The sequence below is a fragment of the Enhydra lutris genome, unplaced genomic scaffold (assembly GCF_002288905.1).
Source record: "Enhydra lutris kenyoni isolate GAN:26980312 unplaced genomic scaffold, ASM228890v2 scaffoldscaffold33, whole genome shotgun sequence".
Classification (NCBI taxonomy): domain Eukaryota; kingdom Metazoa; phylum Chordata; class Mammalia; order Carnivora; family Mustelidae; genus Enhydra; species Enhydra lutris.
Genome location: NW_019154117.1, coordinates 22,392,194 through 22,453,141, shown reverse-complemented (window position 1 = coordinate 22,453,141; position 60,948 = coordinate 22,392,194). Strand labels below are relative to the sequence as shown.

The following is a 60,948-nucleotide window of genomic DNA, read 5'->3' as shown; positions in this document are numbered from 1 at the left end:
AAAAATGTAGTGAGACTAGAACAAAATAAGGACCACAGGTGGATTCTTCAGAGGCTTGCCATATCTCCTTCTCTTGTGTGCTGCTGGCCCTTTCTTTGCTCCTGTACATTCTGCAGTGCCACGCAGAGCCGTGGGATTCTACTTTGCAACCTTCATTCAGAGCTTGTGGTGGAAGCATTCCATCCAGTGGTCTAGTTTCAGGTGGTGAATTAATAAGGTAAGCCCCTCTCATCACTACCACCTCTTCCTCAGCCCCAAGGCTCAGAAACTTATTGAATGTTTTAGCCTATTCTCTTTGATTTTGAAGTACCCCTAAAGATAGTTGTGGACTGTTCTTAGGGTGTGGACCACACTTTAGATCAGTGCTCTAGCAGAATTAATTTTTCTTTCTTTTTTAACGATTTTATTTGTTTATTTACTTATTTATTTATTTGACAGAGAGAGAGAGAGAGTGAGAGCATGCACAAGCAGGGGGAGTAGGAGAAGCAGGCTCCCCCTGAGCAGGGATTCTGATGTGGGGCCTGATCCCAAGACCCTGGGATCATAACCTGAGCCAAAGCCAGAGGCTTAATGACTGAGCCACCCAGGCTCCTCTCTAGCAGAATTTCTATTTCTCACCATTGCATCACAATGTTGCCTGTTCACAAGCTTAACAAAATCATACCTATTCCTTAAGGCCTGGCGCCAATCATTGCCTTCAGAATTCTTCTCTGACTCACCCACCTTCCCCTCCCTCACCCCAAGCAGGAATAAGTAATGTTTCCTTCCTCTGAACTTATTGCAAACAAAGAAGTTTCAAGGGGTGTAGGTACAAATCTATTATCTTTCTATCTGTCACTACGCCATAAACCTCGGGTATAAAATGATCTATTGATTCAAATGAATTTCCTCTTTAGTAGAAACATGACAATTCAACACTTCAGTTCAAAAGTAAATGCTCTCATGCCAAGTTAGTTTGGGCACTGGGGGGTACATATAATGATTAAGACTTAATCCCTGTTTTCAAGGACCTTGTCTAACAAAGGAGATATGCACACAATTAAGTGTAATACAAGGCATGACACCAAAAAGGTAATAAAGCTATATGAAAATATGGAGTGTTTCGAGACAATTTCTGATCAAAAAGGTTATCAGGGAAAAATTGTTAGGGAAAGTCACATTTCAGGTGAAGCTTGACAGGTGGGTAAAACAATGGAGTCAACATGAGAGGAAAGAATCTACTTGTAGTGAAAATGTTGCGTTGAAGACTTGAGGCAGGAAAGTGCAGGATAGGCTTGGAGAGCTTAGGGGACCCATTTGGTTGGGGGTAAGAGATGAAGGAGAAGCAATGTCTTTTGGTCAGAGAGGGCCTGGAGACCAGACCCTGAAGTTTAGATATTGTTCTAAAACTTTGGTGAGAGCTCATGAAAAATTTCTAAGCATCATAACCAAAGCTTAGTTATAGAAGGATAAGTTGGCAACAAAGAGGAGACAGTTTTGAGGAAGGAGGCTTTACCCTGAGACAGAAGAACTTCTGTAGGATGTTATGGTTGTAATCTAGGCCAGAGTTAATAAGGGTGTGAGCTATACTGATGGCAGAAGAATAGTTTTAGATAATAGAAACTATATTACAGGTGATGAATTGTTAGGTAAATTGTTCTAATAATTATGACGGGGGATCAAAGAAAAAAATTGATTCCATAGGTGTGGGTGTTCAAGGTGTGTTAGAGAGGGGGCAGCAATAATGGGCACAATGTGTGTGTGTGTGTGTGTGTGTGTGTATGTGTAATGACTTGAAGGAATGACCAGAGGTGAGGAAAGTATAATGTATGAGGGCTTCTTTTTTTTTTTAAAGATTTTATTTATTTATTTGACAGACAGAGATTACAAGTAGGCAGAGAGGCAGGCAGAGAGAGAGGAGGAAGCAGGCTCCCTGCTGAGCAGAGAGCCCGATGCGGGGCTCGATGCGGGGCTCGATCCCAGGACTCCAAGATCATGACCTGAGCCAAAGGCAGAGGCTTTAACCCATTGAGCCACCCAGGCGCCCCATATGAGGGCTTCTAAATAAGTATGACTGCAGTGGAGTGTATCTATAGGGTAATGGGAATGAAACTTGCAAGTCCAACCGGGAATGAACTTGAATTTCTAGTTAAGAAAGTTGGTCTTGGGGCGCCTGGGTGGCTCAGTGGGTTAAGCCTCTGCCTTCAGCTCAGGTCATGATCTCAGGGTCCTGGGATCGAGCCCCGCATCGGGCTCTCTGTTCAGCAGGGAGTCTGCTTCCTCCTCTCTCTCTGCCTGCCTCTCTGCCTACTTGTGATCTCTCTCTCTCTGTCAAATAAATAAATAAAATCTAAAAAAAAAAAAAAAAAAAAAAAGAAAGTTGGTCTTTATTTTCCAGGCAACACAGAACTTCCGATGGATTTTGAGTAGGGGAGTAACATGATGAATGCATGTTATTTATACTACTTGTTTGACATGACATGTATTGTAGTACTTTGTGTACACGTAGTACACGTGTATATACCTTGTGTTGAAGCTTCATAAGTTCTTCGACACAGCATTAAAATGTGTTCAATAAATTCGTGTTGGTTGAATTAATTGCTTCACTTTGTCAAGGAAGAATTCTTCTACCTTGTGAACAATGACCTTTTACCATTGTACTTGAAATTTGGATGTCTGGCTCATATTGGCTTGTAAGAACTGACTGGTAAAATTTCAGGACTCTGGTGAGCAAGATGGTAGCTTGAGATGGGCTATTTTGCAAATATTTACCTCAAGGAAATTGGCAAATGCTATGAATCAAAACTTGTTTTCTGGAGATCTGGTCATTAAACGTTTACCAGCATGTCATTGCTCTTTCCCTTACTTCTCTTTCTCCTTATCCAAAGAGCCTCTAGATTTTCTGAGGACAGGGACTAAGTCTTATTTGTCTTGTATTCTCAACTAGTATTTGGACTTTGGTCGTGCTCAATTGATGTTTGTAGAATGAATGAAGTATGCTTCTGTAATGTTTTTCCAACTGACCATTTAATGAAAAAAAAAAAAGATTTAGAAGAAAATGCCTCAAGTAGACATGTAGACCCTGGGGTTCCATTCAGATCCTACGCCTGTTTTTTAAGTGGTTTTGGAACACCGCCACTAATTCATGTATGTGTAGTCTATGGTTGGTTTGTGGTAGAGCTGATTATTTGAGATAGAGAATGTAGGCCCTGCAAAGCCCAACATATTTATCATCTAGACTTCTCCGGAAATTTGTTGATCCCCATTTAGACCCCCACTACCAACGGTTCCTTAAAAGGTAGGATTATTTCTAAAAAGTGGCATCTCAGTCATTAAACATCCACCTAAGGCTCAGGTCATGATCCCAGGATCCTGGGTCAGAGCCCCATATCCAGTTCACTGCTCAGTGAGGAGCCTGCTTTTCCCTCTCCAGCTCCCCTGTGCTTGTGTTCCCTCTCTTGTGTCTCTGTCATAAATAAAATCTTAAAAAAAATAAAAATAAAAAGGGGTATATATACCATGTATTCTTAGAGATAAATTGTATTGTCATAAATTGTGCACATACATTTTTTTTTTAGAAATTAAAAAAGACATAGATAATTACAGAGCAATTTCATAAGAACGGGGTTAGAGATAATGCTTGGTTGTCCAACGGTGGAACTTTCTACCTTGAGAAGTAATGATTACCTCACATCTAGACACATGCAAGTAGTCACACTTTAGCCACGTGTATCCTTCAGCAGAGAGCCTTGCGTAATCTCGTCACTTTATTGAGCAATGCTGCCAGAAATCTCGTAGATGTCAAATGATGTCTATATTGCAATTTATTCTTTCATAACTCTTACACCCAGATTTCAAAGGGGTTCTGCTAAAAAGTAGTCTTCATGGGACAATATTTTTTTGCCAGAACAGGGCTGGATTGTTTAAAAACAGAAATACAGACTGTGTCTTTGCATATTTGGGTCACAGTGGGCTGTCACAGTTCCCATTTGTGCAATACTGATTAATAAAGTTAATGTCCTAGGTTCTCTATTCCTTGCAAGTCATCTTTAAAGGCAAATGATGACGTCATTTCAAATTCAGGACTGTCAGGGGGAAAATAACTTCTTATTTGTGCCCATACTTTATTGAAAACGACTTTTTTTTTTTTTTTAAAGATTTTATTTTTTTATTTGACAGAGAGAGATCACAAGCAGGCAGAGATAGAGGAGGAAGCAGGCTCCCTGCTGAGCAGAGAGCCCGATGCGGGGCTCGATCCCAGGACCCTGAGATCATGACCTGAGCCGAAGGCAGCGGCTTAACCCACTGAGCCACCCAGGCGCCCCTGAAAACGACTTTTGAACAGCTAACTGCCTTTAATGACACCTGAAGTCTGAACTGCGGCAGTAACTTGATTTGATAGAGTATAAAATGAACACCTCGGCTATATTAAACGGCCCAGGTGGGCGGGCAGTCCTTTTTCACCCTGTTTCTGTCCCACATGTTTTGATGGATAGTGTTCAGAGAATTCGAGACGCTTGAGCAGGGCTGTCAGAGCGGGAGGAGAGGCCACTGTCAACAGAGGTGGCCTGATCGCCCGACCAGACCCGGCTGACCCGAGGGCGGGACTCTGTGGCCGAGGAGCAATGACTACGCGGGATTGCGCAGGGTGTCTGCGGCCCATTTTTCCTTCGTTACGATGAAGATCGTTCCTCCATTAACTTAGCCTCCAACTCCCGCGCACCGGACCATAGGATCAACCATTTAAAAGCCTACAAGTAGGCAAACGGAAGGATGTTAAAGCCACAGCACAGCTCGCCAGCATTTTCACTCCCCTCCCCTCCGGGTACGGGGCGCTCGCAAAGGCGACGCGAGCGTGAAGGCGCGGAGGGGCACGGCAAGGCCACCGCGGGGTCTGCAGGGGGCGGGGGACACGAGCTGGACCACCAGCGCGCAGGCGCATGGGTGGCTGCAGCGCGCAGTGGTCGAGCCCCCCTTCTAGTAATTTCGCTAGTCGTGAGGTCATCACAGCGCGCCGTCACAGCACCTCCCAGAACCCCCTAATTTATTTTTTTTTCGCGAAGGGGATGAAATGAAATGAACTGATCTCTCCCGCCCCATTTTGCTTTTAGTCCTCCACTCCGGCTGCGCCCACCCTCTGAACAATGGAGCGGGAGAAGGAAAGAAAAGCAGCGGGAGGTGGCCGCGGGGCGGGCCGGGCATGACTCGGCGACGCCGCCAGCCGAGTTACCCGGCGTGCCCTGCGCGGCGCCGGCCGAGGGACGTGGGGGGGAGGGGCGGGGAGGAGGAAGAGCGGCGGCGGCTGCGGATGTCGCTGCGACCGAGCGGCGTCTGAACACACGGCGGCTGCCGAGCGCCCGAGCCGGGCCTGCGCCGGAGCCCACACCGAGCTCCGCGGCCCCTCGCCTGCCAGGGCGGCCTTGCACCCGTTGTCGCTGAGGCGGCGTGCCGCGCATTCTCCGCTGCCCGGGCCGGCCGGCTCTGCCGTCTGCTGGCTCCCCCTCGCTCGCCCGCTCCCTCCTGCGCGCCTGAGTCACCGCCGCCGCCGCCATGGCCGAGAGTGGTGAAAGCGGCGGCCCTCCGAGCTCCCAGGACAGCGCCGCCGCGGCCGAAGGTGCCGGCGCCCCCGCGGCCGCTGCCTCTGCGGAGCCCAAGATCATGAAAGTCACCGTGAAGACCCCGAAGGAGAAGGAGGAGTTCGCTGTGCCCGAGAATAGCTCCGTCCAGCAGGTGAGGGCCGCCCTGGCCTCGGGCCCGGGGTGGGGGTGGCGGCAGGATCTCCGCCGGCGGCAGAACCTCCATCCGCGGCAGGAGGAGACGGTTTTGGAAGGGCCTGGGAGGGGGTCGTTCCCCGAGGTGCCCTCGGCCCCTCTCGCGGGTTGCTTCTCGAATTAGATCACACCCAAGTTCCCGGGTGTGCTCCTTGGGACACCGCAGAGGCTTGTGGCGGGGCCCCGCGGCCTGTTTGTGGGACGCGCCGACGCCGCTTCCTTCCGCGCCCTCCTCCTGCTCCCGCGTCCGCGGACCACCAGCCTCCTCCCCCAGCTCCCCGCCCCCCCCCCCCCCCCCCCCCCCCCCCCCCCCCCCCCCCCCCCCCCCCCCCCCCCCGCCGCCTCCCTCCGGCTGCTCACAAAGGAAAGGGACCACCGCTGCTCTCCGGGCGGGGTGGAGGCTGGGCTGGGGCGAGGGTTCGCTTTAGCCTCATCTGTGGTTTTGTTTCATGAATTAAAAAAGAAGAAGAAGAAGAAGAAGGGGTGCTCATTGTTTCTACCTGCTTGCGGGTTAAGGTAGATATGGGGGCGAGGAGCACGTGTACATTTAGTTTTGCGTTTTGATGGCTGAAATTTATCCTACCTTGCAGTCTTCAAGAAAAAACCACCCCTGACGTAGAAATTGTTTTCAGGAGCATCTTAATAGTACTAGGCTTAAGGAGGAAAGGTGGATGACGACTTTCATTGATGACTTGCTGTTTTCTTTTTTGTATATTTATCTCTCATCTCTTAGGTGCCAGTCATTGGGAAGGTTTTTGTTTGATTTTAGAGGGATGGTAGCCACGTTTTGCAGATACTAGCGATTGCAGTCGAATAAAAGAGAACAAAATTAGAGTTAATGGAGAATGTTACCAAATAATGTACTACTTAAAAGCTGTTGAGGTATACAGACTTGGCTGTTAAATTAAGAATCTTGAAGAATTCAACAAATTTGCTTTAGCTTATTGTTGAATGTGCATCCCAAGATATTTTTTCATAATTGTTGAATTGATCTCTGACGATCTAAAATAATGCGAAGTCTGTGAGGAGACAATTCCTGAGAGGTACATGTAATTTTGAACAGGAATAGTAAATGGAGTATTGGTTTATATAGTTCAGTTCTGAAAGGTGGTGTGTTTTGTGAAGCAGTAAATAGAGCGTACCATCACGGGAGAAACTTTTACCACCTACTGAATCACATTTTGGGGGGGTGTTCTCAAATGTATAAAAATTTCCTTTAACATCTTTGTTTTCCAACATACAGGAAGGTTGAAAGAGTGGTACAGTGAATATTCACATGTGCATCACCTACATTTTGCTGTATTTGCTCTGTCATGCAACTAATCACATATTAGTTCCCTTTTTTGGGAGGCATTTCAGAGTGAGTTGCAAATACCACCATTAAATGTTTTTCACAAATACATGCACCTGTATGATCCAAAGCTTTATCAAGTTGCAGAACTTTATAGTTGACTGGAAAGTTCTCTCTTGACCTTTCCCAGTTGATTTAGTCCCACTCTCCTCCATCCACCACTGACTTCTTGTTTTTCACTGTTAGTCTGTTCTAGAACTTCATATAAGTGAGATGAGATAGTATGTACTCTTTTGGGTAAGGTTTTTTCACTCAGAGTAATGTTTTTGAGGTTCTTTCTTGTGTATACCAGTAATTTCTTCTTGCTGTGTTTCCCACTGTATGAATATGCCATAGTTAATGTACTCCTGTTGAGGACCACCTGGGCTTCTAGCACTTGGTTGTATGAACACTGTTGTACACATTTTTGTTGGACAGATGTGTTTCTCCTATTAAATACTTGGAAGTGGAATGACTGGGTGATAGGATAGCTATAGGCTTAGTTTTATAAAAAACTATGTTTTAAAAAAGAGTTCTAACATCTTAAAGTTCCACCTAGTGCATGGGAGTTCCTGTTGCTCCTCATCCCTGCTAGCATTTGATAGTGTCAGTCTTTCTCATTTTAGCTCTTCTAGTATATGTGTAGCAATACTAACTTTTAAGCCTGTGGGTCGTCTTTCTAGGATTCCTAGTTCAGGTCTCTACTTTCCTACCTGCTTTTCAGCACTTTATTGTAAAAAATTAGGAAGAAAGAGTAAATATTTTATAAGTAGAAAAATTCACTTAAGTCATTTTAAGATGTTCTGTGTGGGTTTGTTTGTTTTTGCTTTTTGTGATGGTGGCCTTAGAGGTTTAAAATCTGTGGAAGTTTTAATCTTACTCTTCTGTAACCAAAGTAAATTTGTTAAATTAAAGCTTTTCCAAAGCAGCTTACTCTAATGGCAGTTGAATTTTTATTCTGAAAAATGCTTTCTGCTGAAGCAGAAAACATGATTAAAAAAAAAAAAAAAAGAAAACATGTATCACAGCACCAAGAACCTGAAGACAAGTTGAACTATCTGTGGGGTCTGTTAAGGGAAACACATACAGGAAAAATATGAGTGTAAGAAAAGCAATTTGCAGATGATTTGTAAATTTGACTTGAAGCTCAAGAAAGTATATCATTTTGTAACTTAAATTTTAATTAAATGGTTTGATTTAAACTATTTGTTACAGAGTAAAATTTGTCATTAAAATATATTTAGTGACATTAAGATTCCATGTTCAGTAAAAATGCTCAGTAAAAAATTGGGAAATATTTGGTCCTGAAAATTTTTATCTAATTTTAAGATGAAGAGGGTATGGTAGTCAGAAGACTTAGAAAAGGAAAATATTGAAGGCTTAGACATTTTATAAGCAAATTCCATATTCTGCAGTTAAGAATCTCTTTCAATATGGGTTTCTGTATAATGTAAATTCTGTTAGTACATTATACTGAAATAGTATTTATATGAATGTTCTAATAATTGATTGGATGAAATTATATTAAGCTTTCTGGGTCCGTTACATAAAATGCATTGTAAGGTGGTAACTAATTTTCTTATTTTATCCTCGGGTTCTGTTTGAGTGTATATAACTAATAGGCAGAAACAGGATACCTTAATACAGCTGGTATTTAGTGTTGCTTGTTTGGAGTTGATAATAACAACACTTTGAAGTTAAAGTGAAATTTATTTTGATTGAGCAGTCAGTTGAGTAATGTTTAAATTTCTAGTTAAGGGTGGTTAGAATATAAACTTAACTGTGTGTGTTTCAAGGTGATTTTGTAAATAGGGTTTTTCATAATATAAGTAAGTAGATTAAAAAAAAACAACAATCAGATAAGTTGTGTGTATTGGCAAAGAGTCCCTGTGTAGGAGACTTTTTCTCCCCCTATTAATTATTCATTATCTACTATGGGAAACAGTTTAAGGACTTCTAAGTGTCAACAAGAGGGATGAAGTCCAAAATGGGATCAGGGTGGGGGTGTAGCGTGTGTCGACTGTTCATTAAAATTAGTGCAGAGAATAGAAGGGAGCTTCCAGGTAACATCTAACTAGCTTGTTCTGGGATTTTATAGCTCTGTAGCTTAGACTGTAAGATTTGAAATACAGTTACCTGAAATATTCAGGCAACATATATCCTAATTTCAGAAAATGTTTTCATCGCTTGAAACTTTTAGAAAAGTATTAACATACTTATACATAACAAATACTGTATTGCATAGATTTGAGCCTTTTCTTGCTAAGGGAAATTGCTGTGTGTCATGATCATTACCACAAACACCATTTAACTTTCTACTTTATGATGGATCTAAAATGCACTGTCCACTTTGGTACTACCAGCCACAGCTGATTGTTGAATACTTAAAATGTGGTTGGATTGATTTGAAATGTGCTGAAAGTGTAAAATACAGGTTTTGAAAACCTGTGATTATGTTCTTTCACTTAGTGTAATGTTTTCAGGGTTCGTCTGTGTTGTTGTAGCATGGATCAGCTCTTTTTATTGCTGAATAATATCCCATTGGATGGATATATTTCTCATTTTATTTCTCCATTCATCAGCCAGTGGGTTGTTAATCATTTGGGTTGTTTCCTTTTGACCAGTCTGAATAATGTCTCTGTGAATAACTCAGAAATTTTCGTGTGGACATATGCTTTTGTATTTCTTTGTACCTGTAAGTGGAAATGCTGGGTCATGTGGTAACTCTATGTTTAACTTTTTGAGGAACTGCCAAACTATTTTCCAAAGTGACGGCACCATTTTAAATTCCCACCAGCAGTGCATGAGGATTCCAATTACTCTCCATTCCCCGGAACACTTGTTATTGTCTGTCTTTGATTATTGCCATCCTAGTTATTGCGAAGTGCATCTCATTGTGATTACATGACTCAGTGTGGCTTTTTGGAAGGGGGGTGCCCAGGCCCCTTCTAGGAGGACCATGAGATCAAAACTATTTTCACAATAATTCCATTGTGTTTTTCTAGTTCTCTCAAAAATCAACAGCATGTGAAAATGTGAGATACCGCGACAGATGTGAAAATCCAGTTCTCTTCCATTAGACTAAAGTGATGTGCAAAAATTTAAAACAGTGCTACTCTTCACACTGGGGAAATATAGTTACTTTTCATAAGAATGTTATTTATATTAACATGTAATGAGTTTATTGTTATTTTTAAATATGCCTCAGTTTTAATTTTTAATATAGCAAAAACATCAGTAGATACACATTCATAAACAAAAACTGGGGTTTCAAATTTCTAAGAGTGGTGTCCTGAGACTAAAAATTGCTCTGAGTATTTAATAGATTAAGTAAGTACTTTTAAGATTTAGGATTGACTCCACTAAGTTGCCATTGTCTCTTGCTTGGAAACTATAGAAGCTTGCTGGTGAGTCTCCCCACCTCACTACTCCCCGCCCCCCAACATTCATTCCTACAGCAATCTCTAAAGAATGTTAATCAGATCATATTATCCTTAAAACTAATAGCTCCCCACTGATCTTAGACTTACATACTTTGCTTTGAGGCCTTGTGTGCTTACGGCGCCTGCCTACCTCTCTCTCCATTCTGTTGTGCTCTTTCCTCCTTGGTCACTTAACTCTTGCCATATTGACTTTTCAGTTCCCTGACCTGTTGTTACATTTTTTTTCCTGCCTCAGGACTTCTTTGCCATTTGTTCTTGCTACCTGGAATGCGTCCTACTCTGCACGTTCCTACCTATACCTTAAATCTCGGGGCAAAGGTCCCTTTCTCCGAGAAGTATCCCTGATTGTCTAGACTAGATTGGGATTCCCTGTTGTATTTTCTTACAGCACTCTGTTTTTTGGTTATAATGCATCATAATTTAAATTCATTATTGATATGATTATTTGATTGATGCTTATTTCTTCTGCTAGAGATGATCTTTGTTCATCATTGTGTTACCAAAGTGTAGCACATAGTTTGGGTTCAGTAAATATTTGTTTACAGGTGAATCTAGACCATTATGCACAATAATGTGTATTTAATAAAACTTCCAGTTATTCAGATGACTGTTAAATGACTATCCATTTTTTTCAAAGATGGTTCACAACTAGTATAATCTTATTTTTTATTTATTTTTTAAAGATTTTATTTATTTAAGAGAGAAAGCACATGTGTGAGTGAGGGGTAGGGAAGGGGTGACAATCTGAAGCAGACTCCATGCTGAGTGCAGAGCCTGTCTCAGGGCTGGATCTCAGGATCTCAGCAGTGGGATGCTTAACAGACTGAGCCCACCCAGGCACCCGGACAGCTAATTAAATGCATAGGAAAGAAGTAAGTACAGTCGGTAGTGTGTTGGTAAATGTTTATCAACCACTTCTTCAGAAAAAACAGCACTGATTCGTAGTGTTTGATGATTTTCATGGTGTACTCTTACCATGGCAGATATTAAGCTACCAATATTAAACTGGCTTACAAAATTCCTGAACATCTAGCAGTCTCAGCTGACAGGAGTCATTGATTACAGTGCCTTAGTGCAGGGGTCAGCCAATGATAATGGGCCAAATCCACCATGTTCATTAACTTACATGATTATCTGTGACTGCTTTCGAGAATGACAATATGGCCCACAGAACTGAAAATATTTATTCTTTAGCCCTTTTCAGAAAGTTTGCTGACTTCTGCCTTAGGCATTAGAGCTAACTATTCTAGATCTTGTCACATGGGTGTTCAAAACCCTTCTCCCTGGAAAATTTTACCATGGCTTAAATACAGTGCTACAAAATAGAAATTTAATGCAAGCTGTATATAATTTAAATTTTTCATATTCACTTAAAAGTGAAAATTTTTAATTTTAAAATACACATAAAATTTACCATCTTAACCTTTTTTTTTTTTTTTTTTTTTAGATTTTTTATTTGTTTATTTGATAGAGATCACAAGTAGGCAGAGAGGCAGGCAGATAGAGAGAGGGACGGAAGCAGGCTCCCTGCCAAGCAGAGAGCCCAATGTGGGGCTCGATCCCAGGACCCTGGGATCATGACCTGAGCCGAAGGCAGAGGCTTTAACCCACTGAGTCACCCAGGTGCCCCCATCTTAACCATTCTTAAATGTACAATTCAATGGCATTGGATACATATTGCATTGTTGTGCAACCATTACCGCCAGCCCTCTCTAAAATTCTTTTCATCTTGCAAAACTGAGATACTGTAACTATTAAACAATAACCCCATTCTCCTCCCACCAGCCCCTACAAGCATTCTACTTTCCTTCTCTGAATTTGACTACCCAGGTATCGCATAAAAGTGGAATAAGTATTTGTTCCCTTTATGACTGATTTCAGTTAATGTCCTCAGGTTTCATCCATGTTGTAGCAGATGTCAGAATTTCCTTCTTTTTTAAGGGTGAATACTATTCTGTTGTATGTATTTGCCGTTTTGTTTATCCATTCATCAGGTGATGGACACTGCATTGTTTACCTTTTGAGTATTGTAATTTTAATAATATGTTTTATGTAACCCAGTATGTCCTAAATGTCGTTTCAACATGTAAGTAGACATAAAAAGGTGAGATACATTTCCTTTTTTTTTTTTAATTCTAAGTCTTCAAGATCTGAAGTATATTTTATGATTATAACACATCTCAATTAGGACTAACCACGTGTGACTGCAGACTTCTGAATTACATAGAGCAGCTAGTAGAGTCTTCATGTCTTGCTCCTTACTTACCTCTCCTCTATCATTCACTGCATTTCAGCCATTTGTATGTCTTGTTTCCCCCAGATATCCCTCACTGGTTCTTCTCCTCTCTGGGCCTTTGTCGGTGCTGCTAATGACAGTAATAGAATAGCTATTATTTATTCTAGACTTACCAAGGTATAATACATTATTATTATTTTTTAAGTTTCACAGCTTTATGATGAAAGTATGATTAACCCTTTTTTAAAATGAAGAAACAAGGGCACCTGGGTGGCTCAAGTCAGTTAAGCGACTGACTCTTGGTTTCAGCTCAGGTCCTGATCTCAGGGTCATGAGATCAAGCCCTGCATTGGGGTCTGTGCTTAGTGTGGAATCTGCTTAGGATACTCTCTCCTTCTCCTTCTGTCCCTCCACCCTGCTCTGTCTGTCTCTCTCTCAAAGAAATAAATCTTTAAAAATAAGAAAATAAATAAAAATAAGAAACAGATTCAGATTAATAACATGATCAAACTCAGATATCCATTAAATAGTAGAGCCTAGGTTCAGATCCAGTGACTAGCTTTGGACCCCACACCTAACCACTACTCCAGGCTGCCTTGACTTTTCTCTGGCTGAGTTTTTCTGTCTTAAAGCTCATTTGTTTGTTTTTATTTAAATTCCAGTTAAGCTATAGTGTAGTATTAATTACAGGTATACAGTTTAGTGATTCAAGTTTATTTAAATGTTAGTTAATTAAAAAGATGTTAACAGAGTTTGATTGGACTCACCAGTCTAAGTGAGTTCAACAATTCTAATTTGTGATACCATTTTGTGATTATATGTACCTTATCTTTCCCATCCCATACTGAATTTGCAAGGGTAGGGGCTGTTTTGCTTACCTCTCTGTCCCATGGTGCTTGGCACCTATTGTGTAATGCAGGTATTATTAAGTGAGCAGATAGTGTTTTAAAGATTTATTTGCAATATTCTTTCCTTATTTGGGGGATACTTTTAACTGTGATTTACTTAGAAAAATGTGATGTTTGTTTTTAGTTTAATTGTCTAATGGCATTATTTCTGTTGTTTTTCTGTGCAGCTCCCACTATTTAAAAAAAAGAAAATCTCATTAAATTAGGATTGGAATTTCTTTAGAGACTAAAGTTGTTATCTTCTGTAAATCTGCTGTTTGATGCAAAAAGTTTTGAGTTAGTATACAAAACATTCCACTCATTACAGGTATGATAAAAATTATATATGTGTGCCTGTACTTAATGCAAAATATTTTCATTACCTCAGAAGATATGAACTCTGGTCTTTACAGGTAAACTTATGCCATCCTGAGCTAGTTTGATTTCTTACTGATGTAACCAACTGCTTGGTTTATTTATTACTGGTTAAGCAGCTGCTGTTACAGATTTCTAGAGTTAGACTTGGGTATAATGATTTTTGGTAAAAATTTTTTATAACCTTTAAGACTCTTCTGGTGGTTCTGTTCAGAAAAGTATTTATATACCCATATGTAACTTTCTGTTTATTCATGTTAAGCAGATGGATCATTACTCTGCACTTTGCTTACTGTCTTTTCACCTGTTTGTGGTCTTTCATATTGGCATATTTGGAACTAACTTATTCCACTATTATTTATTTATTATTTGTAAAAGTCTTGGTAGGATTTTGAGAAAGGTGAAGTGTGTGTTGGCATATTAATTTAAATATATTGAAATGTGATCTACATTTTGGAGAGAACATGAACATTGGAATTGGAGAGATCTTTGAGCAAGGTGCTTTACAATCCTTTGAGCCTCACTGGCAGCATTTTTGACTTGTGATATAATACTTGATTCACTAGATTGTATGGAGGATTTCGTGAGATAATATGTATAAAGTGCCTGGCTCAGTGTTTATTTGCTGTACTTGTATTGGTTTCTTCCCTCCCACATCCTTTTATTTGCCAGTGAATTGAGTCTTATTTTTTTGCAGCAGAAGGAAGCTTGAATAGTATCCTAGCATGTGAATAGTTAAACATTTAGTTTGCTGTTCTTTGTCAGGTTTAGATCATAGAAACTCTTTTTAAAATCGTACATTTTATGGCTAATGCACTATAACGTTTATGGCTGAGTGTTCAGTTTTATATTTATAAGAAGGTGCCCTTTTCCCGTATAGCTGCTCCTGTCTCTAGTTAAGTCTCATACTTAAACATCTTTGTGTTAGATTTATGCAGTGTTTTTTTTTTTAATGAGAATACTAATTAAGGTCACTCGGACATCAGCTAGTTGGAGAGTGATAAGTGGATGAACTATAACATAGGATGCTTTATTGAGTATGGATTTGTTTGAAGAGATTAGCAATATTGAGTGAGGAACTGATTAAAAGACTTGTGACTTAAAATACTAAAATAGCAAATGTTTGAACGTAGTATATTATTCAGACAACTACTTAGAAAATTCTTGCTAAATGCTATTAATATGTGGTTCTGCAAGGAATACAATTCATATGTATCTTTTAACATTCAGAGCTTTTGTTTTAAAAGGTTGCAAGGGTGCCTGGGTGGCTCAGTGGGTTAAGCCTCTGCTTTCTGCTCAGTCCTGGGATCAAGCCCCGCATTGGACTCTCTGCTCACCAGGGAGCCTGCTTCCCTGCCCCCCTCTGCCTGCCTCTCTGCCTACTTGTGATCCCTCTCACTCTGTCAAATAAATAAATAAAATCTTAAAAGATTGCAAAATTTATTTTTTTCTGAAGATACGTAATAGGAGCAGAGACAGCTAAAGGCAAGTTTGGATTGTGGGATAGTTGTAAAGGATGACAGTATTTCTTTTAGCTAAGTTAAAAGTCAGATTAACTTAATTGTATTTATTTTATTATTTTTTAGGTTAACTTTATTTAAAAAAAAGTGGTTATAATTCAGAGTTTATCTTCACATAATTAGGGTAGAATATTTGAGTGTTTGCATGAGTGTGAGTATTCTGCCACTTTACATACCTCTTTAAATTCTTGCATCAGCCCTGCAGATTAAATATTACCTCCATTTTACTGATGAGGGAACCTAGGGTCAGAGATCCTTAGGTAACAACCTCAAGGTTTGAAAGTGGCAAAAGCAAGATTTGAACTCCGGTCTAAATGTTTCAAGAACATTCTTTTTTTTTTTTTTCCTTACGACTTTGTTCCCTCCTCACTCCACCCGCATGTGTGTCTCTTTCTTCCCCCAGTCAGTCAAGAACAGGAAGTAAGTGAAGTGGACCCTGAACAGCAGAGATTGGTATCATAAAATTTGATATACTACATCACACGTTTTCATGTCGGGAGAGCATTTCAGATTATCTCAGCATTCTATTTTATATGGTTTTCTAATTCTTGATTACTTATTTGCCTCTTCCTCCTGATTAAAAACAGCAAATTTAGGGGAAAGGGGAGATATGCTGTCAAAGAAAGAACTCAGTCTGGCAAAAAAGCAGATACAGGACACCTTGAGAGTCTGGAACAGTATCATTGTATTGCAGGACAGCAGTTGAAACGAGTGCAGCAGTAACTCAGCCTTTTCAAAAAGTTACATTATATTCAGTAGAATGGAAAATAATTTTGGTGATCATACAGGGTAAACGTAAATTAGCTGGAGAATCCGTTAATGTGAAACACCTAACTTTGGATGATGTTGAGAGAAGTGGTTAGTGACAGTTGTTTTGTACATGCTGGTTTAATTTCAAATTATTTGAAGTACTTCAGAATTTTGACTCTTCTGGTTATTGTGAAAATGTCTGCTACTTCTAAGTTTTCAACTGTTTGGCTCGTTGGTTATTACTGTAGGTTGTCAGTGCAAGAGCAGAGTAGGAAGCATACATTTATAGGAAACAAGGATCCTTAGAGGCCCATTCTAGCAAATATTTTTCATTTTGAAATAGTGGTGGCAACATGGGCCTCAGGACAAAAATAAGAGTATCTAGATGGTCTAGATACAAGTAAATTATAAAAATCTTTCCGTTGTGGTTAAGATTCTTCCCGAGGTATATGGAAACACTTTATATAATTTGTTGCATAGGTTTTATGTTTCTTCAGAGAAATAGTATCTGTGGGCTGTAAAACCCCTGTGTAAAACTGCTTTGTAAAATCTCTTTGATAGTTTTCAAGGTTGCTAATTTCTTTCTTTTTTTTTTTGTCTTGTCAATACTACTTAGCCTCTGATTTTCTCTTTTGTGTTCAGTAAAAGGGTAGTAAATAAAACAGACATGGAAGTAAAGTTCAGATGTTAGAAAATTTTGGTATTTTGAAGCCAATAGAAGCTGAAACTCCTTCCATCTACCTGAATAGTGCAGAATAGGAGTTTAAGGAAATCTGAAGTATGTAGAGTTTTGGTCCTTCTATAAAAACATAACGTTGGGTACTAAACAAGAAAAATATGCAGCCAAGAATATTTTATCCAGCTAGGCTGTCATTGAAAATAGAAGGAGGGGCACCTGGGTAGCTCAGTCGTTAAGTGTCTGCCTTCGGCTTAGGTCATGATGCTGGGGTCCTGGGATCAAGCCCTGCATCAGGCTCCCTGCTCAGCAGGAAGCCTGCTTCTCCCTCTCCCACTCCCTCTGCTTCTGTTCCCTCTCTCATTGTGTCTCTGTCAAATAAATAAATAAAATCTTAAAAAAAAAAAAAAAAGAAAATAGAAGGAGTGATAAAAAGCTTCCAGGACAAACAGAAACTAAAAAAAATTTGCAATAAAAAAACCAGCCCTACAAGAATATTGAAAGGGGTCCTCTAAGCAAAAAGAGCCCCAAAGTAACATAGACCAGAAAGGAACAGAGACAATATACAGTAATAGTCACCTTACAGGCAATACAATGGCACTAAATTTGTATCTTCCAATAGTTACCCTGAATGTAAATGGACCGAATGCCCCAGTCAAAAGACACAGGGTATCAGATTGGATGAAAAAACAAGACCCATCAATATGCTGTCTGCAGGAGACTCATTTTAGACCCAAAGACACCTCCAGATTTAAAGTGAAGGGGTAGAAAACCGTTTATCATGCTAATGGACATCAAAAGAAAGCTGGGGGGGCAATCCTTATATCAGACAAATTAGGTTTTAAACCAAAAGACTGTAATAAAAGATGAGGAAGGACACCATATCATAAAGGATCTATCCAACAAGAAGATCTAACAATAGTAAATATTTATGTCCCTAACATGGGAGCAGCCACTTATATAATCCAGTTAATAAAAAAAATCAAAGAAACACATCAACAATAATGCAGTGCTAGTAGGGGACTTAAACACCCCCTCACTGAAATGGACAGATCACCTAAGCAAAAGATCATCAGGGAACTAGCTTTAAATGACACACGGGTCCAGATGGACATCACAGATATTTTCAGAACATTCCATCCCAAAACAACAGAATGCACATTCTTCTCTAGAGCACATGGAACATTCTCCAGAATAGATCACATCCTGGGTCACAAATTAGGTCTTAACCAGTACCAAAAGATTAGGATCATTCCCTGTGTATTTTTGGAACACGACACTTTGACACTCGAACTCAACCAGAAGAGAAAAGTTGGAAAGAACTCAAATATATGGAGGCTAAAGAGCATCGCACTAAAGGATGAATGGGTCAACCAGGAAATTAAATAATTGAAAAAATTCATGGAAACAAATGAAAATGAAAATAAAACTGTTCAAAATTTTTGGGATGCAGCAAGGCAGTCCTAAGAGGGAGGTATTTGCAATGAAAGGCTTTCTCAAGAAGCAAGAAAGGTAGAAAGGTCTCAAGTACACAGCCTAACCCTACATCTAAAGGAGCTGGAGAAAGAACAGCAAATAAAGCCTGAACCCTGCAGGAGAAGAGAAATAACTAAGATCAGAGCAGAAATCAATGAAATAGAAACCAAAAGAACAATAGAACAAATCAACGAAACTAGGAGCTGGTTCTTTGAAAGAATTAATCATATTGATAAACCCCTGGCCAGACTAACAAAAAAGAAAAGAGAAAGGACCCAAATTAATAAAATCATGAATGAAAGAGAAGAGATCACAACCAACACCGAAGAAATACAAACGTATTATGAGCAGTACTGTATGCCAGCAAATTAGACAATCTGGAAGAAATGGATGCATTCCTAGAGACATGTAAACTACCAAAACCTGAACCAGGAAAAAAACAGAAAACATGAACAGACCCATTACCAGTAAGGAAATTGAAACAGTAATCAAAAATCTCCTAACAAAAAAGAGCCCAGGGCCAGATCGCTCCCTAGGGGAATTCTGCCAAACATTTAAAGAATTAATACCTATTCTTCTAAAGCTGTTCCAAAAAAAACAAATGGAAGGAAAACTTTGAAACTCACTTTATGAGTTTCATCAGTTACGAGTTTCAGCAGTGAGGCCAGCATTACCTTGGTCCCAAACCAGATAAAGACCCTACCAAAAAGGAGAATTACAGATCAATATCCCTGATGAACATGGATGTAAAATTTCTCACCAAAATACTAGCCAATAGGGTCCAACAGTATATTAAAAGGATTATTCACCATGACAAAGTGGGATTTATTCCTGGGCTGCAAGGTTGGTTCAACATCTGCAAATCAATCAGTGTGATACAATACATTAATAAAAGAAAGGACAGGAACCATGTGATCCTCTCAATAGATGCAGAAAAAACATTTGACAAAGTACAGCATCCTTTCTTGATTAAAACTCTTCACAGTGTAGGGATAGAGATATGAAGGAGTCAGTCCCACTTACAACTGTACCCAAAACCGTAAGATACCTAGGAATAAACCTAACCAAAGAAGCAACAGAAAACTATAAAGTACTCATGAAAGAAACTGAGGAAGACACGAAGAAATGGGAAAACATTCTATGCTCATGGATTGGAAGAACAAATATTGTGAAAATGTGTATGCTATCTAGAGCAATCTACACATTTAATACCGTTGCTATCAAAATACTGTCAACTTTTTTCACAGAAATGAACAAATAATCCTAAAATTTTTATGGAACCAGAAAAGACTCCAAGTAGCCAGAGGAATGTTGAAAAAGAAAACGAAGGTGATGGCATCACAATTCCGCACTTTAAGCTCTATTACAAAGGTGTCACCATTAAGACAGTTTGGTACTTACTGGTACCAAAACAGACACACGGATCAATGGAAAAGAATAGAAAACCCAGAAAAGGACCCTCAACTCTATTGTCAACTAATTTTTGATAAAGCAGGAAAGAATATCCAATGGAAAAAAGATAGTCTCGGGGTACCTGGGTGGCTCAGTGGGTTAAAGCCTCTGCCTTCAGCTCAGGTCATGATCCCAGGGTCCTGGGATTGAGCCCTGCATTAGGCTCTCTCTCTGCTCGGGAGGGAGCCTGCTTCCCTTCTCTCTCTGCCTGCCTCTCTGCCTACTTGTGATCTCTGTCTGTCAAATAAATAAACAAAATCTTTAAAAAAAAAAAAAAAAAGACAGTCTCTTCAACAAATAGTGTTGGGAAAATTGGACAACCATGTGCAGAAGAATGAAACTGGAGCATTTCCTTATACCACACACAAAAATAGACTCAAAATGGATGAAAGACCTAAATAGGAGTCAGGAGGCCATTAAAATCCTTGAGGAGAACACAGGCAGTAACCTCTTCCTAGATACATCACCAAAGGCAAGGGAAGCAAGAGCAAAAATGAACTTTTTTTTTTTTTTAATCAAGATAAAAACCTTTTGCACAGCAAAGGAAACAGTCAACAAAACCAAAAGACAACTGACAGGATGGGAGAAGATATTTGCAAATGACATGTCAGATAAAAAGCTAGTATCCAGGGGCACCTGGGTGGCTCAGTGGGTTAGCCTCTGCCTTCGGCTCGGGTCGTGATCCCAGGGTCCTGGGATCAAGCCCCACGTTGGGCTCTCTGCTAAGTGGGGAGCCTGCCCCCCCCCCACCTGCCTGCCTCTCTGCCTACTTGTGATCTCTATCAAATAAATAAATCTTTTTTTTAAATCATTTTTTAAATTTATTTTCAGCATAACAGTATTCATTGTTTTTGTACCATACCCAGTGTTCCATGCAGTCCGTGCCCTCTCTAATACCCACCACCTGGTTCCCCCAACCTCCCACCCCCCCACCTCTTCAAACCCTTCAGATTGTTTTTCAGAGTCCATAGTCTCTCATTGTTCACCTCCCCTTCCAATTTCCCCCAACTGCCTTCTCCTAACTCCCCATGTCCTCCATGCTATTTGTTATGCTCCACAAATAAGTGAAACCATATGACAATTGACTCTCTCTGCTTGACTTATTTCACTCAGCATAATCTCTTCCAGTCCCGTCCATGTTGCTACAAAAGTTGGGTATTCATCCTTTCTGATGGAGGCATAATACTCCATAGTGTATATGGACCACATCTTCCTTATCCATTCGTCCGTTGAAGGGCATCTTGGTTCTCTCCACAGTTTGGCAACCGTGGCCATTGCTGCTCTAAACATTGGGGTACAGATGGCCCTTCTTTTCACTACATCTGTATCTTTGGGGTAAATACCCAGTAGTGCAATTGCAGGGTCATAGGGAAGTTCTATTTTTAATTTCTTGAGGAATCTCCACACTGTTCTCCAAAGAGGCTGCACCAACTTGCATTCCCACCAACAGTGTAAGAGGGTTCCCCTTTCTCCACATCCCCTCCAGCACATGTTGTTTCCTGTCTTGCTAAATTTGGCCATTCTAACTGGTGTAAGGTGATATCTCAATGTGGTTTTAATTTGAATCTCCCTGATGGCTAGTGATGATGAACATTTTTTCATGTATCTAATAGCCATTTGTATGTCTTCATTGGAGAAGTGTCTGTTCATATCTTCTGCCCATTTTTTGATATGATTATCTGTTTTGTGTGTGTTGGGTTTGAGGAGTTCTTTATAGATCCTGGATATCAATCTTTTGTCTGTACTGTCATTTGCAAATATCTTCTCCCATTCCGTGGGTTGCCTCTTTGTTTTCTTGACTGTTTCCTTTGCTGTGCAGAAGCTTTTGATTTTGATGAAGTCCCAGAAGTTTATTTTGGCTTTTGTTTCCTTTGCCTTTGGAGACATATCTTGAAAGAAGTTGCTGTGGCTGATATCGAAGAGATTACTGCCTATGTTCTCCTCTAGGATTCTGATGGATTCCTGTCTCACGTTGAGGTCTTTTATCCATTTGAGTTTATCTTTGTGTACGGTGTAAGAGAATGGTCGAGTTTCATTCTCAAATAAATAAATCTTAAAAAAAAAAATGGCTAGTATCCAGAATCTATAAAGACCTTCTCAAACTCAATACCCAAATAATCCAATCTGAACAGACATTTCTGCAGAGAAGACATCCACATGGCCAACCGACATATGAAAAAGTGCTCAGCATCACTCGGCATCAGGGAAATACAAATCAAAACCACAATGAGCTACCACCTCACACCAGTCAGAATGGCTAAAATTAACAAATCAGGCAATGACAGATGTTGGTGAGGATGCAGAGAATGGGGAACCCTCCTACACTGTTGGTGGGAATGCAAGCTGGTGCAGCCACTCTGGAAAACAGCATGGAGCTACTCTACGACCCAGCAATTGCACTCCTGGGTATTTACCCCAAAGATACAAATGTGATCTGAAGGGGCACCTGCACCCCAGTGTTTATAGCAGCAATGTCCACAATAGCCAAACTATGAAAAGAGCCCAGATGTCCATTGACAGATGAATGGATAACGAAGATGTGGTGTGTATATATATAGAATGGAATATTATGCAGCCATCAAAAACATGAAATCATAACCATTTGCAATGACATGCAATGGAGGGTATTAATGCTAAGTGAAATAAGTCAGTTAGAGAAAGACAATTACCATATGATCTCACTGATGTGGAATTTGAGAAACAAGACAAAGGATCATGAGGGAAGAGAGGAAAAAAATGAAACAAGACGAAACCAGAGAGAGACAAAACATAAGAGACTTTTAATCTCAGGAAACAAACTGAAGGTTGCTGGAGTTGGAGGGGTGTGGGAGGGATGGGGTGGCTGGGTGATGGACATTGAGGAGGGTATGTGTTTGGTGAGCTCTGTGTATTGTGTAAGACTGATGAATCACAGACCTCTACCCCTGAAACAATATATTATATGTTAATTTAATTTCAATTATTTTAAAATTTTAATTTAAAAAACCATAACATTGTTTATGTTGATCATGTTTGGATTATAGTTTTCTGAAGTAAAGCATATTTGGAAAAGCATATCATATTTGTTTGATATGGTATGATTAAAAGTATGGTGTATGGAGTATCGGGCAGCTGAATTGAGTAATTAAGCCTTTGTTTTTTGCTAGTTTGTTCCAAGCTTTGGATAATTTACTCAGAATAATCACATTAGTCTTCTACGGTATTACATTAGGCTTCGGTTTGGGAGTGGTTCTAATATCTAAATATTTTGAGATTGGCTTGAAATTTAAAATTTATTTTTATAAGAACTGAATTATAATTGGTGGTCAGATGATAAAATTTTCCTCTCTATAGTACTAGGGCTATAGCTGAACTCTACCACTGTCTCTGACATAATGCTTTCCAACTTGCTCTATGAAGCGCTATGAAATCATACTTGAATTGCTCTAAAGCCCCTGAGAACCAAGAGTTCCACCCTTGTAATCACCACCTCCTCCCAAAGGTAACCACTATTCTCACTTTGACACTGTGGATTTTGCCCCTCCCTTTTTTCTTAAACTTTATATAAGTGAAGTCACAGTTTATCTTCATTTGTGATTGGCTTTTGCTCTGCATTGAGGGATCCATGGTGACATGTGGCTGTAGTTCATTTGTTGTCATCATGTGTAATATCATATTAAGTAAATATACCACAGTTTCTTCTGCAGTTAAAGAACAGTTGAGTTGTTTAAAGTTTTTGGCTAATAAAGAATACTGGTTTGAACTTCCTTGAACATATCTTTTGGTGTACCTGTGACCTGTTGTTTGTTAGATATAATCCCGTAAATGGAATTGTTGGGTCGATAGAGTAAGCGTTGGTTCAGCTTCTGCCTCAAAATATTTTTCCAGAATATACCAGCCTGTACTTATGTCTGTAATGTTTGTGGATTCTGGTTGCTCTACATCATTTACAACACTCTACTAGTCTTTCAAGTTGAACCATTCTGTAAGTGTATCACTGGTTTTAATTTGAAGTTATCTGATTGATAATTAAATAGGAAAAGCGGCTTTTTTGTTGTGTGTGTGTGTGTGTGGTTTTTTTTTTTTTTTTTTTTGAAAAGCAGCTTTTCATTTGTGCTGGCCATTTAACTTCAATTTTGTGAAGTTCTTGTTTTAGTCTTTTGACCATTTTTTAATTGGGTTGTCTTGATATTTGTACACATCCTATGTAAAATCTGGATTCAGGCTCTCTTGATTGTTGGTATTTAAGAAGTTTTCTCTCTCTTGCTTATCTCTGTTAATGATAGTTCAAATTATTGTGCCTCTTTTGTTAAAGATTTTATTTATTTGAGAGAGCACCTGCTAACGTGCCTGGGAGCACAAGGGGGAGAAAGGGGCAGACAGAAAGGGACAAACAGACTCTCCAGTGAGCAGAGAGCCCTATGTGGAGTGTGTTCCCAGGACCCTGAGATCATGACCTGATGAAGGTAGATGCTTAACCATCTGTGCCACCCAGGCACCCCTATTGTGCCCCCCCCTTTCTTAATGGTTACTTTTTGTGTCCTGCTTAGGACACAGAATTTTGCAGTTGTATAGAATTTTATTGATTTCTCTTTTTGGTACTGTTTAATTGCATGGTAGTGTTTAATTTGCATGTGGTCATAGTACATGTTTGGTAAGATTTTCATTTGAAATATGTTGCCCTGCTTTATGGCACAGCATATGGTCTGATTTTATAAATGTACTTAAAAAGAATGTTTATTCTGCAGTTGTTGGGTGCAGTTTTCTACGCATTCCAGTTAGGACATTTGTTAATTATGTTCAAGTCTGTGTGTGTGAGTCACTCAAGCACCCCTGATTTCTGCTTTTTTTTTTTTTTTTTTAAGATTTTTATTTATTTATTTGACAGACAGAGATCACAATAGGCAGAGAGGCAGGCAGAGAGAGAGGAGGAAGCAGGCTCCCCGCTGAACAGAGAGCCTGATGCGGGGCTCGATCCCAGGACCCTGGGATCATGACCTGAGCTGAAGGCAGAGGCTTTAACCCACTGAGCCACCCAGGCGCCCCTGATTTCTGCTTTTTTAATATTAATTCCTTACTTGAGTTTCATTTGCTCTTTGACTTTTTTAAAGGTTAAAACTTAGATTACAGATTGTGATCTTTCTTCTTAAATATAAGCCTTTAATATTATAAATTTCCCTAGGCATTGGTTTAGCTGAATCTCACAAATTTTGACATACCGTAGTTTCATTTTCATTTAGTTGGAAGTGCTTTCTAAGTGCTTTCTTTCTATTCAAGACTTCCTTCTTATCCATGAATTATTTAGAAGTATTTTGTTAACTTGAAGATTTTCTCGATATCTTCTGTTACTGATTTTTAGTATAATTCCAATATTGTCAGGGAATATATTTACATTATTTTAAATTTCCAAGGTTTTTCTGTTATCCAGTTTATGGTCTGTCTTGGTGAGGGTTCCATGTGTACTTAAAAAGTTTCATTTTCAGGGTGCCTGGGTGACTCAGTTGGTTAAGCATCAGACTCTTGATGTCAGCTCAGGTCTTGATCTCAAGGCATGAATTGAAGGCCTGCCTTGGGCTCCATGCTGGGCATGGAGCTACTTAAAAAAATTTCATTTTCATCTACAGGTTCTTCTCTGCTTTTTCCTCCTTAGCAACTTGTTTGTTGAGAATTTTGTGTGTGTGAGGTTGTATTCCTTTGATGACATTTTTTTTATCATCTTCATTTTGGGGGAACATTTGTTGTTATACCTAGAGCAGGCGGTGGTCCTTTGATTTTAGTGTGCGGCAAAATTACCTGTGAGGCTTGTTAAAAAACCATAGATTGTGAAGCCCCATCCCTGGGGTTTCTGATTTGGTTGGTCTGGGTTGGGGGCTGAGAATTTGCATTTCTACCAAGTTAACCTAGTAATGGTGAATGTTGCTCATCTGGGGGTGGTACTTTGAAAAGTACAGCTCTAGGGCAGTTTTGCAACCTTGTCAATATTGCCACTTTGAATTGGATAGTTCTTTGTTGTTGGGACTATCCTGTGCATTGTAGGAGGTATAGCAGCATGTCTGGTCTCTACCCACCAGATGACAGTGGTTGTGACGAGCAGAAATATCTTCAGACTTTGCCAGATGCTTCCTAGGGGGGATAGAAGCACCCACCCTGATTCGGTATCACTGTTCTAGGGTGCTTGGGAAAAACTCTTACGTCCATATCTTTAAATATTTTTCTTTTAGGATAGTTAGATTCTCCTTGGAGACACTGTAATATTAATGGTCTTCCTGCCCGATGGTGAAGACCTCCTGCCAGTGTTCTGTTTGATAGATATGGGGTGAAGGAGGAAAAGGCTCAGCATCTGGTAGGTCTGTGTTTACTTAATTTTCTTGATTTAGTATTACACTCTTGTTTTCATTTTGCAATGAAATGCAATGAAATGCAATGAAAACAGAGAGTCCAGACTCTCTGTTCCCTTTCCAGAGAAGAAAAATCCTCTGACCTTTGGTCGGGTTTGAGGAGGGGCAAGTATTTGCTTAATGTGAAGTGAGGAGATGTCTGCTTCTGAGACTTGCAAATAGTCCTCTTTGTTTTAGCCCTTAGGCATCTCTCAACTCATGACCCCCTTCCCTCAGCCTCAGTCTTCTGAGAATTCTACAGATTCCGGGGATTGAATTAGTGATTATTGTTCTGCATTGCTAGTTTAGAATTCAGTTCTCTTGGGTCTGCTAAATTAATTGATCAGGTGTCCACCTGATGTCCAGCTTTAAAATTTTGTTCCAGTTGAGACTAAAAGGTCTCAGTTTGTTCTGTCATCTCTTTTTGCTAATCCTATCTCGGGCATAGATTTGTATCTGGAATATATAAAGAATTTTTGAGGGGTGCCTGGCTGGCTCAGTCAGAAGAGCACATGACTCTTGATCTTGGGGTTGTGAGTTCAAGCCCCACATTGGTGTAGAGATTACGTAAATAAATAAAATTTAAAAAAATTTTTGTAACTCAGTAATAAAAAGACAAACCAATATAAAAAAGGGGCAAGGAATCTGAATAAAAAATTCTCCAAAGAAGATATATAAATAAGCACATGAACAGATGTTCAGTGTCATTAGCTATCAGAAGAATGAATGCAGATCAGAACTACTGGGATGGCTATAATTAAAAAGTCAGGTAATAAATATTGGTGAGGATGTGGATTATATACTGCTGGTGGGAATGTACAACCACTTGGTGTGGTTGGGAATGTATAACCACTAAGTGGTACAGCCACTTAGAATAACACTTTTGTGATTCCTCAAATGGTTAAATGAAGAAATACATATGACCCAGCAATTCTACATCTAGATATATACTAAAGAGAAATGAAAACCTATGTCCACACCAAAACTTGTATATGAATGTTTATAACAGCATTATTTCTAAGAGCCCAAAGGTGGAAACAAACGAGATATCCATCAGTTGATGAATGGCTAAACAAAATGTATGTCCATGCATGGAATAGTATTTGGCCATAAAAAGTAAGGAAGTTCTAGTACATGCTACAACATGGGTGAACCTTGAAAACATTATGCTAAGTAAAAGAAGCTAGTTACAAAGACCACATATTATATAATTGTATTTATGTGAAATGTCAAGCCTGGAGGAAATTTGTAGAGGTAGAAAGTAGATTAGTGGTTTTTTTTTCTTTTTAAAGATTTTATTTATTTATTTGACAGAGACACAGCGAGGACAGGGGGACACAAGCAGGGGGAGTGGGAGAGGGAGAATCGGGTTTCCTGCTGAGCAGGGAGCCCAATGCGAGATTTGATCCCAGGACCCCAGGATTGTGACTTGAGGCGAAGGCAGATGCTTAACAACTGAGCTACCCAGGTGCCCCACATTAGTGGTTTCTTAAGGGTTACAGTGATGGGGGAATAGGGAGATAATAGCTAAAGGGTATTAGTTTCTTTTAGAGAAGATGAAAATGTTCTAAAATTCTGGTGGTGATTGCATGTATCTCTGAATATACTGAAAACCATTGAACTGTATACTTTAAATGGGCAAATTGTATGGTACGTGAGTTATACCTCTGTAAAACATTTAAAAATCCTTTACTATTTTAGTGGGGATTTAACAGGATGTAAGAGTAGATGTGTTTCTTTTACCTTCAGAAAGGCATTTTACCTTCAAATCTTAAAATTTGCTAAAATGCTATATGATTACGGGTTAGACAATTAAATCATTTGTTTCAGAATGACGTATAAGGGTTATTAAAGATTCTGAAAATGTTTTCTTTAAGGCTAGGAAAATACATTTAGACTTAAATTAATCTCGTTTTACATACGAAACAGATTATAGTTTATCTGGGTGGATTAGTCCTTGAAGTCGGAACCTGGGAGTTTATTATCCTGTCATGGAGAGGGACATATTGAGCCTGTCTTTGTTTCTATATCTGAAATAGGATTAAAACCCATCTACCTCAGAGTTATTGAGGAGTAAAAGAGCTGACATTGTAGTAGCTACAATTTGTTGACCACCTTCAATGTGTTTGATGCTTGCATTTTACATACATCTCATTCCGTTCTGGGAAACCTCAGTGTTCTGTGGCACCTGGGTGGCTCAGATGGCTAAACGTCTGACTTTGGCTCAGGTCTTGATCTCAGCATTGTGGGATCAAGTCTCCAGTCTCTTGAGTTGGGCTCCCTGCTCAACAGGGAGTCTGCTTCCCGCTCTGTCTCGTCCCTCTATCGTCCTCCCTCTCTCGTTCTCTCAAAGAAATAAAATCTTTAAAAAAAGAAAATAGAAAAATACAAACCATGTATTCTGCTGCTCATTACATTGTTGCTATTTCTAGTAGCTATCAAAGGAAAAAATGACATGTCAGTAATAGGAGAATGGTTAAATTATTGATTGGCCTCTATAGGATATTATCAAATGGTATTTTACAAAGATTTCTTTAGTTGTTTGGAAATTGTTATCTTCAGTAAAAAGGTCATATATTTTCAGGTAAAGGAAGGAGAGCTCAGATGGAAAAGCTCCAAAATATTTACTGTAACATAATTTTGCATTATCTTTTTGATTAAAAAACACTTGGTTCCACTGGGTGTTCATATGCAAAGGTAGAGTCTGATGACCTTTAATGCACTTTTCTCATTTTCAACAATGATTGACATATATAGTCTGTCTTGTTTTATTTATATCCCTCTGCACTTCCCCTTCCCTACCTTCTGCAAGATTTTATAAAATCTCAGGTATTATTTAATGTGTCTTCCTACTTCCTACCAAACATACCCCCTTTTATTTCCAAAACATTCCCTTGGTGATAGTGCCTTCATCTGTTGAGACCCATTTCCGTAGGGCATAGGGTAGAGTGGTTTAGGATGTGATTCTTTGAATTTGGACTGATTCTCTGAGGTAGTCTGTTAACATAGATTCCTTGGCCTACTCTGAGATTTCCTGATTTGGAGGGTGGAGTAAAGCCTAAGCATTCAGGTGATTGTGATACAGATATGAAAAAAACACTGATCTAAATAAATAAGGTTTTTTTTTAAAAATAGTATGAAGATCTTTTCTCTGTTTTTGCATGTTATTGTCCCTGGAAACCCTTTCCTCGGGTTTTTTTGGCTGCTTCTAATCTTTCTTTAGGTTTCATTGCAAAGCTTTCTTTAATTGCCCTTATGCTGCCTCTGTACTTTGTGGTTTACTTGACTAACTCTTTTCATTGCTGTCCTTCAAGGAAAGATTTTTGCTCTGTATTTTTGCATGTCAATAATACTGTATGTGTGTTTGTGTAGATAATAGTTCTTGTTAATGCTGAAGGAAAAGGTGGGGAGGAACTAGGTATAATAGGCTGAGAAAATGAGGTTGGCTGTATATGTATTCAGCTAGAATGGACTGGAGATGGAAAGCTGAGGCATAGATTATTGTAAATGTGGTAGCAGCTATGTGTGGCTTGAACTATAGTTAACACCACTGACACAAAAAGAACAAGGATATTGGGAAGAAATGAGTTGTCAGGCCTTAACAGAAAGTTGAATATAGGACATGTGTACTTACAATAACACCTTAGTGTTGGAGTTAATACTCATTTCCCACCATGATTAAGATACTGATGCAGAAAAAATGTATCTTTATATTGTTTGAATTGTTGCAGTATCTGTCAAAAGGGGCCTTTTTAAGTACTAGTAGAAACTAGACTAGGTGGTGTTACGCAAACACTTATAATAATTATTTTATTTTTATCTTATTTAGTTCAAGGAAGAAATTTCTAAACGTTTCAAATCACATACTGACCAACTTGTGTTGATATTTGCTGGAAAAATTTTAAAAGATCAAGATACTTTGAGTCAACATGGAATTCACGATGGGCTTACCGTTCACCTTGTCATCAAAACACAAAACAGGTATGTTTTTAGAAGACCTAGAGCTTTAGTTGTTGTGTATATACAGTTTATACTGTTTATACAGTTAACCCTTGAATAATGGAGGAGTTAGGGGCACCAATCGCCATGTAGTCAAAAATCTACCTTTTGACTCCCTCAAAATTTTATCTAGCCTGCTGTTGAGTGGAAGACTTGCTGGTAATGTAAACAGTTGATTAAATATTTTGTATGTTACATGTATTATATACTGCTTTCATACTATAAGCTAGAGAAAAATGTTATTAAGAAAATCATAAGGAGAAGGACGCCTGGGTGGCTCGGTTAAGCCATTGCCTTCGGCTCTCAGGTCATGATCCCAGGGTCCTGGGATCGAGTTCTGCATTGGGCTCCTTGCTCAGCAGGGACCCTGCTTCTCTCTTCACCTCTGCCTGCTTGTGCACGCGTGTGCGCGCGCTCTCTCTGACAGATAAATAAAATCTTAAAAAAAAAAATCACAAGGGGAATACATTTATAGTACTGTCCTGTGTTTATTGAAAAAAAAAATGAAGTATAATTGGATATCTGTAGTTCAGACCTGTGTTGTTCAAGAGTCAGCTGTATTTCTTAAAAAAAAAAAAAAAAATAATAATAATAATAAATAACCAGTCTTGGGCTCCTGGGTCACTCAGTTGCTTAAGCATCTGCCTTCTGCTCAGGTCATGAGCTCAGGGGTGTGGGATTGAGCCCCATGTTGGGCTTCCTTGCTCAGTGGGGAGTCTGCTCCCTCTCTCTCAGATAAATAATAAGATCTTTAAAAAGAATGAAAAAAAATAACCAGTCTTGGCTTTAATGGCTTTCTCTGCCATTAATATTTAGATAGATTAAAATTCATTTATTTGTTGATAACAAGTTAAAAAAATGATTCAGTAATGCTGATGCTTACACATTGATATTTTAGGGAGTTCATCAGTATTAAGTCATAATTCTGAATTGTTTGAATTACAGAATAAGCAAATTAATGTGTTTTTAGTGATGCTTTTTGTTTTAGGGAGATTTTGGGATAAGCTGATAGGTGTCTCATCTCCTTGGCAAACCACAAATGAATACCCATTTTATCCGTTTTTTTTTTTAAGGATTTTATTTATTTGAGAGAGAGAGTGCGAGAGTGAGCAAGCACAAGTGGGGTGGGCAGAGGGAGAGGGAGAAGCAGACTCCCTGCTCAGCGGGGAGCCTAATGTGGGACTCAATCTCAGGATACTGGATCATGACCTGAGCCGAAGGCTGATGCTTAACTGACTGAGCCACCCAGGTGCCCCTCCTGAAGACATGTTATATGTTACTAAATATAAATAACACAGCATATCTGGTATAATCATTTAATTGAAGTCCTACAGAATACCTAGGCATGACAGTTGGTGACTGGTTCTTAGCAGTTGTAAGACAGATCTTGACTTTAGAAATGTTCTGATGAAAAAAATGTACCTCTTAGAATCAATGAAAGAAGCAGTGAGTGAGATTCAGAACTCTTAACTGGTATCAGATAGAAGGGGTTTCCAAAAAGTGTCTCTTTTTTTTTACCTAGAGATAATATTAAGGATTAAATTAATACAAGTTATTACTAGTATTGATTTCTCAGTCTGCTTTTGGTGACGTTTTTTTATTTTTTACTTTTAACAATTTCAGGAGGGCTGAGTAGAACTGCCCCCCAATCCTTAAGAACTTGGAAGGGAGTAGATAAAAAATTGCTCATATAGTCAAGCTTTATGGGTGTGATTACTCACTGATTTCTCCTCTATGGGGTGACCTATCTCCGTATCTTACATTATCATTATGATTGTAGTGAAATATTTATATACCTATACTGGCGGGGAGCAGTTGAAGTATAACTTGTATAGGGTTTTTCTATGTTTCTTTATATTGATGTTCTTAATGCTTAGTTATCTCAGGTGTTTACCTTATGACAATTTGAATTGGTCTGAAAACTTACAGTTTTGTTTCTGAGAATTCTGGAAATTTCAGAGGTTCTTTTAAAAATAATTAGTTCCACTGTTTATACCATGATTTGGTTATTTTTCCTAGGCCTCAGGATCATTCAGCTCAGCAAACAAATACCAGTGGAAGCAACGTTACCACATCATCAGCTCCTAGTACTAACTCCACATCTGGTTCTGCCACTAGCAACCCTTTTGGTTTAGGTAAGTGTCTTTAGTTATTTTACAGGGATAGGGAAAAAACCTGTTTTTCACCCAGGGTGGTTTTAGATAAAATGATAGAATTAAACACTAAATCACTTCCACAACAACAACAATTACGTCTAAAGCTATTTCTTTAATTGTAGGTATTAAGGAAGTAGTTGGGAATACAGATGTGCTTTGTTAGCTCACATTTACATTTAATAAGTGATAACTTGGTGGCACTTTTTTTTTTTTTTTTTTTTTTTTAAATAATGAAAGAGATGGGGCGCCTGGGTGGCTCAGTGGGTTAAAGCGTCTGCCTTCGGCTCAGGTCATGATCTCAGGGTCCTGGGATCGAGCCCCGCATCGGGCTCTCTGCTCAGCGGGGAGCCTGTTTCCTCCTCTCTATCTGCCTGCCTCTCTGCCTACTTGTGATCTTTGTCACATAAATAAATAAAATATAAAAAAATAATAATACTAATGAAAGAGGTGTAAGCATATGTGTACCTGATCTGACTTACCACATCATTGAATCTAAGGAAGATTAGCTAATTGTTGATCATAAGCTAAGCTAACCTCCTGAGTAGTTTTCTTGATTTGAAAACGAGGGACTCAGACTTCCATTAGTGTCTTAAACTCAGTGGAGAGCTGGGGCCTCGGAGCAAGTCCATTGGCTAAGGAGCTCCTGCATCAGCCACAACCACTTTTCTTATTATCAGTTTTATACTGAGATTCTGTGGCAGGTCTTGTTGGGGAACAAGAGTATTCTGAAATTAACAGACACTGAACTAGATAGTTAAATGGTTTGATGCCTCTTTCAGTTAAGTTGTATAATAGTACTTTCCAAGGATCAAGGATCTTACCTTCGCTTACTTTCAGAAAAAGTTTTTTAGTAATTTAGTCCTACTGTGCCAACTATGTTGGATACCTTTTAGGGTATGACAGGATTTCACATTTTCTTTTCCTTTTTTTTTTTTTTTTTTTTAACTTTTACATTTTTGTTGCTCTTGTTTTCTAGGATGATCTTAGGGTAAATGTATCTCTTTTGACAAGTTTTAGATGTCAGAATCATTGGCATGAATAGTCTAGAGAGATAAGTATGAAATGTTCAGAGTCATGAAAGTTATTGTTGAAGTAAATGGTCTTCCCTCTTCCCTCATTTTATAGGCAAAGAAATTGAAGCCCAGACAGCCTTTTAGTTAATTTGTCTGAGGCCATACATCTCCCCATTTCCTTCATTTCTAGTCTCATTTCTATCTCTTCCTATCTCCGTTGCTTTTCTTCATCATTTATTCCATTTACCTCATATAGTTATTCTTTTTTGGTGCTTCTTCTCTTGAAGGCCTCTCCCATGTATAAAGCTACAGACTCCCACCACCACCCTTTCCCTGGCTTCTCTTCTTAGCTATTTTTGGAAAAGGCATTTTACTTTTTCTGTCTCTATTTCCCTTTCACTAAGTTTGCTGTGGTTTCCCTCTCCCCCCATCACTTCATTGAAAATTCACTTGATAAGGTCACCATTAACCTCTTGGCTTGCCGAATTTAGTGGACACATTTTTGTTTTAATTAAGTTTCTCAGTCCTGACCAGTCTATCCTTGAAATATTCTTCCTTTAACTCCTATTACTGTTTTTCCCTGGTTTTCTGGCTTTTTTTTTTTTTTCCTTTTTTTGGTCTCATTTATGGGTTTCTTGTCTTCTGATTGGTATTCCCCAGAGTATTGCCTTTTCTTTCTTCTTGTTAAGATATTTTCTGGGACGCCTGGGTGGCTCAGTCGGTTAAGTGGCTGCCTTTGGCTCAAGTCATGATCCCAGCGTCCTGGAATCGAGTCCTGCATCGGGCTCCTTGCTCTGCAGGGAGGCTGCTTCTCCCTCTGCCTCTGCCTGCCACTCTGCTTGCTTATACTCTCTCTGTCTCTCTGACAAATAAATAAAATCTTAAAAAAAAAGAAAAAGGACATTATCTTCCTCCTGTATCTCGGTGACTCTCAAGTCTTTACCTCAACCATAGCATTTATAAACTCCATGTCCTGTGTTCAGCTCGCCTCTTTGATATGTCTTAATGTTCTCTAGTACTTTGGCCTGTGTGTCTCCTCAGAAAGCAAAGGAAAACAAATGCAGAAACTTATCTTGCCTCTCAAACCTGTTCCCCACTAAATCTCTCCATACCTCTCCTCCATCCCATCCCATGCAAATACTCCCTGTTGTTACTGCCTTGATGCAGTTCCTTGACTTTTAAAAATCTGTAATGTTTACTCTAGTCATTTCCACACTATTATTAGAATAAGAACGTCTGAAGTGACTGTTCTGCTTAAAATCTATCAAGATTTTATGATTTAGCTTTTGCCTACCTCTCCATTCTCATTTCTTAACAAAGCTCAACAGTTTTTTTTTTTTTTTTAATTTCTTTTCAGTGTAACAGAATTCATTGTTTATGCACCACACCCAGTGCTCCATGCAATACATGCCCTCCTTAATACCCACCACCTGGCTCCCCCAACCTCCCACCCGCCAGCCCCTTCAAAACCCTCAGGTTGTTTTTCAGAGTCCATAGTCTCTCATGGTTCACCTCCCCTTCCAGTTTCCCTCAGCTCCCTTCTCTCCATCTCCCCATGTCCTCCATGTTATTTGTTATGCTCCACAAATAAGTGAAACCATATGATAATTGACTCTCTCTGCTTGACTTATTTCACTCAGCATAATCTCTTCCAGTCCCGTCCATGTTGCTACAAAAGTTGGGTATTCATCCTTTATGATGGAGGCATAATACTCCATAGTGTATATGGACCACATCTTCCTTATCCATTTGTCCGTTGAAGGGCATCTTGGTTCTCTCCACAGTTTGGCATCCATGGCCATTGCTGCTCTAAACATTGGGGTACAGATGGCCCTTCTTTTCACTACATCTGTATCTTTGGGGTAAATACCCAGTAGTGCAATTGCAGGGTCATAGGGAAGTTCTATTTTTAATTTCTTGAGGAATCTCCACACTGTTCTCCAAAGAGGCTGCACCAACTTGCATTCCCACCAACAGTGTAAGAGGGTTCCCCTTTCTCCACATCCCCTCCAGCACATGTTGTTTCCTGTCTTGCTAAATTTGGCCATTCTAACTGGTGTAAGGTGATATCTCAGTGTGGTTTTAATTTGAATCTCCCTGATGGCTAGTGATGATGAACATTTTTTCATGTGTCTGAGAGCCATTTGTATGTCTTAATTGGAGAAGTGTCTGTTCATATCTTCTGCCCATTTTTTGACATGATTATCTGTTTTGTGTGTGAAAGCTCAACAGTTTTTTTAGGTTATCTATCTTTTGGTAATAGATAACCTCTTACTCCATAGTGTCTTACCACACATCTTAATTTCTTAATCCAAAGCTTTTTCTTCAGTCTGCAGTGAGCCCCCACCTACGTGGTCAGTTCTCAGGGACTCAGGCTAATGGAATCCTGCCACTGTGTAGCTCCACCACTTGGGATGCGGCAGAAGAGATAGCTAAGAGTCTCAAGCTGGACCTTCTTACTTTTGCCAGAAATGACACATTTCTTGCAGCCCTTTGGTCATAACTAGTCACATGAGCCTGTCCAGCTGCAAAAGAAATAAAAGGCCTCACGTGGAATTTTTGGTGAGCCCTCCTATCTGCCATTCTAGTCAAACATGAATTCTTTGTGATTCCAGGAACACATCAGTAGTCATATTTATCTCTTTGCTTTTCTGTATAATGTTTGTTGTGTTTATTATTAAATCTTTCTTCCAATTCTCCCCATTCCTTGCCAGCCTGTTCATTTTCTATACTCATCTTATGGAAAGCAGCCATTCCACTTAGGTACTATATCACGATAGTATCTTGTGGCTATTTTTGTTATAAGAGTGCTGATTCTGTATTTGTTTTCCTTGTCTGCCTTCCCACTACATTGAGTTCTGTGTGTAGTATTTGTTTCTTCTCAGGTTGTTCCCCGCGTGGGTAGCACAGTCCCTGGCCTATTAGACAAAAACTCTTCTCTTAAACTACTTAAACTACTGCCTCTTACCCACTAAATCTCTTTCCATACCTCTTCTCTATGCAGTTATTCCCTATTACTTCCTTGAATGAATGCATTTGGTTGTTTCTATAATTTTTACAGTTAACATTTTATGATAATCACTCAGTCATCTTTGATCTGTTAGGTTTTTCCATGACTTAATTCCTCCAAAGAGACATCTGTTTCCATTTTAAGTCCTGGCCCTTCCTCTCCTTTATCAGCAGCAGCTCTGTTCTAACCAGATTTTATAGGTGAATTCTACTTGCTGAACTTAAACTAGTCTTCTGGGTAAAGATTATTTCAAAGTGTAATCCAGTACATATTTTTCCTCTCTTCTTTGAGTGGGCCTGTTCTAGGGTATCTCTGTGACACCAACCAATCCTCCAACACTATCTTGTTATCTCGTAGTTCAGTTCTGACAGTACCTATCTGGAGTTAGTGTCCAATCACATAGTTTTAAAAGTGTGTCATTCAGTTGCCCAAAACTGCGTCTCCTTCGGATACCAGTCCAGGTATTGGACCATGTGTTAGACCTGCAGGCTATACATTGGAGGGTCCCACAGTTTCCCTCCACATTTGATAATTCGCTAGAACAGCTTACAAAATTCAGGAAGATGTTTATGTTTACCAGTTTACTGTGAGGTTACACTTTAGAAATAAACAAATGGAAGAGAAGCATAGAGCAAGAAATGGAGGTTTGGGAGAGTGTAGGGTTCCCATGATCTACAAGTGTTCACCAATGTGGAAGTTTCCTGAATCTCATTCCTCAAGAATTTTTATAGAGCTCAGTCTCTAATCTAGCTCTTTTTCCTCCTCTTTCTGGAGGTTGGTGGGTGGCTAGAAGTACAGCTGTTTTTGTCACTTGTCTTTTTGGTGATCCCCCATCCTGAGGCTGTCTAGGTGCCCCACACTAAGTAATTAATTGGCATAAATGAAGTGTGATCCAAAGGGGCTTGTATTGTAGAACAAAAGACACTCCCTTCACTCTGGAAATTCTAAGGCTTTTAGGAGTTCTGTGCCCAGAATCTGGGACAAAGACCAAAAATGTATTGTACTGCACATAGGAAATACATATTTAAAATACATATTTTTAAAAATTTTATTTATGTATTTGTCAGAGTGAGAGAGCACAAGGAAGGGGGGGAGCAGCAGACAGAGGGAGAAGCAGGCTCCATCCTGAGCAAGAAGCCCCATGCAGGACTCAGTCCCAGGACCCTGGGATCATGACCTGAGCCAAAGGCAGACACTTAACTGACTGAGCCACCCAGGAAATATTTAGTTGGTTTTATTATTTAAACTTAAATATCAAAGTGAGTGGATTTTTGGCTGATAATAGTTAAGAAATGAAAGAGTTTTACTTTTTTTAGTTTTACTATTGTTTAGTTATACTGGTTTTTTAGTTATACTATTATAGTTTTACTATGACTTTTTAAAAGTAATAGGAATTCTGTGTGCTTGAAAATGGTTTTTCAGGGCGACTGGGTGGCTCAGCCGGTCATGATCTCTGGGCCCTGGCATCAAGTCCCACATCAGGCTCTTTCCTCAGTGGGGAGTCTGCTTTTCCCTCTCCTCAACCCCTCCCCCTTACTTGTGCCACTCTCTTCTCTCAGACAAATCTTTAAAAATAGGTGGTTTTCCATAATGGGACTATTGAGTCACTATTTTTGCATTTTCATATTTTAGCACAGTAGTATTAATGATAAAATTTCTGACTTTGATTTATCCCTTATCTTTTTCCCTTTTCCCTTTCCTTCTTATCTTTTCCCTTATCTTCTTAGGTGGCCTTGGAGGGCTTGCAGGTCTGAGTAGCTTGGGTTTGAATACTACTAACTTCTCCGAACTACAAAGCCAGATGCAGCGGCAACTTATGTCCAATCCTGAAATGATGGTCCAGATTATGGAGAATCCCTTTGTCCAGAGCATGCTGTCAAATCCTGACCTGATGAGGCAGTTAATTATGGCCAATCCGCAAATGCAGCAGTTGATTCAGAGAAATCCAGAAATTAGTCATATGCTGAATAATCCAGATATTATGAGACAAGTATGTGGAAAGTTCTTTTAAGTTCATTTAGCTAAAGAATTAGATACTTAGTTTTTACTTAATTTCCTGTGCTATAAAAGGAGCTTGCCTTTTATAGATGGCTAAGCTACAAAAAGAAATCCTGGTATTTATTCAGGAAAACTTAGCAACACACTACTTTGGATTGTTTGAGATTTGAGCTTTCTGCTGTGTTTTAAAGATCACTGTAAGTGGTTATTTTGCAGATTTAAGAAGCGAAAAGAATCTGATTCAGGAGATGGGCATTCATTCATTAACAGACTGTTTCTTGGTGTTACTTGAATGTTAGATTGAGGTGACAGCAGGAATTATTGAAAATAAGTTCCTGATTTAATTATTAAAGACTGTTAATTCATCATTAGAAAACTTGTAAACAAATCAACTGTGTTGGTTAATAGTTAAAGTAATTCAGTTGTATCTTGGTGCCTTTTTATATGAATATCTTTTTCTTAGACATTGGAACTTGCCAGGAATCCAGCAATGATGCAGGAAATGATGAGAAACCAGGACCGAGCCTTGAGCAACCTAGAAAGCATCCCAGGGGGATACAATGCTTTACGGCGCATGTACACAGATATTCAGGAACCAATGCTGAGTGCTGCACAAGAACAGGTAATAACGTAGGCCCCTGTGGCTTAGGCCAAAGGGCAGCTCCTGATTTAACAGAAATACATGTGTGATTGAAGGGTACCTTTATATGGGGAATACAGTTTTCATTAAAAGAAAGTTCCATATCTGTTTTTTAAAACAAAAGCTTATTCTTTATGATTTTTTGTCTTTTATTACAGTTTGGTGGTAATCCATTTGCTTCCCTTGTGAGCAATACATCCTCAGGTGAAGGTAGTCAGCCTTCCCGTACAGAAAATAGAGATCCGTTACCCAATCCATGGGCTCCACAGGCTTCCCAGAGTTCATCAGCTTCCAGTGGGACCACCAGCACCGTGGGGGGCACTGGTGCTAATGCTGCCAGTGGCACTTCCGGGCAGAGTTCATCTGCACCAAATTTGGGGCCTGGAGTAGGAGGTAGGCTCCTAACAGCTCACACCACTTTTCTTTATTATCCTTACTTTTTTGAATAATGAAAACACTTTTTATACTATTACTCCTTGTGGTGTGTGTGTGTGTGTGTGTGTGTGTGTGAAGTAACTTTTATGAATTATCTTTTCATGTCCAAGTTTTTTAATGGGAGTTTTAAATATGTAGAGATTAATATTAATCACTTGTGTGCATTATAGTGGAAAGGGTTACTAATGAGATGACCCCCCCCCCCCACTTCATCCATGAGATGGTTTTGGGAGAAGTGGGTGGTCATCTCATTTCAACAGTAGGAAAACTGAAGTCCAGAGAGAATACGATTACTAGTGGACTTCCTACTGGAGCACGTGTTTCTTGGCTTTGGTCTAGTTTCTATCGTAGATAAGTGGATTCCCAAACTCTGGTCCTGAGTGAGACTAGGGCTAAATGAGCTGCATCAGAGCACCTGCCAGGTTTGTTAAAAAATCAGATTCTCGGCGCACCTGGGTGGCTCAGTTGGTTAAGCATCTGCCTTCGGCTCAGGTCGTGGTCCCAGGATTGTGGGATCAAGCCTCGTGTCAGGCTGTCTGCTCAGTGGAGAGCCTGCTTCTCCCTCTCCCACCCCCTGCTTGTGTTCCCTCTCTAGCTGTCTCTTTCTCTAGCAAATAAATAAATAAAATCTTAAAAAAAGAAATCAGATTCTCAGGTCTTAACCTCAGACCTTCTGGATCAGAATCTTCTACAGTGGCTTTAAGATCTGTGTATAAAGCTGCTGGAGAGTCTGATATCCAAACAGGTTAGGAATTTACTTTTGATCATTTCTCTGTAAACTAGACTCAGTAAATGGAAGTCCTTTTGTCAGCTCTTCAGATGCTAAGAACTAGGTCTAAAATCTGAAGCTAGAGTTACGATTTTAGTCCTAGTGCTTGGCATGGAAATGAGAAGTGAAAGCATGGGGCCACTTCCCTAAGGTGAAAAGGACTCGGATGTGCTTTAAAAGATGGTGGGTAGGGGTGCCTGGGTGGCTTAGTGGGTTGAGCCTCTGCCTTCGGCTCAGGTCATGATCTCAGGGTCCTGGGATCAAGCCTCGCATGGGCTCTCTGCACCGCGGGGAGCCTGCTTCTCTGTCTCTCTATGCCTGCCTCTCTGCCTACTTGTGATCTCTCTCTGTCAAATAAATAAACAAAATCTTTAAAAAAATAAAAAAATAAAAGATGGTGGGTGTTTGGCAGAGAAAGTGGAAAGGTGAGGTGCTGGATGAGGAATTTTTTAAAAGGTCATTACTGAGGGAAGTCATATGGGGAGTCATTGGTTGTCACTGTAGTATATATCCTTTATAGACTATAGCGGGTATCATGAAGTTTTTGAATATAGTAAGGAGTTGATAAAAATTGAAGTATTGCCTTTTTTTTTTTTTAAAGATTTTATTTATTTATTTGACAGAGATCACAAGTAGGCGGTGGGGTGTGGGGGGAGCAGGCTCCCTGCCGAGCAAAGAGCCCGATGCGGGGCTCGATCCCAGGACCCTGAGATCATGACCTGAGCCGAGGGCAGAGGCTTTAACCCACTGAGCCACCCAGGCACCCCTGAAGTGTTGCCATTTTTAAAATTGAATTATATTTGACATAGTGCTAGTTTCAGGTATACAATGTAATGATTCAGTGTTTGTATATATTCCGAAATGATCACCACAGGAAGTCTAGGTTACATCGAAATAATATCATTTAATCAGGGAAAAAAAATTATCCCTTCTGTATTTTACTTACTGCGTATTTGATTTTTAAACTATCTTTGAGAGAGCTACTTTATTCACATTTGAAAGATCTTAGTGCAGACAGAGAAAAGACTTAATCAATCTCCTGATAGGTGAATTACTTTTTTTTTTTAATTAACTATAGCATTGTTATCTATAGTAAAAACTTATGTCAAAAAATCAGTTTTGTGACTTCTTATTCAGATTTTTTACTTAATGGCTTGATACTTTAAGATTTCATGTTATTGTTTCCGTCAAAGGAGAACCAAAAACAGCAAAAGGAAATGGATTCTGCTAGCCTAACAATTTGTTAGCATAATATATACACTATTGAGATTTTTATTCAACTCTTTGCAGTTACACACACACATATATACACACATACCTGTAAAGATAAAACTCTTGACTCTCTTTTGCCCAGTAAGCACTTACTCTAGAAGATGAGGAAATCTTAGAGCGGGAGTCAGCAAATTTTTCTTGCAGGGGGCCAGGTAATACTTTGGGCCTTGCATGTCAAGAGCAAAACGAGGGGCGGCTGGGTGGCTAAGTGGGTTAAAGCCTCAGGTCATTATCTCAGGGTCCTGGGACCAATCCCCGAATTGGGCTCTCTGCTCAGCAGGGTGCCCGCTTCCTCCTCTCTCTCTGCCTACTTGTGATCTCTGTCTGTCAAATAAATAAAATCTTAAAAAAAAAAAGCAAAGCAAGAATATTATGAGAGAAAATACATTGCAATAAGTAAAAATATAATCGAGTGTAATACTTTTTCATATATACATACTAATGATAGGAATGGAATTCTTTTTTAGGGATGACATTTGCTTAATTGATGTTTACAGTGTTTCCTGTTGTCAAGATGTGTAATGAGATTTTACTTAAATATGTACTCATTTCAAAAGTATATGATTTTAATAGCACAGTCATCAGTTGGAAGCATTTGTAGGATTCTTTTCGATTCTTCTTTGCTTTAAATATGTCATTGCAGATTAATCACTTCCAATTGAAGGTTAGGTGGTAGGACCTCAATTACAAAGTTAAATGACTTTTGAAATATGGAAATTTTCTTTGCACTTGAATTGAGGTCCAAAGAATGCTGCTGGAACAGTAGTATGAACTTAAAAAAACAATCTGTAAATTCATGGCAATGGAGATCTCATTTTAACTTTTGACAGCAAGAGAATATATAAAACACCTTGACATTGTCATTTAACAATTTCTGTTATTGTCAAAATTACTTTACCACAGTATGAGTTCCACAAGTTTGCATGCTGTTTGTCTTACAATTATGGGTAGAATTCATTGGGAAACATTACCAAGTCTCTAGCAAAAGATAATTTTGAGAGTCATCTGGTGTTTGGTAATGCTGGTTAGGTGGTTCAGAATTTCAATCTCAGCTTTTAGCTAAAAAAATTTTGAAGTAAAACTTTACATCTTACAAAACAAAAACTTTACTTCTGCTAAGCCGTTGAACTGCTGCTGTGTGGTTGGACAGGTCAGGATATTTCAGACAAAAATCTATGGAATTGACTATGGAGAAGTTCACAAGAGTGAAATGGTGTTCACTATTGATACTCCTGCTGGTTGAATAATGTGACAGTTCAAAATATTTTCCTCAGTACCTGCTGGTGAATAAGACAATGAATGACCATAGTTTTTAAATACCTTATTTTTTTAATAAGCTTTCTGTATTCAACTAATCCTCCACATATATTTTCATCATCATCATATTTTAGCTCATTTTATTTCAGGTTGCATTGAATTATTTTCTGGACTTTGAAAGTAGTTTTGCCTGTAATTCTATGCAGACTGTTTATAAAGGCTAATTTTTCAGACACTTTAAACTTGGCATTGACTTCTCAAACAAGAACTGAGCAGAAATATCTGTCAACTCATTAAAAACAAAGGAATACCACTCAGAATAACTTGCATTGTTTTTAAATTGAATATTGATGCTGTGAGTCTAATGTCCTTAACTCTTGAGAACCTGTTCTCCTCGAAAGGGTAATGGACTTAAACGAGTTTATTTCTCTGGACACATTTATATTTGGCTGCTGCAATCAAGATGGCATTAAGCATGCCCGTTAATCACCACTAATACACCGCTTTCCTTTTTGGCTAACAAATAAGCCACTTGGAAACTTAACTGGTTGTAGGCTTATTTTCATTTTTTATTTTTGTAAAGAAATCTGGCTATGATGAGGTGGCTGCCTTTTAAATTTCGTATTTTCCTGACTGTTGCTTGCCTCTGAGTTGGGCATACTGCAATGAGTGCGTAGTCTAGCAGTGTTGAAGTGTACTGTATTCTTTCATTGTCATTGCATAAAAATACAGTGCTTTGCCATCTCATTGATAAAATAATCCATGCTCCATTGTGCCTTAAAAGCACAATATTTGTAGTCCAACTTTATCTTTTTCTTCTTGTTCTTATGTGACTAGTATGTTACTGGTAGTTAAAAAAAGAAAATAACAACATGCTACAGCAATAGTGTGGTGCACTGAGCAGCATTCTGGGTCTGCAGCAGTCATCAAGGGCTGTGCACAGCCTCTGTTGGACTGCTCAGCCATGGTGGTACACAAGCAGCCATTGACAGTGAACACCTGCACATGACTGTATTCCAAGAAAAAAATTTTTTTTAAAGATTTTATTTATTTATTTGACAGACAGAAATCACAAGCAGGCAGAGAGGCAGGCAGAGAGAGACCCCGGGGGAAGCAGGCTTCCTGCTGAGCAGAGAGCCCGATGTGGGGCTCGATCCCAGGACCCTGAGATCATGACTTCAGCGGAAGGCAGAGGCTTAACCCACTGAACCACCCAAGCGCCCCTCCAAGAAGATGTTATTTATGGACACTGAAGTCTGATTGCATATAGTTTTCACATTTCACAGAATAATTTTGTTTCTTTAACCATTCAAAAGTGTAAAACCATTTTTACCTTGTGGGTTGTACAGAAGCAGGTCATGGGCCATATTTGCTCTGCAGGTTGTGTTTATCAACACTTGTGTTAGAATATTCTTAGAGTCCAGGATGTAGAAAATAACCTAATTGAAACAACTTGAGAAAATAGGAAAAAAAGACTGATTACCAAAAAACCCCCAGCAGAATTATAATAAGTTAGAAAAATAAATAGGAAGTGTCAATGTTTTAACCCTGATAAAATTACGCTGGATGGAATGAGAGCAGAAGGGAAATGAAAAAACTAATGAGTTAAGTTTGCATATAATGAGTTTGAGAATATATTTGAGGTTGAGTATATGTAGTCAGCAAGTGGAAAATCTGGTTATGTGTTGAGCAAATTAGTTTTCAGAGAAAGTTGAATTTGCATAAATTTAACTATAGCTCTTAGCAAAAAAAAAAAAAAAAAAGAAAGAAAAAAGTAACAAGCACTTTTGCACCTTAAGTAATTTAATTGTCACAACCTGTCCTTTGCAGTAGATAGTACTTAACTCCATTTGACTGGGGAAACTGGAAGGATGAAGAGGCCAAAAAACTAGCCCAAGTTTACATAGTTAGATTAGGTTTGAACCCAGGTAATCCAACTCTAGTCACTGTTCTTAGTCTCTGCTCTGAAATGTTAAATGTGCCTGCTATTTTGCTGAGTGAGTGTCAGTAATGAGTGAAAGTGGGATGGAGGCTACATCTGGTTTCCTGGGTATGAGAGGGCTTAAATTCTTTAAGTAGGAGCATATCAAATGCTGGATGTGATTCTTCTGCAGTCCTAGAGGAGATATTGGCCCAGACTTACTCTTTGTATGGGATTTTTCTTTTTTTAAAGATTTTGTTTTTGACAGAGAGAGACATAGCAAGAGAGGGAACACAAGCTGGGGGAGTGGGAGAGGGAGAAACAGGCCTCCCACTGAGCAGGGAGCCTGAAGCAGGGCTTGATCCCAGGACCCTGGGATCCTGACCTGAGTTGAAGACACACGCTTAACAGCTGAGCCACCCAGGCGCCCCTGGGATTTTTCATAGTAATTTCAACCATATCTAATTTTTGCTTCTTAAATTGACTTTAGAACTTAGTGTGTTAGATGTGATTTTATTGTAAATGTATCCAGAATGTTTAACATCATAAACCCTTCTTTACTGTTATATGTTGAGTGTGTAGTTGTGGAGATCTTAGTTTTAAAATTCTTTCTTGGTTCAGTTGATTAGTAATATGTTTGCTCATCTGCAGTTCCTAAAATTACATATGTTATATATTGTATTTTAAAGCTTTCACTTTTATTTATGGGTCTTTTCCTTGATACAGTGTCTTTTTTTTTTTTTTTTTTTTTAACAAACTTTCAGCTAGTATGTTCAACACACCAGGAATGCAGAGCTTGTTGCAACAAATAACTGAAAACCCACAACTTATGCAAAACATGTTGTCTGCCCCTTACATGAGAAGCATGATGCAGTCACTAAGTCAGAACCCTGACCTTGCTGCACAGGTGAGTTTGTAATTATATTAAAAAGGACTGTGCAGTGTGAATTGAAATAGCCTAATCAAATAAATGTGATTTTGGCACATTTGGGTTGTGTTGTGTTACCCTACTACAAAACTAGGTAAACTGCATTTCCAGTATTTGGGACATTTTGTTTCTTTGCAGTAGACTAATTCTTCATATATAATTAGAATATTTTCTTCTCTGCTATTTATTAGCTAGAAAGAAGTGTAGGTTTACTCTGTATCTACATATGTTGATTTTAGGAGATGGATATAAAGTTTTGGATTACTTTCCCTTTGGAAGATATGTTGTTTAGTGAAATGTAAATCTTGAAAGTGATAAAGTGCTGTGGTAATACATTTCTTGGAATACTTGTGTTTATTAGATCACATAGATTTTGCGTAATAGTCATGTTCAAGGTAGCAGTTATAAAATATCCTGAAATCATTTTTTAAAGGCAGAGGGAGATTTGTGGGAACAGTGTTCTCATTCTTTCCATTATAGATTGCCCCTCAAAGTTCGTATAATGGTATTTTATTAATTTATTCATTTTCTAAATTGTTTTGAAGAGACCGTAACTGAGGGAATTAGTGGATCTCAACCCTGGCTGAACATTTAGGATCTCTTTGGGAGTTTTAAAGTTTAAAAAAAAAACAAAAAAAACCCCTCTCTGTCCTGAGAGATTTTGGTGTAATTACATCTCATTTCCCCTATCCCTGAAGTTCCCTGGGCAATTCAGATGTTCCCCTAGGTTAAGAACAGCTGGGCTTGAAAGACCTTGGAGAATATTAAATAACCTTGATCATCTGTAGTTTATATTTGCTGGATATTAAAAATGGCTTCTATAAAGTATAAGGGATTATAAATATTTTCCTTTATAGTATTCTCATTTCCAACATTCTAAAAGCTTTTAAAGTTAATTACTTTTCTTTATGTCAACAAAATGTTTTTATTTTCCGAAGTCTGGAACCATTCAGATATATAGCAGATATCTTTGTGTTCTAATCCTCAGAAGTAAGTTCTGCCCTCTTAATGTTTGTGGAATTGGAAACAAAGAACAAGTTTTTAGGTGAATTTTTGTATATTTTTGTTTTATTCATATAAAAATTAGTATTAAATGTCCACTTACTGTGATCCTAGCACTTTTGTTTTAAATAAATGGAAAATATGTTGAGTGATGGTATTTGTATGTTTTTAAATGTCTGTTTGATTAATTAGCACTGAATGTGCATCTTGTTTAAAAATTTTGACTTTACACTGAAAAATAAAATAAAATTAAAAAAAATAAATACAAATTTTGACTTTAATAAGTACATTCCCAGCCATTTAATTAAATTAACACCATTATAAAGTGACTTGAGCACTTTGACATAATTTTTTTTCACTCTAAAGCAAAATGTTAACAAAGAAGGCTATATGTGGATGTCTTTTATTGTAGGCAATTTAGAAATGTTTACAACATACTCTTGTTATCAGCAGATTAAAGTTTTTAGTTTTTCTGTTCTGATTTTGATTTTTAGAAACTCAAAAAAGTCTGAATATATAAACCATATTGTTGTATAGTCAGGTAAGTTAGGAGAAATATCTGAAATGAGATAATACTTTTCTGAGAAAGAATGAATCAGTTTAAGATGCCATGCTGTCTCAAATGACATGAATCCTGAAAGATAAATGTGGTAACTTTATTAATCTGTTCATAATAAAAAATACTTTACTGGAGCCAATAAAGAAGCAGGTTTGTTGATCTCATGGTATTATTTTATGTACTGTGAATTTATTGGTCTCTTGGAAACAAATATGGTATATTCACAAAACACGACTTCCTCCTACTTTCATTATTTTGTTGGAATTAACTAAATAATCCACTTTGTAACAATAGACAAAGGAGGGAAAGTGGAATTCTGTTTACTTCTAGTGTGTACATGTAATTAATTGCTCTCAAATATGGTTAACTTCTTGAGGGCAAGGGTCATTTTACTTTACCCTCCAGACTTTGGACTGGTAAATAGGTGATCAGTAAATCATTGTCAGTTGACTTTTCGCTCCTTCTGGGGAAAGTGATAAAATTTTCATCTCTTTCAAAGCTTTGAGAATTAGTTTCTGGTTATGCTGATCGTGTATCATAATCTTATTTTCAGATATTAACATTAATAGTGACCCTGACTTTAATTCTTAACACCTGTGTGAACGTTCGGAGGCATGCCAGTTTTCTTATCTCTGGTGGTAGTGAGGTGAAATCCAGAGGCTAATCTTGGTCTTCTAAAACGGATTTACATCTTTCAGGTCTTAACACATTTTAGTACTTGCCCCAGAGATCCTTTGGTGCTAGTCCTGGGCGGATTTTCACCTAGCAGCTCCATTTCTCTGCCAGGGTGGTTGCTGTTCTTGTTATTTTTCTGGACCGAATACTAGCTGTTTTGCAGTAGGCAGGCAGATAGATAGAGTGGTTCCAGATCTAGATTTTTCTCTGTGCTTGCCACTTGTGTGTTGAGGTGTCTGAGCAAGCCATGTATCGTTTCATGTATTGACGCTTACGTTTATTCTGTCAGTGTAGCAGCAAATGTATCCTCCTGAATGCCAGTTACCCCCATTTTTCTTTTAAGGGCAAATACTCACCTTTGCTCAAGGAAAATCCTAAGAAAATGATTGTTTTTATTTTTTAGGATATTGCATGTCATTATCACAGTCATCATTCTCATTGAGAGAGAAGATGCCTCATTTTGTTTTTTGTTTTTGTTTTTTTTCCCCTGGAGATCCCTCTTGTGGACAGTATCTTCCCTTCTCCTTTTTTATTCATGTTCTACCTTCCTCCCTTTAAGTGCCAGGTTAGGCACTTGGGGAAGATAGACTGTTAAACAAGGTACATTACTTGTTTCAGATATTTCCAGTTAAAATTGTTTGAACACTTGCCCCATAGATGATGCTGAATAATCCCTTATTTGCTGGAAATCCTCAGCTTCAAGAACAAATGAGACAACAGCTCCCAACTTTCCTCCAACAAGTGAGTAAGAAAAGATGCTAGCTATCTTCGGTAATGATTTGCTTGAAAAAGTTTGATAATAAACATTTTCCTTGCTCTTCTCTGGCTGATAGCAAACCATAGAAGTTAGTTTGATAATGCTGTCAATTTGCAGAGAATTCAGCTTGATCTTAACTAAGCCCCATTTCACTGCTGACCTTTTGCTTATATTTCTTAAACATAAATTCTGAGGAAAGGACCATTTTGTTTTTGCTTTTGAGGATTTAGGATTTTGAATGCTTCGTTAATACCATAAACCATTTCCTTTCACTTAACTAACTTTGAAGTGCTTCATTGTGTCATGTTATGCTTTATTGTTTAACTAATCTCGAGTAATAGGAAGGAGCTACCCTGTTCTGCTTTACAGGTTTGGTTTCGTTGTAATGCTTTAATTCCTACAAATTAATGGAATGTCTCTTTTTTGAAGGGTAGATCTCATTTCCTCAGACTCGGAATTAGCACGATTAAAATTGTCAGTGTTGTCCTACACAGAAGGTTTTACTATTAAAAAAAAAAAAGCAGCAGCAACAACAACTTGAGATTAGAATAGCATTTTATTATTTAAAAAGACAAAAGTCAGTCTTGGTGTTTTGAAACTGGTAGTTCTAGGGCTTTTAAATATTAAACAAATGATTCTTGGGCTTGTAAACCATTATCCAAGGTTAGTTACTATCCTTGACATATTATAATGATGTTAATGTTAGCCAATCTTTTTTGGTCAGTCACGTGGTGTATAGTTGGAAGTAGTGAGGCTGAACTCAGGATACACGTATTAACTTCAAATTTGGAACTATTGTTGTAGAGTGTATTTTACTGGTAAAATTGTTTAATTGGCAATAGGTAACGTTTGGTCGGGAGGAATATGTGGCTTTTACCGTATGTAACCACGTTACATAAATTGTGCAGTTGGAAGTTGTCTCTTAGAAATAACACTTCTGTCTTCTGTTGGAGAATGGGAGCAGTTGTGGCTTTCACAGTAGCACCTGATTGTCTTTCACTATGAAAAGTGGCTTTCATGATGGACTTGGGAGGAGGTCAGTTAATGATTTGCACACTAGGTTTGCTGTCAAGGAGGAAGTGCTTGTGTTTATCTGGGGAAAGAAATTCTGGATTACCAGTGTCTGGGAGTAAGATTTTAGGTTTTCTTCAGAAACATAGCAAAGAAACATTTAAATTGTACTTTCACTGATTTTAATTCCCTTGTTAACCACCTGTTCTCTTTCTTCCTTAGATGCAGAATCCTGATACATTATCGGCAATGTCGAATCCTAGAGCGATGCAGGCCTTGTTACAGATTCAGCAGGGTTTACAGACATTAGCAACGGAAGCTCCCGGCCTTATCCCAGGGTAGGTTTATTTGGGGATGACTATGAAAATGCAACTAATTCTCTTTTAAATGTCATTCTGCCTATTTTTATTGAGATTGTTTTCAAAATTAAAAATGTTCATTTTAAGAAGATAACAGCTAATGCTATGTTAAAATATTAACTGATTTATCATAAGGGGCTGGTCTGGCCTCCTGTTGCAGGAGCTTAGGTTTATTAACCAATTTACGCTTCCTTAGGTTTACTCCTGGCCTAGGGGCGTTAGGAAGCACTGGAGGCTCTTCAGGAAGCAACGGTTCTAACTCTGCACCTAGTGAAACCCCAAGTCCCACGACGACGGGAACCACTGAGCCAGGACACCAGCAGTTTATCCAACAAATGCTGCAGGCTCTTGCTGGAGTAAATCCTCAGGTGAAGACTCTTTTCTGCTCACATTTTGTATTTCTTGTTGGAAATTTAGAAATTTCCACAAATAACCAAAAAAAGAAGGAAAAAAAGAGGCAGTCGTTCAGGGTTTAGAGTATAATGAAAAGCATAATCTTAAACAACAGGCATTACAAAAATTATAGACTTCGGTGTACTATTAGACACTGAAGGAAACAGTTGTAAGGGAAGAAATGTTATAGTTTTGCCTTTTGGAAGTTGCCTTTTAAAATGAATTTTTTTAGAGTCCCTCTTTGGAAATTATTTGAAATGCGTTGTATTTTATAAAAGTTTGTCAAGGAGGAATAGAAACTTGATTATCCCAGATACCTCCTGAACAGCTATAACTACAGTTCTCTCTAGTCCTTGTATTTTATTTATTTGTTTACTTATTTACTTTTTAAAGATTTTATTTATTTACTTGAGACACAGAGAATGAGAGAGCAAGAGACATGAGAAGGGGGAGGGTCAGAGGGAGAAGCAGACTCCCTGCCGAGCAGGGAGCCTGATGTGGGACTCGATCCTGGGACCCCAGGATCATGACCTGAGCCGAAGGCAGTCGCTTAACAACTGAGGCACCCAGGTGCCCCTAGACCTTGTCTTTTGGCTTAAAAAATCCTGTCTTTCCCTGCCCACTACTACTTCCTGTGGTAGCTTGTGTTACATATATAAACCTCACAAAAATGTGGACTTTTAATAATGTTCTTACATCTGGAAACATTTATTAGCTTTACTAAGAATCTGCCATTGTATGAGGATGATAGCCCGTCAAATCTGTTACGGTAGATTGCCCCTGTAATTCTGCATGGCAAAAAATAGAGCATGCTTTCTGATTTTAAGCCTTATTAAATATAATAAACAGGGCAGGGGTTTATCCTGTACAAGTATTTATAGTCCCAATACTAATATAGCTTCTGAATCAATATAATATTCATAGAATTAATAAGAAAAAAAGATTTTAGGTACTAGACAGAATTGTTATGTAATTTGAACAATTTACAGGCCTCCTTATTATCAGATTGGCCAGGATTGATTGATCATGTATGTATTTTTGTCTTCATTTCTGAAGAAAGATTTGAGGTGGCCAAATTGCCAGGAGTATATTCTGTGGGCCTGGAACTCTCTTGAAGACATGACTGGCCAGTGCAGAAATTGAATGCACATTAGAATTTTGTACATGAGAACTCTGCTTTTATATTTACCCAATTGGTCAATAACTACAAAATAAATCATTAGTTCTGAACTATTTGCATATATATTTTTAGGTTTCCTGCATTTTCACCAGCTTCTTAAATATATCTGATGTAAGGGATGGGGTTTATTATGTGATTTTCTCAAAAATTTTATTTCTTTATTTTTGAGAGAAAGAGTGCTTGTGTAAGCGGTGGGGAGGATTAGAGGTGGATGGGGAGAAAGAATCTCAAGCAGACTCCCCAGTGTGACGCTGGACTTGATCTTGTGACCCTGAGATCGTGACCTGGGCAAAAATCAAGAGTCAGATGCTGAACTGACTGAGCCACCCAGTGATCACCCCAAAAGAGATTTTTTTTTAAAGCAGAGTTTTGTGTTCTGTGTGACAGGACTAAGCATACATTAGACTATTTAAAATAACAAAATTAAATGCTAATAGGCTTTTAAGTATGTTGACTGTGTTTCAAGAGAGGCCAGTGTTTTTATAGCTTAGTAGACCAGATTTGTAAAAGAGCATTTAAAACCTTTAGAGGCTATCTAGGTGTGACACAGACTGATTTTCCTTAGAGTTTTGGTTAGTGTTTTTTTTTTTTTTCTTCCTTTAACAGCTACAGAATCCCGAAGTCAGATTTCAGCAACAACTGGAACAGCTCAGTGCAATGGGATTTTTGAACCGTGAAGCAAACTTGCAGGCGCTCATAGCAACAGGAGGCGATATCAATGCTGCTATTGAAAGGTTACTGGGCTCGCAGCCATCATAGCAGCATTTATGTATCTTGAAAAAATGTAATTTATTTTTGATAACGGCTCTTAAAATCTTTAAAATACCCGCTTTATTTCATTTTGACTCTTGGAATTCTGTGCTGTTATAAACAAACCCAATATGATGCATTTTAAGGTGGAGTGCAGTAAGATGTGTGGGTTTCTCTGTGTTTCTTTTCTTTTTTTTTTTTTTTTTAACAGTGGGAATCAATGCTTTTTCATTTAAGGCTACTGCATGCATCAAACACTTCTGCATTTATTGTAATTTTTAAAAAAACATCACCTTTTATAGTTGGGTGAACAGATTTTTGTCCTGCATCTGTCCAATTTATTTGCTTTTTAAACATTAGCCTATGGTAGTAATTTATGTAGAATAAAAGCATTAAAAAGAAGCAAATCATTTGCGCTCTATAATTTGTGGTACAATACTGCTTATTGTGACTTTGGCATGTATTTTTGCAGACAAAAACGCTGTAAGATTTATACTACTGACAGTTTTTGCTTTATTTGTATACAATGTAGTATGCACAGTTGGGATTGCATTTCTAGAAACAAACTGCAGTAGATTATCTGAGTAAAGCACCTGTAACCAAAAAAGTGAAGATAAGGAAATATTTTAAAGCTGAATATTTCCTGATTGTGTAGAATCTTACAGCATCTTTGACAAACATCTCACAGCAAAAGTGCCGGTAGTCAGGTTTGTTGAAAATAGAATAGAAAAGCTGATTCTGGTTATCTCTCTAAGGACATTTAATTGTACAGACAACATAATGTTACACTGTCTCAACATTCACAGATTGACTGTAAATTACCTTCATCTGTGTGCACACTGAAGGAGCACTGTAGTATAACCCAAAAGTGCATTTGCCTAGGACTTCTCAGCTTCTCCCATAGGTAGTTCAACAGGCATTACAATTTGTAATTGAAATGTTGCTTTCACTGAAAGTGTTTTGATGTTTCAGTTATTTTTAATTGCCATATAAAAATAGAACTATCTTTTGGGTTTATCAGTTTTCTCATGCACAGGCAATACATGAATTTAAAATGATTTGTGAGCCACTTGTTTCTGAAGTGTTTGGTAGTTCTATTAAGAAATAGTTAAATATTGTGCTTTTCAGAGCCTCAGAGAAGGGGAACTGGGGGCGGGGGGTGGGGATCTCTCCTGGATTGGGCCAGCCTAAATAATACTGGCAACCAAGATTCTGTTAGGATTTCTGTGCATATAGTGTAGTAAAGAGGTATCATTCAGGGGTGAAAAACAAAGAGCCGTTTTAACAATGTTGAGTACATTTGGCTGTTCTGCAGCCTTTTTCTTCCCTCCCCAAAGAAGTTCTGTTTGCTTAACTCTCAAACTGTTGGGGTGTGGTACATTCCTTTAGGACCAATTAAAACACAACTTTGGGGTCAGTGATATATTTGGCTGACTCTGGTTCAGTATTCTCTTAGGTCGTTATATTCTCTCATGTACAGTTACAGGAAATTAAAATGTTAAAGTAACCTAAAATGAGTTCAGACCAATAAAATCAAGGGAAATACAAGTTGAATTCCATTACTTCTGTAAGTTGCTTGCTATTAAAAAAGGTCAAGAGGCCAGGTTCCCACCAGCCCGTGCACTGTTCTGACACTTTCCCCAGCAGGAAAACATGAGTGATGGTCGAGGTGGAGGCATGACTAGTGGAGGTTGTTAAGGATGATATTCATGTGTCTTTGCTCCCTCTGCCTTATGCCTCAGTCTGGTTCAAAAACTTTTGTACTGGCAAATGGTGGTATACAGTGTGGGATAGTGTCATAACCAATTTGACAATTTATTAATCACAAAATAACAATAAATCTCTAGCTTTTACACTTGGTTTGTCTTGCCTTTTTTGTAGAAAGAAAAGGATGTCTTCAGTTTACTTCCTCTTTTCATGTCCTTTGAAGACCACTGGAGTTGATTTACCCCAGATTTTATCACACTTCAGATAATTCTTTATCAGTTTTTAAGTTTCCCCAATTAAGATCTGTATATACACTGTATCATGTATTAAAAAGATAACCAACTGGGATGTCAGCTGACCTGAGCTCTGTTTGATGTTTTTGGTACCTGACTTGTTATTTGACTTTGAGTAAAGACATGATTTCTCGTAACATGGCTGGTGAGACCTTTCAGCGCACTGGATTGAGTAGTCTCTTGATTACCTTCCAGCTGCTGTAGTGGTACTATTTTGTTGTTGTTGTTTGATTCTAGTGTGTTTATCTTAGATCTAAATACCTTCTTAGGAGTCCAAAATACTTAAAATTCTCAAAAGGATTGGAAGGACACTTAAAATATTATAGGCTTAAATTGCTCTCATATTGCATTCTTTATTACAAATTGAATCAAGAATGGAGTGGTGAAAATAAAATTTCAGGATTTTATTTCCCAAGTGGAAGATCTGTGATAACTAAGCAATGTGTAGTGAATATTGAGCACAATCGTATTAAATGACAGCTGGCCTCTGGGCGTGTTCAGAATGGGAGTTGCAGACTTGGTTTAAATATACTAATGAAAGGAGTCTTTTGTTTGGGGACACATTATTTCTCTGTTAATTTAGTAGGCAAATTATAACAAAATGAGGTGGGTAAAAATGTCACTAACAGTAGGAGACGTTAAGCTTGGCTCCATGTCTGTGTGCCTGTGCAAAACAAAAGATTGTGTGATTAAGGCAGGGAAACACTATATATTCTACTTTCTCTTTTAGAGATTGACATTAAACATGTTAACCAAGAAGCCCTGCATTAAAGAAACCGATTTAGAGTTGTCTAATCCAGCCTTCCCCTGTATTCCACCATCCTTTTTACCGAACTGCTCCTCAGGGTGGTGCTGTATGAACACATCTTGGGCAGACTGCCCTCAGCAAGCCTCCACTTCTCTGGTAGTGCACACAGGCCTCTTTTCCCTGTAATTTCATCTGTTGTCCTTGGTTATAGAAGGCTGATCGTGCCTTCTGGGCTCAGATCTGAAGTCTTCCTAAACTTTGTGAACCTGTAATTAATTTACTCTGAAATCCCTTAGCCTTTACTGTCAGCTGCTGCATCTGTCCCTGTCAGTCGCCTTACAGCTCTGGGTTTGGGGTGTGTTTCTTATAACATTTTGGGGTTGGTTGGGGTTTTTTTTTCCCTGACCTGAAATTTTCTTGGTAGTTATTTAAGTAACATTAAATATTCTTCCTTGACTTCTTTGCATCATTCCTCTAATGGACCACAGGCAGCCATTGCCTCAGAAAGGTAACACTTAATGAACATCTGTTAGGTTTAAGGATCTTTTCTAGTTCAAAGTATAACAGTAAATAAAACATGTCCATATGGGGTTTACATAGTAGAATGTAGGAAGACAGTAATAAACAAAGCAGACCCATAGCCTGGGTAGGTAGTACAGATGGCTTTGGTGAAAAATTAAGCAGAATAAGGAGGCTAGTTCAGGAAGAAGGTGTTTTTATTTTATGTAGGCTAGTCCAAGAAGGATTTGTTGACATGGGGACATTTAAACAGAGACTTGAGGATTATCTGTGAGGGTGAGTAACTTTTCAGGAAGAAAGACAATTATTGAAAAGGCCCAGTAGTGGGAGGAGTCTGATTGCTTATAGAACACAGGGGGTTCAGTGTGACTGAACAAGGTGAGCTAGGGAGAACGTTTTAGTTAGGGAATATGATGGGAGAGATGGGGGCAGGGGAGCGGCCTCAGATATGGAGGACTTAATTACCTCAGTTTTTGTGTCCTATCCCCAGAGTTTCTAATTTACTAGATTTGGAGGACAATTTGCATTTGTAACAAGTTCCTAGGTGAGAACCACTGGACTAGGGGAACCAGGGTGGAAGCAGGGAATCTAGGAGGTCATAATTTCAGTGAGGGATCATAATGGGCTTGGGCTTGGTAGCAGTGGAGGTATTAAGTAGTAGTCAGATTTGGGGTATATTTTGAAAGCAGAGCCAGTAGGATTTACTGATGGATAAAACTGTGAGGTTTAGAGCAACAGAGGTGTATCAAGCAGGGTGACGTGGTACAGATATACATGGGAGAGAATATAAATCAGAATTTTAGTTTTGACATGTTACATGGGGATATACCTGATAGGACAAATAAGTGGACATAAGGAGAAGGCAGCTGGAGAGGAGTGCAAGGTAGAGCCAGTGCATACAGTGTATATCCAGCTGCCAGCCTATATATCTGCTTGTGGAAAACCAAAGAACTAGGCCAGTGGTTCTCACCCAGAAGCGCTTTTGCCCCCAGGGGCTGTTGGCAATGTCCAGAGACACATTATTTTTTAAGATATTATTTATTCGGGGGGCGCCTGGGTGGCTCAGTGGGTTGAGCCGCTGCCTTCGGCTCAGGTCATGATCTCAGGGTCCTGGGATCGAGTCCCGCATCGGGCTCTCTGCTCAGCAGGGAGCCTGCTTCCCTCTCTCTCTCTCTCTCTCTCTCTCTCTCTCTGCCTGCCTCTCCGTCTGCTTGTGATCTCTCTCTGTCAAATAAATAAATAAAATGTTTAAAAAAAGAAAAGATATTATTTATTCCGGGCGCCTGGGTGGCTCAGTGGGTTGAAGCCTCTGCCTTCAGCTCAGGTCATGATCCCAGGGTCCTGGGATCAAGCCCCGCATCGGGCTCTCTGCTCAGCAGGTAGCCTGCTTCCCCCCTCTCTCTCTGCCTGCCTCTCTGCCTACTTGTGATCTCTGTCAAATAAATTAAAAAAAAAAAGATATTATTCATTTGACAGAGAAAAGAGTACAAGCAGGGGGAGAAGCAGAGGGAGAGGGAGAAGCAGACTACCTGCTGAGCTGAGAGCCCAAGACGGGCTGCATGCCAGGACCTGAGCTGAAGGTAGACGCCCAACCATCTGAGCCACCCACGCGCCCCTGGAGACACATTCTTGACATGAGGGGCTGCTGCAGGCATCTAGTGAGTAGAGATCAAGGATTCCGCTAAACATTCTGAGACGCACAGTGCAGCTCCCACAGCAAAGATTTATCTGGTCCAAAATGTTAACAGCGGTACAGTGGATGAATCTTGACCAGATGAATTGTAGAGAGTGTTGATAAACACGTTTTGTGAGGATTGAGACCTGGTTTGCTCTTAACTTCCCATTCAGGGGGAGGAGAGGAGACCAGCGAGGTAGACTGGAGGTCCCGGGAGCAAGCAAAGCACTTTTTCACGAGGATAAAGATGGTAAATGAACTGTTAAGTGCTCTTACTTTATACACCTATCATGGTTGGAATACTAATCTCTGGATCCTTAATGGGAGCTACCACGCTCATGACTGTGATAGGGGTTTTATAGAGTGATGAGGGTAAAATTCTGGCGAGAGTGGACTGCAGAGATGGCAGGAGACACAGTTTCGAAGCAAAGAGAATCCGAGAAAGGGGCAATAAGTGGTAAGGACAGTGAGTGCTGGTGTAGAGGAAGTTTACCTTTTGTATTCTTTTTAGGTGGGAAGTGCTGCAGCATTTGTCTTCTAATATGAGAAATCGCAGGGGCAGGGCAGGGCTTGATTTAGAAAGAGAATACGGAATAATTGTTTTCTACCAAAAAGTAAAAAGAGAAAAGAGTTACTAGCTTTTGATTCCCGGAATGGGTTTTATAAATGGCCATTTTCCTTAGAGCTGCCTTTCCGTGGTGCAGGAGTATTAACCGTCCCAGCCCATCCAAAATATATTTTTTATGGGCAGCCTGTTCCGAAGTGGAGCAGAAGCACCGCCCGCCCCCCGCCCCCCCCCAACACACACACTCATCTTTGCTTTGGTGAGATTGAAGAGGACGAGGTTGAGATTTCTTCCAGAGCCGGGCAGCGATGAGGCACATGCTCAGACTGCAATTCCAGTTGAAACCTGTTAACATTTGTTGTGTTTCAGGCTCTGCGATAATAGCATAACCTGGCCAGACCATAGCGCCAGTGCGTCTTGTTTGGCCCGCTCTGTGCCTGAAACAGGCAGCACATACTAGAGCCCCAGTATAGTCTTCCTCAGAAGACCAGATCTAAAGTACTTGCTATGTATTCAAGCTAGATTGTTTAATATTTTATGTAATTTTTTTAAAGATTTTTTTAAAAAGCTGTTTAGACATATTATCTATCCAAGAAAGGGAAGGGAATTTCCACTGTGCTGTGTTACCCAGTGCTTAGTTACAAACTATCCCACGGTATTGGCAGGGCTTGGTGAATACCGCTGGACGACTTGCCTGGGTCTAGAGTATTTACTTTCAAGAGAACACATGGCTCTTGAATTTCTGTATGCTTTCATCTGGGAGTATGGTTGGAGTCCGTTGCTGTCCACACGGGCCTTTCCACAGGGCTGTTGGTGCTTCTTGACAACGTGGTTGGTAGGTTTCAAGATCAAGTATTTCAGGAAACATGAACGCTCTTCAGTTTTTAAACGTCTGAGCCCCGCATTGGTCCAGTGTCATTTCTCCCATATTTTAATGGTCATTCTCAGCTTGGCCAGATTTAAAGGTCATAGGCCCCACTTCTTGATGTGTAGAATGTCAGAGAATTTGTAACTGTCTTAATCTACCATACACTTACGATCTCAGGAGGGGAACAGTGTTAGAGGAGCAGATTTTTCTTCTCCAATGTTTATTCTTCCCTGGGAATAAGTAGTAATGTACCTACTTGTAGAACACTGTAGAAGGAACTGTGTACACTTGAGTCTCTTTGCTAGTCTGATCCCCTAGCATATGGTAATAAGGTTAGTGAGATACGCTCTGCTTTGTGGAAAGGGCCTGTGGTTTTGTTTTTTTTTTTTTGCTAAAATTGTGGTAATGTAATAAAATAGTGCAACCATTTTAAAGTGTATAGTTTTCTGTACATTCAGTGTTGTTCAACCATCACAATCACCTAGAACTTCATCATCCCAAAACAAAACCTTTTAGCCGCTAAGCAGTCACTTCCCATTTCCCTCATAACCCTGGAAACTTCTAGTCTGCTTTCTGCATGGATTTTCCTATTCTGGCTATTTCATTTAAATGGAGTTATATAGTATGTGGGCTTTTGTGTCTGGCTTCCTTTTTTTTTTTTTAAAGATTTTATTTATTTATTTGACAGAGATCACAAGTAGGCAGAGAGGCAGGCCGGTGGTGGGGGGAGGCTCCCTGCTGAGCAGAGAGCCTGATGTGGGGCTCAATCCTAGGACCCTGAGATCATGACCGGACCTGAGGGCAGAGGCTTACCCACTGAGCCACCCAGGTGCCCCGTGTCTGGCTTCTTTCACTTAGTATGTGTTCCAGGTTTATTCAGGTTGTAGCATATATCAGTACTTGATTCTGTCATGGCTGGATAACGCTCCATTGGATGGAGAGACCACATTTTATGCATCTGTTGATGGACACTTTCCCCATTTGGATGTTGGCAGATAATGCTTCTAACATTGGCATATCTGTTTGCGTCTCAGTTCTTTCAGATACATACCTAGAGCACAGTTACTGGGTCGTATATAGTAGTTTTAATTTTTAACTTTTTGAGGAACTGCTTGTTTTCCACAGCAGCTGCACCATCTTTCATTCCCACAAGCAGTGCACAGGCTCCAGTTTTCTTTCTGTCCTCGCCAATATGAGTTCTTTTGTTTGTTTAAGTTACAGCCATTCTACTGGTGTGAAATGGTAACTCATTGTGGTTTTGACTTCCATACTTCCAGTGCCCTAAGGACTAATGAAGATGAGAACTTTTTTTCTTGTGCTTTTTTTTTTTTTTTTTTAAGATTTTATTTGTTTAGGAGAGAGAGAGAGCATGCATGCAAGTAGGGGGAATGGCAGGCAGAGGGAGAAGCAGGCTCCCTGCTAGCAGGGACCCCAGTGCTCTGCATCCTAGGACCCTGGGATCATGACCTGAGTCGAAGGTAGACACTTAACTGACTGAGCCATCCTGGTGTCCCTTTCTTGTGCTTTTTAAATTGGCCATTTGTGTGTTATCTTTGGAGAAATGTTTAAGTCCTTTGTCTGTCTGTCTGTATTTATTTATTATTTGAGAGAGAGAGCAAGCAGGGAGAGGGGGAGAGAGGAAGTTTTTTAATTGAGAGAAAGTGGGGGGGGCGGTGAGGGGTAGAGGGGGAGAGAGAATCTCAAGCAGACTCCCTGCTGAGTGCGGAGTGGGAGGGGCTTAATCTCAGATACATGGTTTGCAAATATTTTCCCCTTTCTGTAAGTTGTCTTTTCACTTTCTTGATAATACCTTTTGCACAGAAGTGTTTAATTTTTGATGAAGTCCAATTTGTCTTTTTTATTTTGTCTTGTTTTTCTTGCTTTTTGTGGTATATTTAAGAATCCGCTACCAAATCCAAGGGCATGAGGATATTTCTTCTCTGTTTTTCTAACAAGAATTTTATCCATTTAGCTGTTACATATGGGTCATTGACCTGCTTGAATTGGTTCTGCGGTTCTACATTTGCAAAGGAAAGACAAGAGTTCAACCCATTTCCACCCCTCTCTTTCAAGAAAAAAGAACAAGGACAAATAATGGCTCAAACAGAGCATGGTAAGTAGAGGTTGAAGTACAGCTAGTTGTAGACCATGCTTCTGGCCAACCTGAGATCTATGGTTTTCCCAGAACAGTCTTAGAAGTTCTTTATTTCTTCTTATACTTGTCTCCACTCTGCCTGC

The 60,948-nt window shown here is 39.1% G+C and overlaps 1 protein-coding gene across 2 annotated transcripts; it reads left to right on the top strand.

Moving 5' to 3' along the window:
* Nucleotides 1–5,243: 5,243 nt before the first annotated feature.
* LOC111153560 (ubiquilin 1) lies at nucleotides 5,244–54,188 on the top strand. Of its 2 annotated transcripts, XM_022512655.1 has the most exons (11): nucleotides 5,244–5,709; nucleotides 30,081–30,232; nucleotides 32,270–32,385; nucleotides 38,157–38,419; nucleotides 38,891–39,049; nucleotides 39,226–39,460; nucleotides 45,486–45,628; nucleotides 48,543–48,626; nucleotides 49,876–49,991; nucleotides 50,209–50,380; nucleotides 52,192–54,188. In XM_022512655.1, exons 1-11 carry the CDS (start codon nucleotides 5,530–5,532, stop codon nucleotides 52,342–52,344), a joined length of 1,773 nt encoding a protein of 590 aa, XP_022368363.1. In that variant the 5' UTR covers nucleotides 5,244–5,529; the 3' UTR covers nucleotides 52,345–54,188. The 2 variants fall into 2 exon arrangements, with proteins under 2 accessions (XP_022368363.1, XP_022368364.1); XM_022512656.1 differs by lacking the exon at nucleotides 48,543–48,626 and having other exon boundaries at nucleotides 5,530–5,709.
* Nucleotides 54,189–60,948: the final 6,760 nt, after the last annotated feature.

Coding starts and splice junctions, on each gene's coding strand:
- LOC111153560 (XM_022512655.1), top strand. CDS start 5,530: ATGGCCGAGAGTGGTGAAAGCGGCGGCCCTCCGAGCTCCCAGGACAGC. Junction 39,461..45,485: donor TTTGGGGCCTGGAGTAGGAG/GTAGGCTCCTAA, acceptor ACAAACTTTCAG/CTAGTATGTTCAACACACCA. Junction 49,992..50,208: donor GCTCCCGGCCTTATCCCAGG/GTAGGTTTATTT, acceptor ACGCTTCCTTAG/GTTTACTCCTGGCCTAGGGG.